General features: G+C 34.6%; 1 protein-coding gene across 1 annotated transcript; it reads right to left on the reverse strand.

Moving 5' to 3' along the window:
• Window positions 1–2,737: 2,737 nt before the first annotated feature.
• On the reverse strand, window positions 2,738–59,457 carry LOC106130293 (connectin-like). The gene is made up of 3 exons (XM_060948355.1): window positions 59,399–59,457; window positions 10,240–11,301; window positions 2,738–3,150 (listed from the first exon to the last, which is right to left on the reverse strand). Exons 2-3 carry the CDS (start codon window positions 11,285–11,287, stop codon window positions 2,738–2,740), a joined length of 1,461 nt encoding a protein of 486 aa, XP_060804338.1. The 5' UTR covers window positions 11,288–11,301; window positions 59,399–59,457.
• Window positions 59,458–72,089: the final 12,632 nt, after the last annotated feature.

Here is a 72,089-nt window from a genome sequence, read left to right on the forward strand (position 1 = left end):
GGTTTTCGATAATTTTTTGCGGATCAAAAGTATTCAGATGTTATGAACACATCGTTCAAAGCAGACAGTGATCTGATTCGTACAATTAAACCTAATAGAAAATCCTAAGTGTATTAAAAAGTAGGTATTATTTCCTGAATTTTGATCAGCACATTCATCTTACTAATTACAGAAGGAATAATTTGGAAGTCGGTTCATTAGGACTCCATTCCTGGCAATTAATTAAAGTCAGTAAAGAAATTAAAATGAGTCGGTCATTCTTGTGTTTTTTATCATCGGGAAGTTACTAAATTACTTTAATTAATTAATTATTTGCGAATGATTACAAATCATGGAAATAAATTAACTGTTAACTTGAAATTACTTCAAAATATCGACATGGGACCATGTAAGCGACAAAGGGAAAAGCTAATAACTTGAGTTTCTTCTTCTAGGCGATGGGCTAGCAACCTTTGTCTAGCAGCTGAACGTGGCCTTTCATTCTTTCAAGACTGCTGGCTCTGTCTACCCCGCAAGGGGTATAAACGTAATTATATGTATTTATGTATGTATAATACAAATATTTGTTCTTATGTAAATATTATTTATTCTTATTCCTATTTAAAATAGATGAAAGACTCTGTTTAGAAAGCAAATAGGTCACATAAAGCGTTTCATAAATAGAAGCTTGGCCTATTTGGACATTAACCAGTATCTTAACTTCCAGGTTACCAATGCGCCATACAGCTGCGTGGTCAAGTCCTGTATAATTCACCCTGTCTACCCCGTAAGGGATAAAGGCGTCATTATGAGTATGTTTATGATAATAAATGGTATAGTTGTTGGTATAGAAAAATTGCCATAAGCAATCCATCAGACCCACACCGCGGTTTTCCGTGCAGAAACCTTGAATGACAAATGCGGGTAGTTTTTCACATTTTACCGCACCGGTCAAAACATGCCCCATGTATTATCCCTTATGTACAAATCATGGAGCGTATAGAAATGAACCTTTATTTGAGGAGATCTTTACCATCATAAGTTTTAAAAATCCCGCGTTCTAGCAGCGCACTGACGAAACCTCTAGGCGAAAAAAAATTGATTGGAATTTCTAGTAAAATGTACTAATAGAGGGTGGGTATCTGGACATTCACAAGGGAACCAGATCTCAACGTAGGCAAAGCTGACCTAGTTGTTGTACACGTTAGAAAAAAAATACGTAAAGTAAATATTGACAAACACTATATAGTTTTCCGTACTCTCCACATTTTGTTCGTAAAGGTCACATCAAAACTTCGGTAATGCTCATTTGTTATGTGATAGCACAACTTGTCGGTCTGACAAAGAAATATCGGCCTCTTTTTATACCGTACACAAGGAAACCATTGTGTTCATACAAATACATATTTCTGAGATTATGGCCTTTATAGTGCAGGTAAAAACTTACCCGATTGAGTAAAAGATATATTTATTTGTGGTGTTATTTTTATATAGAAACTACATACGCCAGCAGCGTCGCCCATTTTAAGCGATAAATTTCGTTAATTCCTCTTTTAGTGCCCCACAGAATTTACCTTTATAATGTATATATCCATTGCCTTTGAAAGCAAATTAAAAAAATTCTCTGTTCTTTTAAAACAGTTGATTTAAAAGAACGTTTCGTTTGTCACTGGCTTTTTGGATCACAGAGCATCGTATTCATATCATAATTATTTGAACTCTATTATGAATCATTCACACTTTCTTCGCAAACTGCATTTCTTGATATTATTATTCATTTTTAATATTGAATCGGAAGCCTTGTTTATAAACTTATCACAAAAATGGTATCATAATTAGAACAAAAATATTTTTGCTTAAATTTAAATAAACCCCAAATAAAAAATTCCTTGAAACACCTTGAAAACAGTAACGCGACACCGTTGTGCTACTAAAACGTAAATAAACAGCCCTTAAATATTCTTTTTATTACTCTCGCCGTAATAAACTGATTCAAAGTACGAAATTTAAAATACTCTGGTTATTTGTTGAGAGGACAAATTGTGACTGAAATTATACGGAGTGCACCGTCTGCCCTGAATGTCAAGTAAATCATTATGAGGACCGCGAGCAGGGAATGTACTAGGAGATTTGTGAAGTTTCCCGCTTCAAAATTAGCAAAAGCAATTGTAAGTTACTCCGTTAATCTTAAATTGAATCTTAGATTAGGTTTACTATTTACAAAACAGATTTATGAAATTAAGCGTGATCACGAAAGTGTGTTTTAAATCCTGTTAATAACCCTAGTCTGCTAATAGAATAAACAATACAATACCAATTATCTTTATTGCCCATATAAAATACATAATATGTAGTAGAAACATACATATATTATGAATATGTTGAGCAAAAGGCGGACTTATCGCTAAGGAAACCCTTTCAGCCAACCTTTGGGTAGTGAAAGATATTAATTTGGTTTGATAAAAAGTTAAAATATATGACATTGTTATTTTCTTAATCACGCTTAAAATACAGATAACATACAACTAGTTGAATTCATGAATGTTAAATAAATAAGTCAATTGTGTTTAACAACAATATTCCATTAACGTTAAATTTTTACATTGTAAATTTACACGCCCAATATTTACAAACTAACGGTCGTGCAAACTTTTATAAGAAAGTAACTTTCGTTTAATGACGAATACAACTAATTTATAGAATACAATTACACAAATTTAACATCTAATATCACAAATACTTTTGTATTTAGAACAACTTAAAACATTGCCAACATTATAATTACGATTAAATGGGGAGCAATCCTGCCAACCGAAGAGAACGCTTTTAGCCTAATTTCGTTTTGAACTGGATGCCCGTAAGTTTCTACTATAGTCTGCATAATTTCTTTAGGACATGGCAGTGTTTCAAGTGGTATGTCAATTAGTTTTTTAGCTTTGCTCGTTTTTACTTTAGCGTTGTAATCTTCGTTTTTGTCGTAGTAATCGTATGTGTCGTCCGATAGTACGTTCTGGTTCTCGTTTTCGATGTCTTCTTGACTTGAGAGCCTGTCATTAGACTCGTCGGTGATACACGATATTTTCTCGAGGGCGCTCCTCAAGTTACTATGTTTGGTTTCGTTGCGAAGGACGTATACCCAGGACAGGCGGCAATTACAGTTGAGTGGATTACCTGGAACAATAATAAGAAAATATGAAAAATGTTTCCATGTCGTGTGGTTTTTTGCACTTGAGAATAGAACCAATTTATACTTTTCCCGTGTCGTAAAAAACGAGTAAAGGATAGCCTTTTAATTACGATTCTTCTTGTACTCGATGGGCTAGCAACACTATGTCTGTCACTAATTGAATCTCAATTTCTTCATAAAGCCAAACAGCAGTATTTACAAGACTGTTGATTGTATCTACCCCGCACAGGGTATGGACGTGACTGTATGCATGTATATGACTGTATTAGTGCTTGGTTAGGAGAAATATATCAGTTGGATTTAGCATGACAATCGAGATAATTTTGGTCAACTCATTTTATCGCACAAGCCTAATTTCAACGTTTTTTTAATGTAATTTATAAGCGCAAATATATTTTTTTTAATACTTCATTATTACGGTACATATGCTTATACATACATGTCAAACTTCAACACTTGACGCGACGGAGAACAATGCAAACACGAATAGTGGATTTAACCGCCCTTTGATTATAATCATCACCCTTTACAGTACCATTCGCCATAAAACGACCATTTAAAATTTATTTCCCGAATTAAGTCACATAATCTGAATTAAGTACTCGTGATCGCTGTAACGATTCGTGGTCACGATTATACCTTCCGTTGTTACGGGTAGTTTAAGGAAATTGCCAGTTATTATAACTCTTGGGGATTGTAAATGTAATACGACATGTTTTAATCAATTTTCCGGTAGTAGCTGAATGAGATTGGGTAATAAATTAATTTGTAAGGTTCGTATCTGGAGACGTTTTTTTTATTTGGTTACCTATAAATTATTATATTTTAAAGCTGCCTGATGGTAAGCAATATTAAGTCAAATATTAAGTCAAATCAAAATATTAAGTCAAAGGGGCAAATTTAAGCTCAAATACTCGTAAAGCTTACGATTAAATTAATTTGGCAAGCTCATTTCCAGAGTATCTTTTTTGGTTTAATGTTGTTTTAAGAAATTTGAAGTAAAGTAATGGATAAATTTACTATTTATGTCAATAATACTTTTTTTAATATAATGCAGTAGAAATAATGACAAAAGAATTTAAAGTTGAAAAACTTCATTGTATACCCTAGATAATGTAAGGTTGGCTGGAAGAGATTGCTTAGCGATAAGTCCGCCTTTGCTCAACATATTCATAATGTATGTTTCTGCTACATATGTATTTTTTATGGACAATAAAGATAATTTGTATTTGTAAGAGTATATAACACAAGATTAAACTTAATTTTCTCATAAAAAAAGACAGTATGAATAACACACGTCTTCATAACTACTGATAATATTTCAACCATTAGACAAATTTATGTCATCCAATAATGTTTAAAAGTGTAATAAAAATACCAAATCCTATCTGCATTCAGCGAGCGTTGCAGAATTACGCCAAAGTTGCCATCGTAGCGACCTGCGGAACAGATAGTTTGGGAAAAATGGGAGTTACCCCGAGTTAGCACGTGACTCGGGCTTATTCCAGTTGCCATTGTGCTTCTAAAGAGATTTCAGATAGTGTGAATTACGTTTTGGTTCGTTAAATATTTTGGAACGTATATACGAACAGGTTTTTTGATTTGTGCCTGTCCCATTAGGGTGAAGTATTTCTAAGATGAGATAAAAAAAATCCTATTTATACCGACATAATATATTTTTTCGGGCCCTTTTTGTTCAGTTGTCCTCAATAAGTAAAATGTAAATTCAAGATAAGCTCAAATTCTATTCTTCCTCCTGGCTTTAGTCCCGGTTGCATCCTCACCTCTATGGAAAGGAGCCCGGGGTATGCCTTTGACCACGGATCATAGATTGAGTGAGTCAGGCTTTTACACAAAGCGACTCCCATCTGACCTCCGCAACCTTTGCAGGTAAACATAAAAAAGAAAAGGAAAGAAGAAATTTTAGGATGGTGTTATATTTGTGACTAGATGCTTCGTATCCTCAGGTTGCATATTAGAAGGTAGGTAAGAGATTGGATTTCAAATGGCTTAAATATTGTGGCGACTTTACATAAAGAGTGGAAAAAAGGTAATGACAAACTATGCCGTAGGACTATATCCTACCTCTTGAATCACTCCATCTATAAAAAAATTGCATCAAAATCTGTTTTGAAGTTTTAAAGAACAACATACATACAGACAAAGGGACAGACGCGGGAAGTGACTCTGCTTTATTCGTCGCGTATATAGTAGTCTAGACAAATTTTACTTGATGTTATAAAGAAACTAAGTAGAAGAAAATATGTAACTCATGTACTCTATTTGCATTTTGCAACTGCGGAAAATTCTAAATTGTGAAACTGGCAACCTGCAGACGCTGATACCCTTGAGTTTGCTAATATAACCGTCTCGTTATACTTTCTTCCACGTTAATAGGATACAATGGAATATGAAACATTTTAAATAAAATCTTTACATATTTAGAAATCTTCCGTAAGTGAGTGACTGACTGACAATTTGCATTGTCAGTCAGTCACTTCATGGTCACCCAAATCAATGGGTCTTGAAATTTGCACTTAGAATCCAAGTATATCATTTGTTTTATGCAGCGTTCTTAAGCTGTATATACAATTTACATATCTGTCTTAAAGAGATCTTCAGAGTGCATTCTAAGCTATCAGTTTTATATTTTAAGATCAGCATACTCGTATAAGCGATACTTTGGATGCTATTAAAAGATCAGGAAAGTTTTCTACGGTTACTGCTTGCCTGATAGTAATCACCTTTGAAATAAATACAAATCACATCTCTATTCCTTACGGCATAGACAGAGCTACAGTTGAAAGGCACTCGAAAGCATCATTTAACTGGGTTCAGTGATTGTGTTTATAGTCAGGGATAGTGCAACATTTTAAGATTACCCATCGTCAAACGATGAACCTTAGGATGTTAAACTTCCTATAAATAGACTAAGATTTTATCTGTTTGTCGAAACAAAAAAAATTGAGAGTTAAAAAAGAATATTTAAAAAGAGGTTCAGAATAAGGCTAAGGCTATTTAATTATCCATCACGTGAGATGCAAGACAAATGTCATATTGAATAAAAAATACTGGCTGAATACGAGAATGACTGAAAAATTAAATCTTATTTGCATCCTGGCGCCATTGAAAATTACGAAAGTTGGCATCTTCTTCCAGCAAGTTGCGACCCGAGAGAAATGTCTTCCACAGTCACGTACGAAACCCTATTCCGGTTTCAGTTCAGTTTCTAGTGGCATTGTGTTTTCAAAGAGATTTCAAGATGTTAAGAAATAACTTAGGGAAACATTATATCGGTGATTTTATCTCGTGTAAACGCATTGGTGTGGAATGCTTTTATCGAGAATTACAAGATTATAGATAAGGATGTTGGGTCTATTGTATACTTGATGACTTAAATTTATACTAACTTTGTCTTTCAAGTTAAATATTTTAAAGAACACAGACCAGTGTTCAATAAAGTGATTTCAGATTTATAAATAAAATAAATGACCTAATTAATATTGTTTGATTTAGTTTCAACTAGCCTTACCCTCAGTTTCACCCGCGTGAATTTTACGCCACCTACACTAAGCGAATAATTTAGCGCCACCTACAAAGAGCATCTAAATTAGGATCAACTACAACAAGCAACAAATAAAGGGCCATCTTTAAATGAAACTTATTTAGCGCCATTTTTACTAAGATAAAGAGTATCCTATGTTCTTCTCCACTCTTCATTTTATATACGAAATATTTCAAGAAGATCGGTTCTGTAGATAACGCTTGAAGAGACAACAAACAAACAAAACAAATAAACTTACTTTTGTATTTATAAAAGGTATTCGTTGGAATTTTAATAAACATGGCGGATCAATAGTTTTTAGGGAACTCTCGTCTGACCTCCGCTCCGCAACCTTTGCAGGGGAATCAAACCCGTATTTACTTATCTCAAACGCTGTTCTTATCTAATGTGTTTATTCCCTTACTCGCCTTTCACGAAATCCATTAGAAAGAGATGAAGTGCGTGAGATGGAAATAAACTCAGTATTATCTGTGCCATATTCCAATACCGGATATTGGGTTCAAGGGGTATAATCCTTTTATTTCTTACGTTTCATAGCTATCTCGCACGTAAATCAGGCGCTCTGGGCCCGAAAGTGCAGAGTATGGAGAATGTAGGCGTGTAGCTAAATTTGATAAAAATATAAAAGTTTTTTTTTATTTGGATTGGTGCAATTAATTTTTGTTTTCAAACAGTTTTTGTTATAAATGACAACCTTTTTTTTTAATTTCTTATTTTCGAGTTATAACTATTTTTTGCAACCACTGATCACCATTTATGATACCTATTCAAAGAATGGAATGCTGCACGTTTTCTATTTTTGAAATAAAAAGATCGTACATGTGACTAACATTAATCAATATTTATTTAAAACGTTGTTGTGCAAAATGCACAAAAGGATGGATTTAATGCCTTTAGGCTTATTATTGCAACGATTTTTTAAAGTATTATTAACAGAGCTCTTTCTGTATAAATTGAAACTTCTGCAAATTACATATTTTGTATAAATACGTACCTATATTTCGCAAAGGGACCCGATAAATTCGGGCTCCATTGGCGGCTTTTATTTGCAAAAATTCTTGTTTGTTTATTAGGTGCTTTATAGGCCCATTGTGTTCTGGGCCTTGGTTCGTTTTTGATAATTCAGCGGTTTGCTATTCTTAGGCCGGGTGCTTTGTGAACGCTCGTTAGAAACGTTGCAAGCAAAATGGGAAATTTTCGCAGATAACTTAGTCATGTTTTGGGAAATTAATTTTGAATATTCGAGTTCTTTTACGTTTTTGCTGAACTTTTTACTAATAATACAATACAACACAGAAAAAATAAAAGATGCGCGCGTCTTTCCATTATTAGCATTATTTATTATTGTATGAATTTTAGCATACTTAAGTAAAATATATAATCGTAAAAAGTTAACTAGACCTTAACCCACGATCCAATATAGGTTAAGGGAGCTTCTGAAAGGTTGCGGAGGTCAGACGGTAGCTTCAGGTAATGACTTAACTCCAAGATCGGGGTTACAGGACCCCGGGCTTCTCTCCAGTGAGGAGAGAACGTAACCGGGACTTACACCAGGGTAATGCCGACGACCCTTAAAAGTTTTTGCATTTTGAAGCATGAATTACCATAAACGGTCAGCTTTTATGGTAATTCGTACTTCGACAACGAACGAACAAACGGACAAAACCACAGATTAGATGCCGGGAAAGATAATTAGTTCATTAGTTAGTTTCCGAATTGGTCCATGAACTAATTGGTGTCAGAATGATATTTATGACTTCACTAGTTTTAACTTGCTACACGTAAAATATTATTTTTTCTTTGGAGATATCGAAAAAAGTATTTATTCTATATATCTCTCAAAATATATAAAATAGGTCTCCGACTGGCTAATTTCTTTTATTTATTGATTTTTTGGTTTTTTTTTTTCAAGTTGTTTTTATTCAGATTTCGCATTTTCCAAGCTCTTATTATCAGAACATACATATTTTACCCGTACACTTTCCTTCATATTTTATACTAAATCCTTTCGTACTGCATCGTTTGTTATTTGACTTTTTTTTCAGAATCAGAGTTTGGTTTTAGGAGATCAGCTAAAATTATAGCTGTATTTTCCTAGAAATCAAATCAAATTAAACATGTTTGGGATATTTATTACAATAAATATTTTTAAGTTTTCGTTTACTTTGGAATAATATGTTACGGGAAAATGTACTTAAAAACAAATGCAACTAAAACTCCACTCTTCCTGAACTAATTTAAAACTGTATATTTTCATTAAAACAATTATTTTATACATTGAATACAATCGGGACAACAATTGCTCTTCAATTTGTCTAACGACCGTAATTTTTTTATTTTTGTTGTTTTCTGAAAAACTCTTTTTTTATTTGTGGCTAGTTGCAATCATAAAACGGTTGCTTATTTTCAATCAGTAAGCAGGGACAAATGAGTTTGCTAGAGAAGCGATGTCGGTACAAACTAATACATATAATAATATTTTAAGTGGCTGTTTGTATTTGAAAGATTTTGCAAAAAAAAAATATATATATGTGGATTTGAATGAGGTTCTGTCAGATGTTTGGCTTTATCCTATTTCAAAATAGGTGTACAAATATTTTTGACTCTACTACTTACTTTTCTCATAAAGAGGCATGATATTATGTTATAAATTTAGTGATATTATGTTATAAATTTAATAAGAATTTCTATAAGTGTGATGTTATACATACACGTTAAAAATTTTTTTGCATGAATATGTTATTACTACTCGTATCTTCATCCAAAACTAAAATGATACTGAATTGGTCCCATATCATTATGCAATTCACATATGATTCAGTTAGAATCAAAATTTATGGCTTTAGTGATTTCGACGTCCCTATTCAATAAATCATGTGCTATCTGAGACTTTTCATATATGTAGTAAATTATTATGCCGCGTAAGTGGCCTTATGCATATTTTATGATAATGATATTTCCTGATATATCATTGTTGGGCTTGATTTATGTCTCTGTTACCTAATTTCCGGGAATCTACGGTGGATTATGGCTGGAGACAATGGTTAGATAATTATTTTGATAAGTAAAATAAAGACGCTAAATATACCTTAAAAGTTAAGGATATGTAGCAATATTACGTTAAAACGTTATGAAATCATTGTCTTTGTTAAGGGAGTATTAAAAAAAACTAAATTTTAAAGGTTGTAAGAAACTAAAGCCAGGAGAGGTTTGCAATCTATTTTTTCCATAATTTGTACGAGTAAGTCTAAAAGGTATTAAAAATTAACCAAGAAATATCGTGAACATATTTCGATTGATTTATCGATATATTATAATGTAATAATATTATAACATGTTTATTTATCACGATATAGTTTATTTATTTATAGACGTAAAATCCATCTTTAAGAAACTAATATCGAAAAACATTCCTAAACGAATTCCGATAAAGAAATACGAGGCATAAACCCTCTCGCACTGGGCGTAATAGCATTAAAGTCGTAAATAACGAAAAGTTCCTACTCACCATCCAAGTAAACTACCGCCGAAACAGACTTATCATTCTCCACGACCGGGCGGATGGTCTCATACGACATCGTTTGCAAAAGATTGTCTCTCAGATCTAAAACTACCAGTCCGCGTATATCTTCCAATATATCTTCGTAAAACGTCGTCAACTTGTTACCAGACAGAGTGAGCTTCCGCAACTGAGTCAGCCCGCTGAATGCTCTATCTGATATGTATTCTATAGCGTTGTTATCAATAAGCAATTCCTTCAGGCTCCAGGACTCGCTGAAGGCCAAATTGCCAATCATTGCTAATTTGTTGTTCCTCAAATTCAATCGAGACAGGTTCTCTAAGCCCTCGAACATCTCTCTCGTTATTACTGATATGTAATTATTATCTAACCGTAATTCCATCAAGTTGTTCAAATGCTTGAAACACCCTTCGTGTATTAAACTAATATTGTTGTTAGACAGATGTAAGACGTGCAAATTCGGTAAATTGAAAAACACGTCTGTTCTCAGTTCGGAAATTTGATTATCTTCCAGACTCAAGTTCGACAACATCATCATTTGCGCGAACGAATGTCGTTCCAATGTGGTTATTTTGTTTGATTTAAGAATGATCTGCCTTATCGAAGAGGAGTTCGTGAAGGCGTACGGCGCAATTCTTCTTATAGTCCCGAATTGTATCGAGACATGTTTTAATCTGTCGAGTCTAACTATAGCTTTGGCTGGAACAAAAGTTAACGCGTCGTCTGAGCGAACGTTAAACATGAGATGTTCTATTTGAGGCTGTGATGAGAAACTAGGCCAAATGGGGTCGTCTTCTGTTATACCGCCGCTGAAGACCCAACAATCGGCCGTGGTAGCTGACTTCTGTTTGTTACTATCGCAGTAACAATGCACTTTGGCTCTGCGATCACTTATGTCACATACATTGATAAATATTGGCGAGTGATAATATATCCTGTCGAGTTTAACTTTCGTGTCGTTCTTGCTTTCTGTCACTGTCAGTTTTACTGTCATCAATGACGCGATGATGATAATGTATTTGGTTATTTGTTCCATTGCTTGCCTATTATCTGAAACAAAAGAAAGGTGTTATTAGTTAAATGCGTTACATGTCAGAATAAAATTTGCATATTTTTACTAGAAGTGAATTATTATAAGCCCAAAATAACAAATTACTACGTCATATTTGGGTCAATTAGCTACGGCAAACAATCCTCCCCTTCATATTTTTTCACACACGAAGTCACGGCACAAAATTAATTATCTTTCAACTACTTTTTAACCTAATTAACGTTAAGGATTAATTAAACGAAGGAGCTCGCTAGCGTATATAAGTGGTAATTATTACATTTATTTTGAGCAAGAATTTTAAGCTGGTAGGCCAAGCAAGCTTTTTTTTATATTAACATGAGCTGGTGGTGAAATCCACCATGGATAGCTTGGGAAAGAAGACCCAGGTAATTCCGAACTCTTGCCGTGCTAAAACACCACATGCTCATGGAAATTCAGCAGGAGGGACTCTGTGAGGGAGTTTTGTGTTAACCAATTTATTATTATTATTTTTATTGTTTATTGCGGGGATTCGCCATTAGATTCGTTACTTTTTTAGATCCGTCCATATCCCTTGGGGGTTAGACAGAGTCAATAGTCTTAAGAAGACTGATAGGCCACATTCAGCTGTTTGGCTTAATTATTGAATTGAGATTCAAATAGTGACAGTTTGCTAGCCCATCGCCTAAAAGATGAATCCCAAGTTTATAAGCTTATCCTTTAGTCGCCTTTATGACAATTATGGGAAAGTGATGGAGTGGTGCTATTCTTTTTTGTATTAGTACCGGAAACCGAAATGCACTTGGATTTTTATATTGAGATTTACACTCAACTCGAATTCTTAGTTTTTCTTTTTTGATTCTCACCAAAGTTTCGAAAACAGATAAAAAGTTTCGTTCGGCATTGTAGAGGTGTCTGTTTTGTATTTGTTAATGTTTGTACGAGTGTTTATAAATAACAGATGCGCTTTTTTGTTTCTGGCGTGAATTTTGTTGGCCTTTTACGCGTTTCTAATTCTTTATTTTTCATTTTTCTTTTAGCTTAAGCTCGCTGCTTCGAGAATACAAGAAAATTCTATTTAAAAAAAAATAAAAAATAAATAATAATAATACCGTTCTCTCGAAAATCCCTTATTTCATATTTTATCAGTCAATTCGATAATGATAATAAAGTATTATGACTAACGGTAACTTAGGGTTTTTGGATTTTGGCTATTATGTTATATAACGATAAAAGCATCAGCTAATATATGTATAATAAATGTCCATCAGGACATCCCCAAATCGTGCTGGTTTCAAATCTCGGGTATACGGGTTTCTCTTGAGTCGCGAGGGTATTTAATACCTATAAGCCTTTTTACTCATTGCGGTAATCGCTGCACCTATTTATTTAGGTATATTGTTTATTTATTGTAGTTTTTATGTATGTATATTAAAATTATTTTATTTTATATTTTGTGTAGCTAAATTTATTTAGTTTGACCCCACATAAAGTTCTTTGTCAGACCCAATGGTTGACTGGTAGATAATGCTTCTAGCATAAGGTCCGCCAATTGTGATATATGTACATTTGCATTTTGGGCAATGAAGTTTAAATAAATAATAATTTCTAAAAATCTCTTCATGGCAAATTATAGATATATTTGATTAAGCGTTTATTTTGCATTTAAGTTATATGAAAGATAGTATTTACGAGCCTGTTAGCTATTTGTTTACCCCGAAAAAGTTGATATACATACATATATGTGTGTATGTTACGTAACAGGTACACCTAAAACTACAAGTATTATCTTTCTTCTAGATTGTGGTGATATCTCTATGCCACAAGTCGCAACAACCAATCACGCGACGCTATCAGTAAAAACCAGCAATAGGTCTAAATCGCGCAAGCAAAGATTTCACGGATTGGAGCTACAACCTCCGACACAACATCGTTGCAGCCGCGGTTCCCCAGGCATAACACCTAGCCGAGCCGAATCATCCCTCCCGCTACAAGATATAGACTTAAGCAACAGGAAAGTAGATCTTATATTTTATTTTAGATATTATATTTTCGATATCTCTCTTTATTGTGATATTTTATTCAACCATAAATTTACCAATGTGTTCGATTTATTCAATACAAACCAAGCCTTTGAAATGTCACGCAGATAAAAGCTATTCTACGTAACTTGTGTGTCGATGTCAATCGCAATTAGTTTTAGAGTGTATACAATTCGTAGTTCAATCGAGAAATAGATTTCTGTGAATTTACCGAATAAATATTCCATTGGCTTGCTAACTAAACTAAAATATATATAACTGAGTTTCTTTTGAAATAGAAAAAGATTTATTTTCCAAATAGGATACAATTTATCACTGAATTACTTTAATATAACTTATAATTCAATCTATTTCCACTTCCAAAAAGCAAGTCAAAGAAGCGGTGGGACAAACTACATTGCAACATTTCACTTAAGTGTCAAATTATAAATATAGACCTAAATTCACTTCGGTTTTGTGCTTTCTTTTCTAGGCGAACCAGATTGTCTCTTGATCTCACAATTATCATAATACTAATAGGTGTACACTTTCCTGAAAACCGCATCTAAATCTGTTCAGCGAGACGCGAGATAATCGCGGACTAACATACACACAGGTCATACTGACAACCACCTTTTTTGAAGGCGGGTATAACAGTATTTAATTTCGAAAATAAATGCAGGTGTATGAGAACTTCCTTCAGGATTGCATGACGCTTACTGCACTATTTCCGAGAGGCGACGTTTCCGCAGCGCAATGCGGTTGGTTTCACAGAATTTATTAAAGCCTTAACGACGTAACTCGGAGGCTTTCCGGCAAATAATTAAAGTCTCGTAAGTATTTTTATTTGATTTTATTTATATTTACAATTTAAATTTCTCAAGTATACAGTAGAATTAAAGCTCGTCAAAGCGCATTTTGTAATGACATTTCATGTTGTTAATAAAAATAATCTATATATATAAAACTCTTCCGTTACTGAGTGACTGACTGACAGACAACGCACAGTCGAAACTACTGGTCGTAGACAGCTGAAATTTGGAATGTAGGTTCCTTGGGATATGTAGGGGAGCACTAAGAAAGGATTTTTGGAAATTCAACCCCCAAGGGGGGGGAAAAGGGGTAAAAACGTTTCTATGAAAAATCTTATTTCTTGGGTTTATAAACTTGAAACTTGGCATGAACACGTACATAGGCAAGTAAATATGTTTGACATTATAAGTTTTTTCAAACTACCCTCCAATCGTGATTTAGGGGGTGCGATTGGGTGACTGATTTATTAACGCACAGCCGAAACCGCTCGGTATAGGAGTCTGAGATTTTGAACAGAGGTTCCTTTAGTAACATAAGTGAGCACTAAGAAGGGATTTTTGAAATGTCAACCCCCAAGGGGGGGAAACGGGATAAACTGAGCCGGGGCTGCGGGAAAGTTCTAACGAGATACCGTGGCCCCGGAACGCAAAGGGCAACTGAAGGAACGAGGTGGGTTTTAGTCAGTAAAAGTCTGACACTCCCTTCCGTTCCACCCAGAGCGGGAGATATCATTTGATGATTTCCCATCCTTAAAAAAAAAGACTTTGTATGACAACTTTCAGTCGTCTCTTTAACATACATAATAACATACATAATTATGTACATACATGCATAACATTAATAACATCACGCCTTTAAATCCCTATTTTGTGTTAACACTACCCATACAAACAGCTAAAAGGAAACAAGTGAAGAGACGAAATTTATATATAGCCTCACATGTACGTATAACTTCGTAAGAATTTTCTTTCAACTCCTAACCGTTGAGGAGTTGTACCTTCCATCATCAGCTCATTCACATGGGATGATGACTATCAGACTATATTTGTTTACACATGTAATCGATAAACTCCGAAACTACTGAATCGATTTCAAACATTCACCATTAGAAAGCTACATCATCCCTGAGTAACACAGGCTATATTTAATTCCAGTTGTAACAAGATTTCAGCCTGTGGAAGAAAAAGCCCTGTCGAGATCATTAAAAAACGCTATATATAACCGAATTACACGTGGGCGAAGCCGCGGGCGGAAAGCTAGTAGTAAAATATAGAAACTAAGAAAGAGACTTAGTTTTATGGAAATTTATAAACTCATAAAAGAATCTACAAATTCACTAATTCATTATTGTATTTAATTTTATGAGTATAAAAATTTCCTAAAGAGCTTACAAATAAGCAAATATACAAGGAGAGTGTGGAGAGAAAGGTCAGAATAGGAAGGCCTAGACGAATGTATCTTGATCAAATTATAGACGTCCTGGCAAAGTGTCAGGTCAAGAGTACCCGAAACCGCCGAGCTTGCATGAAGAGAGTTATATGAATGTGGATGAAGCGAGAAAAGTACGCAGAGTTGTTTGGTCAGTTGGGAGACTGGTAAAGAATGCCAAACAGCATTATGTAAGTCCGCTTTTTGTACATGTTTTTTTGTGAAAAGAAAAAAGAATAGGACCACTCTATTTCTTTGACTAGTATGGGATAGGCTTATGTAATAGGCATTCTTCTTTTAGGCGATGGGGTAGCAACCTATCGCTTTTTGAATCTCAATTCTCTCAATAAGCCGAACAGTTTAAACCTTCAGTCTTTTCAAGACTGTCTGCTCTGTCTACCCCGCAAGGGATAAAGACGTGATTATACTCGTATGGTATGTTATGTTAAGATCCTGATTTGGGGAAGTCAGGTTAAAAATAGATAAGAACAAAAGCTTTCAAATCCTATTAAACCTAGTTACTGATAAAAAAGGCATCAATGAACAGACTAAAAAGCTCAAAGAGAACCTAAATTTACCCAGTCTAAGCCAATTTAGAAAAGTTCGTTACTAGAATTGGCTTTAACGGAAAACGATCTGACTTCCATAGTACTTGTACAGTAGGTATAGGCCTGTGACTTACTATCAAGTAAGTAATTCCCGAAATACATGACATCTAAGAGCATAGGTTGATTTGTTGATAAGGTAGACTTTTTTGTAAGCGAGAGTTACTCAGGTTCGAATCTCGTTGGGGCCATGTACGAATTATATTCGTTTTAATCTATCTATACATATAATAAATCTGTAGAAAGGTCAATTCTGTACATTGAAAATATTGAAAAAATAAATAGCAGGGGGTGTTACTGGATCGATACCAAACACAAAAATGTGATTAAAAAAATTTTTGTCTGTCTGTCTGTATGTTCAGGCATCACGGGAAAACTAACGGTTCGATTTTGATGAAACTTGGTATAATTATACCTTATTATCCTGGGCGTAAAATAGGATACTTTTTATCCCGAAAAAATACGAAGAAAAAAAAAATCTTAATTTTTCAGTTTATCCATAGACGTTGTTCTGTAGAACCGCGAACACACGTTGCGTTACCCGCAGTGGATTTAGCGCCGTAACCTGTAGCGCCTAAAGTCGGCTTTGGCTTGAACCGTTTGCTGCACAAGCGGGCCGCTACTAATTACTATGAAAAAAATACTACATAGCTACATTAATTCCCATCAAGCTGAAAATGAGTATAATTATTTAAAACACTATCAAAAGCATTATTTCAAAATTCCCCATGATTCCGGTTTAAGGAAAAAAATTTACTCACGGTCAAAGGTAAAAAATGGGTGTATCGCAATTTTCTTTAAAACGGTAAGTTTTTCAAATCGGAAAATTACCTCAGACATAAATTGTAGATCATAAAGTTATCTATAAAAAAGGTATCAATAATTTTTTTCAACAAAGCTACCGTTTCTGTGATATAACGATGCAAAAAGTTGCAAGCGTCATAATATGCATCCGTTTCCTTGCCACCTCTGAGGTAGTGTACTATTAGCGCGTTTTTTTTTACATTTTTATTATTAAACTTGAAAAAGTCTGAAATAGGTTAGTTTTCACTACGCAGTGGCACTCAAGACTAACTTTCGCATTTATAATTTAAAAAAAAAAAGAATAACCCTAAGTGAAGAAAATCATCTTAGGACAATAATAGAGATTACAATTATCAAATTCAATGCAATAATCAAATTAAAACTAAAACTTCTCATAAAAAAAAAGAAAAAAGATGACTACAAACTAAAATTTAATTTATAAATTGTACAGTCCTTGCATAGCATCAACATGCGGGAATGTGCCCAGAAGGCTGGCATCATTGCCAATTCGAATGGCAATGCTGATTCTCTGAGCCAGATAATTTCCAGCCCTCCGGTCAAGAGATACCTCAATTAGCTTTTTCGACAATTGTCGGAAAAGCTGATGGGCAGATAGGCCCCCCGGTCCCAGAGTTTCTACCCCAAAAGGTTCAAAAGTATAGATATTACCGATAACTACATATTTGCGCCTTTTGAGGTTTTTGGCCTCATTTGAAGCAGAACGGCCTTAGATTTAGTAACCTGAAGATGAGACGGCGCAAGTGTGTCGACACAAGTAGCATCCCACACCAAAAGCCGCCCCAATCTCCAGGGTACCAAAGTCATACCACTCACGGCACTCCTAGGGCATGAGAGGCCGTGGTGTCCATAGCCGACAACGGTATCCCCGCAAGGACAACTATTATTATAGACTAACGGTATTTCATGTGTTGAGCATTCTGAGATAAAGCAGCTATACGACCCTAGCCACGTACACAATTAAACAGAGAGACAGATGTTGTCTCAAGGTTTCACTACAGTATAAATGAAGGGACTGGGTTTCATTATACTTATGTATATTTTATATTTTGAATTCAAGTTAAAATTACCGACAGAACAATATTTTTACTTATATTACTGCTACATAGAGTATATACGAGACGTGCTTATGCATATTATGACGCTTGCAACTTTTTGTATCGTAATCATCATCATCTTCATTTTCATCTCAGAAACGGTAGCTTTATTGAAAAAAAATATTGATTCCTTTGATAGATATCTTTATGATCTACAATCTATGTCTGAGGTAATTTTCTTATAAAACTTACCGTTTTGAAGAAAATCGTGAAAATCACATTTTCTTACCTTTGACCTTGGGTAATTTTTTTCCTTAAACCGGAATCATGGGGAATTTTGAAATAATGCTTTTGATTGTGTTTTAAACAATTATACTCATTTTCAGCTTGATGGGAATTAATGTAGCTTCATTCCTATTTTTTGGTCTAAATTGACCGGACTGAAAATAAAATGGAGAAATAAACCATCTACGCGAAGACCGACATCCGCGCGGACGGAGTCGCGGGGGAAAGCTAGTGAATAAATATAAATAAATGATGCTCTTACAGCTACGTTTAATGTTGAAATTACTAAACTCAGTTTTTTAAACCAATTTTTCTATTTGACAATAAATTTATTTGATATAACATATTAAAGTTATTATTAGATACTTATAATTAAAGTTTCTATCACTGCCAAAGCGTATGAGAAGATTCGATGAAACAAAATACTACACTGCAGCATGTGAATGACATCCAATAAAGATCTTAAATTAAGACCATGGACAATTTAAGTTCTGATCTGACTTACAAAAATAATGCAATGTAACATGAATTACTGAAGGCAGTTATCTATAAGGTCACGGAATTGAGAAGGTAAGGTAATGACAACATAACTCATATCTTCGATTTCCACAATGTAAAATGTAAAAGCTGACACTGGCATGAAACAACCCTTACAATATCGCAAGACCGTAAAATTACCGCTAAAATGAGTCCGTAATCCTTTGAAGATATCGCAAGATACCTTGTCAACTCGGCTCCTACCAAGACCTAGATTTACATAGTAAGAAAATAGAGGTGCGCATAATGTTCTAAATGTATAAAATAAATAAATATACACGGGACAAATTACCTACACAGATTGAGTTAGCCTCGAAGTAAGTTCGAGACTTGTGTTGCGAGATACTAACGACAACTACGTCTAACTACTAAGTATCAACGATACTATATGTTATAATAAATATTTATATAGATAAACATCCAAGACCCCAAGCCAAGATTCGAACCCGGGACCTCCGGTGTCAAAGACAAGCGTACTACCCCTGCGCCACAGAGGCCGTCAAAGTGAATGACTCACTGACATATCAATGCATAGCCTGAACTGCTGGGTCTAGAAACTTAAAATATGGCGTCTAGATTTTATATAATACTGGTAAATACATGTGGTTCCTGTCACTTTGAGATGACTCCATCTTTTCATTGATAATTTCTTCCCCCATGGATTTGGTATAAGGCGACTAAGCTTAGAATAGGCACATTCATCTATTGCAGCTTTACCATGATGAAATATGAGTTAGGTTACTCTGCTAAGATTCCGGAGGTCAGACTGGATTCATTTCGTATAAAATCCTGATTTACCCAGTACAAAAGAATGACCAAAGGGTGCACCCTGGACTCTTTAGTGAGCTGAGAGAAAGAAAGGTCATCACATAATGGCTATGAAAAATAAAAACACCATGTTCAAGTAACAAATACGGGCTACAAAAAGGGCCAAAAGGTAAATTTGTTATCGATAAAGCTTGTTTGGAAGCAACAAAATTTTAGTTTCGACCTACATACTGCACGAACCGGGCATAGCCGTGTCGCATTCGATACTCTCCCGCTACGAAACAAAATGTTCTTTGAGAGACGTTATTGAAAGAAAATTGTAAAAGCGAGGGGCGTATAAACACAGTTTTGAACTTTTGTTCGAAAAATTTTGTCTTTTTGTTACAAGAGGCAGAATAGAGAATTATGAATTCGGCCGCGCTCCACTCGATGTCTTTTGTTAACTGTTTCAAAAACCACAAAAAAAGAATTTTGTTTATTTTTTTTTGCAGTTTGGAAAACTGTATGTACTTGACAATCCAACCTGACCTGATCGAAATTATCCTTCCCGTCTCATTTGGAAAAATAATTTTAGGTGAAATAATGGAAACATTTTCCTAGACGTAAGATCCAGCCAGATCCATTTTGGCCTCCACGTTCATCTATATTTGAATTTTTCAAAGAAATCCATAAATCGAAAACGCGAGTACAAATATTGTTCGTTTAATAGGTAATTCAGCTTTAAATTTGAGTAAAAAAATAATATTAAACCACCGAGGATTACCCTGAAAACAAATTCCATTCAGAAATTCTACCTGCATTCTTCCTTAATGATATGTTATATGTTTATGTCTTCATTTCTTTCATTTCACATTTGTATGCATCAATTTTCCTCTATGGTAATACAGTACACCAAAATATTTGTATTTTAAAAATTGCTTAGCCAATATGCATTTCAAATAAGCTGGTTCTGAAAGCAATTTCTGTATTTCTAATTTTAAGTCCTTTTCGTTCGAATTCTGATCAAAGTTTGTATTAGTTGAGCAGTGCTTTTGGAATTTCCAACTAGAAAATAATAAATAAACATAAAGTTTGAGCACCCTCCTGGGTTTGTTAATGAGGTTAATTTGAATTGAATTATTTTCCGAATTGGCTTAACCGATGGACAAATCTTGTGATTTTGGAAATAGAAATATCTATTTTCCAGAATTACCTATATTTAATACAATAAAGTTTACACCTTCTCCCTTTAGAATTCTCTTTGTTTTTCTGTATTCATTTCGCAGAAGTGCAAAAATGTAGTAAGGTAAAACTAAAAACTAAAGTTACACATACAAGACATTCAGAAGATAAGCACACAAAAGTGTATCCAATGTATATAATGAATGTCGACAAAATCTTTTTACGTGTAGTATTTCATGACTTTTATTTAGAGTTAAATTCCCTTTCTTTGCCTCGGAAAAAGGTAAAATATTGTCGTATTGGGTGTTATAAAGATTTAGAAGGGGAGTGAATGATACATACATATAATTACAGAGCCTAGTCTCTAAAAGACTGACAGACCACGGTCAGCTGAACGATACTCATTATTTTCTTTTCATATTTATCATAACAATTTTAACGCTAATTTAACCTACATTCCATTGGTTTAAAGTTTGTTATTCCAAAGGAATGGAAAGGCCTAGACTTAAGTACCTTGATCAAATCGGGAATTTTCTGGCAACCAACAAGCTTGCATGAAGAGAGTTATTAATGTGGATGAAGCGAAGTAAGTATGCAGGGATCGTGGCAAGGAGAAAGATGTAGTCTCTGCCAACCCCTCCAGAAAAGAAGCGTGATTTTACGTATGTATTATAACGAGAACGGGCAACAACAAGGATTAAAGTTAAACAGTTATATTCCGGCGACTTTGTGCAAACTCCGTCTAATTTTATTTAGAGTTTAACATTTCAGAAAGTGGTGATAACTAGTTGCCAGCTGGCTTGAATTTTGCTTGAGCTGTTATGAAAGTTTTAGAGAACTGAATTGAAGCGTAACGGTATCACATCCTGTACTTTGCGATTCCACATTTTGCAATATTTAACAGTATTGAAAACGATTTGGATCGAATGACTGTCCAAAATAAAAAAAAATGTATAATGGGGTATTATTATATTTAAAGTAAATAATATAGACGTGACCATATATATATATGGTTACGTCTTCCCTTGCGGGGTATACAGAGCCAACAGTCTTGGAAAGACTGAATGGCCACGTTAAGCTATTTGGCTTAATGATAGAATTGAGATTCAAATAGTAACATGTTGCTAGCCCATCGCCTCAAAGAAGAATCCCAAGCTTGTGAGCCTATCCCTTAGTCACCTTTTACGACATCCATGGGAAAGAGATGGAGTGGTCCTATTCTTTTTTTCATTGGTGCTGGGAACCACACGGCAATAATACATATATTGCAATTAAAATATACTTGTTTTTCTAATTTGATGTAGGTATCGAATGATACATACATCACACCACATTTCTAGAGGGGTAGGCAGAGGATACATTTCTCCACTTTCCCTGCATGCTTCTTTCGTGATATCCTACATCCAACAATATTTTCAGCTCTTCAGTTTAGGGTACTCTTGACCTGACTTTTCCTGGTTTGATGATCTTAACTAAATGTCTCGTTGCAATGCTGTTAATTTGACACAACAACAAATACTTAACAGTTAGCAGGTGTTCAAGTAACCAGATTGAATCTAAAATTCAAAACCAATCTTATCGGAATATTTGAAAGCGGCTCATAAAACAATTTTTATTGAAACACACTACGAGTAGGAATCCATCCACTTGGAATAAGTCCCGGTTGCATCCTCCCCTGGGAGGATCCTGGAGTCATCACGAATTAATATTAATACGAAATGGACCCCATTTATATTTCCCTGAACCTGTTATCAGGAAAGAATAACCCAATTTTATCATGAAAATTGTTAGGTGAAAGTACTTTTAGACAAAAATATAAAGAGTAAATAAGAGAAGGAGTAAACAACAAAGTAGATTTTCAAGGAAAAAAGGATGGGAGTGATACAATTCAAAAGTCCCATGATCTAAACTGCACAGTCAAACTTTTACAATTCTCCATCTTACTGGTTGCATCACTTACGACTTATTTAATTTAATTTATAAGATTGACTAAATTATATAATAAAAAAAAAATACTTGTAATTTCCCACGCCTCGGCTGGCAAAGTATGTTTGACACGTCTTTTAAATGAATTTGACTATGTTTGGGGGCCTAAGGTCCGCTTTCTGTAATTTATCTCTCCACTTTGTCTGGTCTACAAAAATTACAATTTAAGCCAGGATTCTTTAGCAGGCCTCTTCTACCAAGGCCAAGAATATTTATTCTGATCTGCATAGCGAGACAAATGTCTCACTATGCATGAGGAACAAATGTCTATTCTAAGCAGTATAGACATTTGTTCCTCAGAGAGAGAATTGTAAAATTTCAAATTAAGAGTTAAGATAAGATCACAATTGTTGTTGAGTTACTTTAATATATTATGTTTTATTTATCATGAGTTATTGACACGAAGCACTGTCAATGAAACTCAATATAATGTTTATTCCTCTTTATTGTTCCGATGCCGTTCGTCCATTTTTCAATTCGTCAAAAGCCAATTAAAAGTTTCGACAAGTCATAATTGTGCGAGTTATAATTGACGTCGCATAATTGCATTAAACGTTTTTGAAACACTCCGTAACAAAGGAAGTTTGCAATTTTTTCGATTAAAACATTTTGTTTTTCACAATTTCTAAATAACAAGTTTCTCTATACGTAATCTTGTGACCATTGACTCTGTTATTCCGTAACGAAAATTGACATAAATTATACGTGCATAATATTTTTTCAATCAATTTACTTACTTATAATAAAAGTTCATTAGCCTGGGATTCTTCTTGAAGGCGATGTGTTAGCAATTAATATGTCACTATTTGAATCTCAATTACAACATTAAGCTTTACAGCTGAACGTGGACTTTTAGTCTATTCGAGAGTGTGATTCCCCGCAAGGGATATAGACGTGATTATCTTAGGTATACCTATATAAAATTCTCGTGTCACAATGTTTGTTCCCGTACTCTTCCGAAACGGCTTGACCGATTCTCATGACATTTTGTGAGCATTTTGAGTAGGTCTGAGAATCGGCCAATATCTATTTTTCATAAGAGTTGTCCACCCTTAACATTTTTTTTAACTAGAAATTACTTAAATATTATTTATATGGCAAAACAACGTTTGCCGGGACAGCTAGTATGTACATATATTTAATAAAAGTTATTAAAAAAACATGACCTACTTGAGTTTTTGTACAAAGAAAATTACCGAAGGAATCTAGGTCTTTTACAGAAAATAACTCCTTTGATATTGTGCTGTAGACTGCACTGATATTATGGTTGAATGCAACGGTGCACTAATATGCCCGCATCTTGTAGTCCACTTGCATAGACGGAAATATTGTGCATTATTAAGAATTATTTGAATGGAATGATATTATAAAATGTATTTGGAAATTTTGCGCGCTTGGAACTTCATGTTTCGTTAGATTTAATTCTAAATTCAAAAAGTCCATTAACCCATCTTTGCAAATGCAATGGGGTAAGCTTACTGGGAAAAAAATCATGCTGTTCTGTAAATAAAACCCTCTTATTGGCTGACGTACATTAGTTGTTTTGACTTTGGATGAAATAATATTCGATTTTCAAATGAAAGTTCCAGGTAATATTTAAATTCGTATGATTAGAGATAATAAATACACATACATATAATCACGTTTAGCTGTACGGATCAATGATTGAACTAAGATTGAAATAGTGTCTGGTTGTTAGCCTGTCGCCTACAAAAAGAAACCCAAGTATATTAGACTTTCCCTTAGTCGGCTTTTACAATATCCATGCGTAAGATATGAAGTGCCGGGAATTACACGGCACGGTGATAATATAGTGGGTAAATAAACGGTATAGATGTTGATCAATGTGCTGATAGCGTGACGAAAATATAAAAGTACTAAAGGCCGCCCGCGACTTCGTCCGCGTAGAATCATTCCCGCGGGGACTCCGGGATAAAAAGTAGCCTATATGTTATTCTGGGTCTACAGCTACCTACATACCTTTCATCGTAATCAGTTCAGTAGTGTTTGCGTGAAAGAGAAACAAACATCTATACTGACATCCTGACATACAAACTTTCGCATATGTAATATTAATGGCATAAAGGAAAACGCAGAATTTTTAAATCTACACCGTCAGCCGGTTGAATGAAATGTTGAATAAAGTGTTTTTTTGCCATTGCAAGCAAGTGATTCATTTCTTTTATAACTAAGTACTATTTCTTTTAACTGTGTGAATTTCTGTGTAATAAAGATATTACGAACAAAGTAAGAAGCACACGTATCTTGATCAAATTAAGGACGTCCTGGTCCGCCGAGCTTGCTTGAAGCTCATTATGAATGTGGATGAAGCGAAGGAAGTATGCAGAGATCGTGGCAAGTGGCAAGAGCTCTGCCTACCCTACCGGGAAAGAGGCGTGATTTTATGTATGTATGTAAGAAGCACAAGGCGACTGAATCCAATATCAAGTGTAAGTGACTTCCCGAGTCCTTATCCCGGTTCCGTTCGGGTTCGGTTGTTTTACGATCTATCGAAAAGCGATTAAGTCGCTGGACGCCGATTGGCCCCTAAATTTTATGGTGGTGGGGACTCGCTCAGACATGTAATTAGATCGTGGTTCCAACGTACATTTGTATGATGAAGGATTAGTAAGAGATTCTTGGGTGTTTTATTGTCGGCCATAATTATTGTGACTTGAATACACATACATACATATAATCACGTCTATATCCCTTGCGGGGTAGACAGAGCCAACAGTCTTGTGAAGACTGATAGGCCACGTTCAGCTATTTGGCTTTAAAATAGAATCGAGATTCAAATAGTGACAGGTTGGTAGCCCATCGCCTAAAAGAAGAATCCCAAGTTTATAAGCCTATCCCTTAATAAATATGAACGTTTCCTTTGCCCGAAAACGTTTCGAAAACTTTTGCTTTGCCCGGGCAAATTCTTGAAAAAAGAAATCAATAAATACCTTTGCAAACACATGTTCTCGTGTAACATTCATAAAAACAATTCCTAGTCCTCAACCGCTTTGTGTAATAGTCACTTACGGCGGCATAATAAATTAAATCCAAACACAAGCAAACACTAAGTGCGAGCAAGTTAAATTGTCAAACACCTCCAAGTTTTAATGTGTCGACGGGAGTTCCACCAGTTACCGCGTTCATTGCTCCAGTTTCATTAGATGCAATGAACGTCTTTCATTTTAGAGCGGCGATGTATACTAATTTGGTGAAAAGCCGCAGTTCCGAAGTTTAATTTGAGCGGCGGCTTGCCTTTTAAAACGTTAACCGATGGAAGTCAGCTTCTGAATGTAATTATGTATGCAGAGGAGAGTTTTAATCGAATCACTGCATTAATTCTTTGTTGTCTGATTTCAATGTCTGATTGCGGTCCTTTATTGCGAAATTGTTTGAGTGTACTATGTTGGGAATTGCGCCTCATATTTTGTTGTTGATTAAGTTTAAGTATAGTATTTTTTTTTTAAAAGCAAGTTTCGTGTATTGATTTTTATTTAAGGACCAAATTAGACCATCACGCCTTTTTGTTTTGTGGCGGTTCCATTTTGCAAGAGATACATTTCAAAAATTACATCGCTTTTCATAGGAACACTGTGTTAAATTAAGGTATGATCATTTTATGTGTGCGATATCTGTATAAGTTTAAATGTATCTTTTTGTTGTTATAACAAACATTATAAAACGAGTAGTCTATTTCAAATCATCTTAAGACAAACCTGTTTCCATCAGAAGTAGGCAGAGACTACATTTGATCTCTGCATACTTCTTTCGCTTTGTTCAATTTAAGGACTCTTTCCGTGCAAAACATCTGTGCTTATTTTAATTTAAATACATTTTTTTCCAGAGCCAAGAATGCCTGCATCATGCATCAACTCCGGGATTCAGTGCTCTGTGCAGATGGGAAATCGAGTGCGATTTGGGAACATCGATTGCTATCACGCCGTAATTAATACCAACCACAAGCCCAATGTATCGAGATCCGGCCTCCCGAAATAGCGGTACATGTGCAAAGTATGTATGTATTGTTATTATCTTAGTAAGATTTACCCAAAAATAGGGGAAATGGGGTAATTAGAGAGCACATAATTGTAATGTAATAGTGAAATGTTTCTAGGTATTAATCTGCGACAGCGTTATTAGAAAAATCTCTGTCTCATAAGTTTAATATTTTTAATTTTCATATTTTTATAATTTTATCGTTCTATCATTAAGCCAAATAGCTGAACGTGGCCATTCAGATTTTTCAAGACTGTTGGCTCTGTCTACTCCGCAAGGGATATAGACGTGACCATGTGTATTTGTGTGTTATAATTCTTAAATAAATGACATTAGTTCAGAAAATGGTTCAACAATCCACATTTACGGGACCGATCTTTTTAAATTTTAACATAAAGATAAATTAGACTTTCATTGTCTTCTTTTCTAAGCTATATTTCTGGAAATACCCATAGTAGCAAGACCCCAGGCAAAGGTCAACCATTACATTTCCCCAGGTATCACATACATCTACAAAATCAGAGACAGAGACTATCATACCATAGATGCATACCTTATGAATGGCGTTAAACTTTCGCGTTACAATGTTTTATAAATAACTAGCTGTGCCCGCGAATTCATCCGCGTGGTAAAGTTATTTTGGGCATCATTAAAACTCTCAAAGATGAATAATTTTCCCCGTTTTTTTTCACATATTCCATTATTTCTTTGCTCCTTATAGTTGCAGCGTGATGTTATATAGCCTAAAGCCTACCTCGATAAATGGTCTATTCAACGCAAAAAGAATCTTTCAATTCGAACCAGTAATTCCTGAGATTAGCGCGTTCAAACAAACAAACTCTTCAGCTTTATAATATTAGTATAGATACAGGCATTAAACAAGTACATAACCTACCTTTATTTCACGCCTAGCATCTAGCTAGCTGGTGACCACGAATCATTGTTACATGATTGGAAACGACAAATTGAATAAAAAAAAGAAAAAAAAGGTTTAAGATATAAATAAACGTATGTTACGTGCGCGTGTCTACCCCGCAAGAGATGTAGACGTGACTATATGTATGTATGTATGTGAGTGCGCGTTTAATAGCTGTATTATTTAAAAATAGTATAATGCAACGCGGAAGTTTAAAATCATTCATACAATTAGTTCGTATTATTTATCGATAAAGACACTCCATGAATCCATTTCGATATAACGAAATATCTTTCTGAGAAATAATAACGTAATTAATAAGGAAACACCGATTGGCTAAATGCTACATTATTTGCGGTAAGCACTATATCGAAAACGTGATGGGTTTACCGAAATAGGTTATATTATATCCCGGTTATGGGCACATGAGTAAATATGAGAACAAATAAGCATTGTTATTTTCAGGGTTCCATATATAAATAACTTGATAAAAACTCCTTAAATTACAAAATCTTTTCGACGACACATAATTTAACTACAATTGGTGGTAAAAATTAAATCTACAGAAATAGAAATTCAAGGTATCACAATTCTTGTAAAATGACTCCGTTTAATTTCCATTAAGTACCTATTATTTTATTATAGAACATACGAGATTAAACTCATTGCAACCAACAGCACAAATTATTAATTCACGTCATCAAGAAATACAAACCACGAAAATTTTACATTTTAATAGTGTCGTGTGGTTTCTGGCACCAAAAGAAAAAGCAATAGGACCACTTCATCTCACTCCCATGGATGTGATAAAAGACGACTAACGGTAGGCTTATAAACTTGGTATTCTTCTTTAAGGCGATAGGCTAGCAACTTGCCACTATTTGAATCGCAATTTTGTCATTAAGATAAACACCTGAACGTGTCCAATTAGTCTTTTCAAGACAGTATATGTATGTATGTATTAATAGTCTAAATTAAACTTATCAACTTCGATCGATTATACTTCTATATCAATATTGACAGTCAAGCCACTACGCGACGTTCAAGTTTTCGATAAGTTATTCCACTCGAGGGCTCCAAGCACGCTTGTCTTTGCCTAAAGAGCAAATCTAGTTTGGTAAGCGCATGTGACGTCAAAGGTCGGCCAAACTAAGTTTCGGCTTCATATTGTGTTGTATTAAATTTTGCTCGGAACATTGAAGTATTATAACTAGAGTGATAGTCAAAGAATAAAAGCACTTTGTTTGTATTTTGATTTTACTTTTTCTTAAATGAACAATTCTAGTACGCACGCACGTTAAGGCTCTAGGTTCGATATCCAAGTATATATGAATTTTTGTTAGATTTTTAATATAAAACAAAACGCTTTCTTGGGTTTTTAGAAACAATTGACAGTAGCTCCGCTCGGTCGTCCAGGTACTTTTAAATTGCATTTGCCTCGTTTTGCGCCCTTCTTAAGAAGACTAGGTAAAGGTCACTTGAAAATACAATACCGTTTTCTAACCACCTACAAACTTTGATACAACACAAAAGATCTTTGGATCTCACAGTATACGATAACTTTTTCAACCAACCAACATTTCTTTGATCGTCTTTTCCCGCACAATTCGTGATGTCAGACAACAAAAGGAATAGCTTAGCATGAATAAGAAAAATTGCATATAAAAGAAATACGAATATTGAGAATTTTAAAATAACAAGGTTAGGCGTAGTGATGTGTTAAATAAATAAAAGTAGGGAAGTGTGTCATGTATATCAACGATGATTTGAACTGTTTTTTGGCGAAGGTCAGGTCAAGAGTACTCTAAGCCGACCAGCTTACATGAATAAATAAATGAATGTGGGTAAAAATGCAGGGGTCGTGGCAAATAGAAGGATGTTTCAGAGCAATCACGTGATAGTGATGTCCCAACTTATACTATTGAAGAAATACTAAGGAATTTCTTGAATTTATATGTTAACATAGAAAATAAAAGGAGCGTGAGTTCGTCGTCTCCATGTTTATTTCAGAACATTTTTATATCGGATCGGAAATTATTGGAAATGCCTATGCATTTAATATAAATAGTGCATATCGGTAAAATCATAACAAGCCATCTAGTCCAAATCGGTGGAACTACAACGCGGTCAATACATATCGATGCGTGTCCATTCTTAAAAAAATCTAAGATATTAATTAGATGGCGCTGTCGATAGACAAGTATAAATGCGAAAGTAAGTTTTTTTATTTGTATGTTTACTTTTTACGCGTTTCCATCTGAACCAATCTTCTTGAAATTTTGCGTGTATATAATTAGGAATCTGGAGAAGGACATAGAGAACTTTTCATCCTGGTTAAAACTGTAGTTCCCGTGTGATTTGAAACAAACCTGTATTCTTTTATATGTTACGCTAAATTTGCGCGGACGAAATGAGGGTAAAAGCCAGTCTAAAAATAAGTTGCATGCCGTCTCCTAGGTAATCTTTAAAACTAGATAGATTTTAACTTAATTTTTCGCGTTGGAAGACCTAATAAGCCTGAGTTATTAACTAAAATCATTAAGATCTCAAAATTGTAATGTACAGTCATCAAAATAAAATCGTTCAAGTTTTTTTGCAGTTGAATACATGAAATAAACCTATAAATGTGATGTTATCTATTAGTCATTTCTACAAAAGCAATGTTAAATCATTTATTATCACCCATCAATCTAGTACACTATTTTTACACAATGTTTACTGCAAAAATCGGCATAAATTCGGTCGCACGTAATTATTGTACAAGTTGGAAGGCTGAAAAATGTTACTTCATTAACATCGGCCATTAAATCGTTTGCATAATGAACCACGGAAATGACGGTGACGTAACATGAATGAATACACTCCTACTCGAGCCAATTAAGTCCCTACGTTGCAAATTTCAAAAGGATCGTTCGAATTTTTGTGCGAAACGGAATGTTTACTACAAAAATACTGATTTACATGCGAATCGGTTGCGGCGCTGAATAAACCCTCACGTATCGCTCTTAATGAATTTTTCTTCGCTGTTTTGCTTACGTTAAATACCTTACGTCTTTACTCAACTATCTAGTTCCTTTATTGTTTGCCGGTTAACTGGAAGTGATCCCATCATGGGATAAGTCCACCAATGCAAGTGATTAATATCTTTTATAACTATGTATGTTCTATTTGTTGTAACTGTGTGAATTTTTGTGCAATAAAGATATTACAAGCAAACAAACGTTATACGTAATACGAGACTTGTATGTTGTAAAGAGTATTCAAGAATTTGAATCTTTTCATCGATCCAAATACAATTCACCGTTATGTCATACCGCTGAAAGTGACTTGTTTATAGACGTAATTATAATGTATTCATTAATCAAATATAACATTATTATGAAATTTACTGTTATATTTTTGAACTAGCCATGTCTTGCGGGAGTCTGCAGACTATCCGACATATAACGTCTGGCTATACCACATCCGTTGGGCCCAGGTAGAAGGGGTAGGCCCAAGAAATCTTGGTTGGACGTCGCGAAAGATGATATGTGTGCCAATGGTCTTTTAACTGAAGATGCTGTAGACCGTGGTAAAAGTGAAAAGGGTAACGTCCAGGTTATAGAGTAAAAAAATATAAAGATTTAAAAAAAAAAAATCTCTTTAAAATCTTTATTCTCAAAAATAAATTGAAATGAGCTAAAATACAAGTTAACAATTAAATAATTAGAGAGTTATGAATGTGGATGAAGCGAAGGAAGTATGCAGAGATCGTGGCAAGTGGAAAGAGGTAGTCTCTGCCTACCCCTCCGGGAAAGAGGCGTAATTTTATGTATGTATGTAAAAATTAAATACAGTAAGATTGTAAAGCGTTGAAGGGGATAACTGGGAACAAGTAAAAAAGAAAGTGAATTTTTTTAAACTGATTAGATTTTCCTTTCAAATCATATATTTTACGACAGGTATGTTTATAGTGCTATATCATGCCTCGGGAAGACATCTCGGGACGGCAATAAACTGAAAAATATAAAATGTGCCTGCCATTGGCTCGCTACCAATCAAATAACTATAAAACCCGCACTTATGGAGTAATCTTATTATGATTGCATTTACACGGTTGGTCAAAAAGGGGGTAATGCCTTTAAGATGTATGTGTATAATACTTGGTTTAAAAGTAAAAAAAAAAACTTCTCAGTCCACGAAGAATGGCACGCGCGACGCCGTTTTTATCGCGCGAAAAACTTATCGCTGTTTCGCTTTTTATTATGACGTGAAACGGGACAGCGATAGTTTTTCACTCGATAAAAACGAGGAACTAAACGGAACCCATTAAGTGTTTAAAATCTTTGGTATTTTTTTAGATTCCATAGCATTGTTTTGGTGTTGTACTGATTTGCTTATATTTATTAATTTGTTAATTAATTATAGTCTATAATTTATTGACTAGGTATTACAAATGTGATATGCTATATTGCACGGAATAAATAACGGCTATTCTGGTGTAGGCTGAGACTAGAAACTTATTTTGCTTGATTAACCTTTTCAAAACTATATTCATGTGTATTTTTAAACATAAATAGAATATACATAACATGAATATACTGGCAAAATTAATTTAAGCAAACCTGTAGTATTATCATAAGTGTATATAACCGTTCCATTACACACAGTAAATAAACGTTCCGTTTTACGTCTCCATTTATATTGACAGATGTATTTTTTTCAGGGGAAAATATGAGATATGAAAACACGAGGCTAAGGAAAATGTTTTCAAGCTTCGTTCTCATTTTAGAGATATCATCTTGCGTTTAATGAGTTTTTTGATTAAGTAAAATTAAATATTCTTAGCGAAAATGTGTTTAATTTATATCTATTTATTTATTTATTTCGTTTACCATTGTATGCTACATTGATACAAGATACACAATCTAATACATAATTATGAATAAGTATTTAATTGCTAAATGTACAAACTATTGAAGGTAAACGACATACCTACTCAAATTCTTAGTTGAAAATATGAATAATATTGATACACAAAGTTAGATAAAGAGTTCAATATAAATTATCATGATCAAAATATCATGAATCAAATGGGTCATTGTAGAAAGAGACAACGAGTCATTGTCTTTCTTCTATAGTTTGTCTCAGTTGGTTCCACACCCCTTTTGAGAGAGGCCCAGATGCCTCCTATTATCATGATTCTGGTAGTTTAAGGTTAAGTCAGGTTTTTACATGAAGTGACCTCCTTCTTATCTCCGCGCTCTTGCAGGAAACCTTATCCGTATTGGATCATGGTAACACACCCAATATAGTCTGAATATGTAATAGGTACGACTAAAATAAAATAACTGAAAAAAAGAGTAACTCTTAAATTCAATAAAACGTTGGCCTTACCAAAACTAAAGTTATAATTAACAACTATTTGATTTTCATTTACAAAGGGCAAATTACTCATTGGAGTTCAAAATAAATAGACCATTAAAATAACTTTTGGGTTCTTCAATATACTAGGGGTATTTAATAACTGAAGGTAATTTATTAGTGTTCGAAATTCGGTCACAAACTTGAATGTTGTGTACAACTATGTAACCTTTTTGGATTTGGATAATGTAAAGGGGTAATTACCGGCAGCTGATGTTTCCCAACTTATAGCGTTAAAATTGTTCCAAATATGAACTGAATTTGAAAGGTATTGAGGTTTCGAAATTTTAATGGCCAGTTATATAGTTTTATGGGAAGGAAGTTCATTTATGGTTTATAGTTGCCAGTATGAAAAACATATTTATTAGTTAACGCGCTACTAGTAGGTACAAATGTGTGGGGGTCTATTTTAGGCGATGGGCTAGCAACCTGTCACTAGTTGAATCTCAATTCAATCGTTAAGCCAAATATCTGTCTACCCCGCAAGGGAGATAGACGTGACCATATGTATGTATGTATGTAGATTAAAAGCATGTTATAAGTTAAAATATTATGAATAAAAAAAAAACAACTTTGAAAACAGTATGAAATAACATTTATGCCTAAGAAAACTGAAAGTATATAATATAATATCCATTCTTACTCACACATCATGTCACAAGTTAAACTTTGCGATCCATGAATAATGGACAAAGTTACTCTCTCAGCAAATACATAGAGTGTCTCACCTTAACAAATGTTAAGAGTAGCGTACATTCGTATTCAAGGAGCAGATGTGATTTACGGCTAATATGCGACTGGCTTTAAGCGAATTGAATATCAATGGCGTTATTCCAAATTTAAATCTCGTTTTTTAGGTTTAACACTGGCTATAAAAATGAAACACAATTTTTTAACAACGTGTTTAAAAATTGTATACTCAAAAACGAGAAAACAGTAACTGCTAATAAGAAGGTGTAATATGATACTTTAAGTGATATTAGTATTAGCAATAAGATGTTGGTGTATTTAATGGACGTTGTTAAACTTAACAAACCTTTATCGTGAATTTTGTACTTACGTTATTTCCACTACATTACTTTGCTTTATGACGCATATTTTGTCTCACATCATTAGTAATATTTAATGTATTAGATACAAGCTTTCGGCTTCACTTTTGCTTAGAACGAAAACCTTATGTCCTTTTACGCATACAGAAGGACAAGCTATAGAGCTTACAAAATTTTATGAATATCGGTTCAGTGGTAAGTAACAAACTTACACACTTTTGCATTTATAACATTGATGAAAATACTTGCCATATTGTCGATCATTATTAAGTTTTAAACATCAAAAGGTATTATACGAAAATCGGTTCAGCAGGTAACCAACATAAATACTTTGGCATTTATATCTTCTTCATCCTTTTGGCTTTTAGTCCCGGTTGTATCCTCCCCACTCTGGAAAGCAGCCAAGGGTATGCCTTTGACCATGGACCCTGGATTGGATGAGTCAGGTTTTTCACGAATCGACTCCACTCTGACCTCCGCAACCTTTGCAGGTAAACCCAACCCGTATCAGATCGATCATGGTTTCACAGCCAGTTGCCTGAATGTGCAGGTTTCCTCACGATGTTTTGCATCACCATAAGAGCATCGGTTAGCATTCAAACTAATGTACATAAATTTCAAAAGTAGTCATATGGCCGAGGTGGGATTCGAAATTGTGCCTTTCTTTCACACATTATCGTGACTCGATCACAGACGCTCTACCTTTCGCATTTATTTCATTTCTAGTAGTTCCTGAGATAAGCGCGTTCAAACAAACAAACTCTTCAGCTTTATAATATTAGTATAGATAAAAAAATACTTTTGAAGACCTTGCGTTAATTTCGATCATAACCAAGTTTTAAACATTAAAACGTTTTACTCATTTAAAAAGCGATAAATTTGTCTTCCGGTGTTTAACAGCTGAACTGACGGTAAAAATAAAAGTTAAAGTTTCCAGATAGTTCCGTGTTTATACGAGTTCGCGTTGCGAGCGTATAAAGTTTTATTCTATTGGTTCGTATCGGAAAATCGCAGAATTTTCGCATTAAACATGACTATAAAACGGGAGAGGGATTTTATTTTTACATACATCATGTCTTAATCCCTTGCGGGGTAGACAGAGCCAGCAGACTGAAAAGCCGCGTTCAGAAAAATGGCTCATTGATAAAATCTAAATTCAAAATTCGTCTTTCCACGGATGTCGTAAAAGGCGACTAAGGGTAAGGCTTATAACTTTGGGATTCTTTTTTTGGGCGATGGACTAGCAACCTGTCACTGTTTGAATCTCAATTCCACCATTAAGACATACAGTTGAACGTGGCTTTTCAATCTTTTTTAGATTGTTGGCTCTGTTTGTATACGTATATACATACATATAATCACGTCTATATCCCTTGCGGGGCAGACAGAGCCAACAGTCTTGAAAAGACTGATAGGCCACGTTCAGCTATTTCGCTTGACGATAGAATTGAGATTCGAATAGTGACAGGTTGCTAGTCCATCGCCTAAAAAAGAATCTCAAGTATATTATACAAAGAAAAGGCTTGCAAACTTAAGAATCCACTGGTTTAGGTCTTACATCTAGCACATCTATTCACCTGGCTGTATATCAATTAGGTAATCGATCGATGCCTTCATATGAACAGTAAGTACTTAGGTTAAGTGCATGGCACTATAGGCTCATACTAATTGAGATAGTGTATCGAGTTGATTATCCACTTGGTCACGCGTGCTGAGATGAAAGGTCTACGATCAAGCGTTCAAGCTTGACATGTGGATGGTATCTTTAGGTACGTACATGCGTATAATCACGTATTTATTCCTAACGGGGTAGACAGAGCCAACATTCTGGTCAAGAGCGAACTTCGAGGTCATTTCCAGAGTGGTGAGGATGTAACCGGGACTAACGTTAAGATAAAGAAGAATAAGAAGGCTATATGATGTAAGTAGGTATTAAATTTACGTAAGTCTCCCAGTTCGCAGTCTTTCCTATCGTTTAACGCTAGTTCCTTAGGGATCTCTACTCAGCAGACGTCCCGATGTGGCGTAAGTTACAGGATGTGGAGAAAATTGATTTTGAAGTCTTTAGTTAGTTAACATTGAATGAATAATTGAATAACTCTGTACTACTTCCTTAACTTACACACGTTACATTTATTCGCGTCTATATTCCTTGCGGGGTAGATAGTGTCACCAGTCTTAAAACGATATAAAGGCCATGTTAGGCTCTATAGCTTGATGGAATTGAGATTGAAGATTCTTAAATTAACATTCAAAAATCTAATAAGAAAGAAAAAGTTGGGGAGCACTAGGATGGGTGTATTTGATCAAATCGCTCAAGTTTGGTGAAAGGTCAGGTCAAGAACTGACGGGTTTGCATGAAAAGCTTAAAGAAGCAAAAGTACGCGGGTATCGTAAAAATAAGTAAAAGATCTCCCTATCCCCCTAGAGGAAGAAACGTGATTAAATTTCATTAAAAGGGAAGTGAGAAGGTAATAGGAATAGGAATATTTGTTAACAATACCTAAAATGCGAAACGACTAAAAATGTATTGAAAACTATATAATACCTTATTGTCACTTGAAATAAGTCTCCGTTTTTTAAAGACAATTATAAATATAAAAAAAGAAATAGTATGTTTCTTTATTGTGCAAAAACAACAGTATTTTCTTTCTTCACCAATGCTCAAAAATAGAAAATAAAAATAAATCCACGGCTTTCAGTTACGCTCACTTTATCTATGTTAATGTAAACAAAATGCCTTTGCTGGTAAACATCTATCGCTTATGCCATTAAAAGGGGTTTAAGTATACAGTAGATACGATCTGCGCTCGGTTACAGGAGCAAATAAGACGCGGGAACGGTGACATAGGGATAAAATATTGAATATACAGAAATAGGGCATTTTTTTTCTTTTAGTACATATATATAATCTGATAAGAAAGACTGATCGGCGCCACGTTCAGCTGTTTGGCTTTATGATATAATTGAAATTCAAATAGTAACAGACTGCTAGCCCATCGCTTAAATGAAGAATCCCAAGTTTTTGTTCTATGACATCTATGTGAAAGAGATGGAATGGTCCTATTCTTTTTCTATTGGTGCCGGGACTTAACACGGCATAAGTTTCATTGGCATTATTTAGTGCTACTTCGAATTATGAACAAAAAAAAACACAGAAAAGGACAAAGGTACATACTACTCACCTACCACCTACCACCTACAAAGGAGCCCCGGGCTCCTTTCCAGAGAGGTGAGTAGTAATCTGAATAATTATCGGAATTTTACCAGTGTGTATGATACTTTCTAAATATATACATTTAGCTGCTCCCGTAGCGTAGGATGCTAAAAACTATCGCTGTCCCGTTTCACGACATAATAAAAAGTGGAACAGCGATAGTTTTTGGCGCGATAAAAACGACGTCGCGCGAGCCATGCTATAGAGGCTGGTTGTCAAAAAAAAACTGTTAAAAACATAATTGAACACTGATAACAAATCCTTAGTTAAGTTATTTGTATTTTTTATGTAATATATTGAACAAATTGAACTGAAATTATTTGTTTATTTATTTTCCACATTTTCGATCACTAGTTTATTTCTACCCAAACTTAACTTCTATTTTATTAGTGTTTTGTGTTACGACTCTAGGGAACTAGGTAACTAGACATGGACAAAGAATTTATACTCTCGCGCGATACGTATATCACGGAGCTCTTACCCGGAGAGGTAGGCAGAGACTACATCTTAACAGAAGCCACGGCACACTTTTTCTTTATGCACATTCATAATTTTTTTTATGCAACGTACGTTTATGTTACTCTTGATCTTTTAACAAAACATTGCCTTGCATCTTGCGCGATATTTTCCGAGGTTTTTGGAAATATCATTACGCTTTCTTAAATTTTTTATTACTGAAGACGACATAAGTTCAATTATAGACAAATTGCTGAGACATTTGTAACCATTTGTCGCGAGCATCCGATCTTATTGGGATCGTGCCAAGAAAAAAAATTGTCTTTTTCTTATTACGAGTAAGTTTTAGACATATAATATGCCTTACCAAATCTTAAAAATCCTAATTAATATAAATATGTATTTAGATATATTTTTTAGTAATTTATATGTATTATTGGCGGTCTCTGTGGCGCAGCAGTAGTGAGCTTCTCTGACACAGTGGGTCCCGGTTTCGAATCCCGGCCAGGGCATGATGAGAAATTAACTTTTTCTGATTGGCTTGTGTCGTGAATTTATATCTACTTAAGTATTTATTATAAAATAAAGTATCTTTGAGTTAGTATCTCGTTAAAAAAGTCTTGAACTTGCTTCGAGGCTTACTCAACCTGAGTAATCTATCCCGTATAAATTTATTTAAGTATTTATTTTCAAATTCATGTTCAAATTTCACAGCGGCTATGACTCGTTTCCGATTTATATACATTAGTTTTATTTCTTACTGAGCTTCTAATGGTAAACAATAGAAAACAAGTAAACGTTTCTATAGGCCGTGAAATTTAAGCATTCCACGGCATGGATATAGAATATGTAGTGTCCTCAAAATCAGTACAAAAATATCGGTTACGTTATAGAATTTAAAAAGAATATAAAGTATTTTTTTTCTTTGCATATATAGTAGAAACAAAGATCATTAAATAGAATAAAAAATAGGTATATGTAAGTACAATCGCTCACAGAGGTAACGAAGCATCTTATAATAGAAAATCTGTCTCAAGTGCGTTCCTACAAAGGCCGTCTCAAGGATTTCATGAAAACGTGATAGCATCGTGATGTAATAAAAAATATTGCCTTTCAGCATACACGTATTACTTCAGTATTCATGTTATTCGCAAATTTTTTGAAATTTTAGAAAATAAACTTAGGTTCTAATGAAAAGTCATGAAGAAAGTGGTTGGAGCGAAGGAAATATGCAGAGATCGTGGCAAGTGGAAAGATGTAGTCTCTGCCTACCTGTGATTTTATGTATCTATGTAGGTATGTATGTTCTAATGAAAGGTCAGGTCAATAATACACTAAATCGACAAGCTTGCATGAAGAGAGTAATGAATGCGGATAAAATATGTAGGAATCGTTGCAAATGGAAAGATATAAGTCTTCCCCTTCCGGGAAAGTGCCATGATTTTTTGATCTATCTCATAAATAGATCCTATGTAGATTATTGGTTTTTGTATAAGACTTGAGAGTAAGGGCATGGGCGTTTTTTTAATATTGAAATTTTTATTGGAAACTTATCTTTAGACACAGGTATTTGAAATTAATTGTATTGTATACCGGTTAACTGGAAGTCACCTCGTGAAGTAAGTCCGATACTATCTTAAAGTTACTGTAATTTATCTGTGTAATAAAGATTTTCTTTTATAAAATAAACGACACTATTACAAAAAAAAAATCCTTTAATACCAGACACTTGTTTCAAATAATATGAAATTCGAATAAAATGACCATTACATTTGGCGCCACAGTATAACAACATTGCAGTGAGATAGGTTTATTGCGGGCATTAACTTCGACACTGGATACCTGGATAGGCTGGGCCCGTAAAGTGTAGCTTCAATAAGTGCTTGGTTCAGAACATTTATCCATTATTCAATGCGCCGACGGACTGGTAAGCACGTAACATAGTCACCGTTGGTAGTTAACTGCCACAGTTTAAGAAAATCAGTCTACCTATATATTTTTACTAAACTTTTATTGCAGTAAAAAATTTATAACAGATGTTAAAACTATCCTTATGACATTTGTTTGTTCCAACCGCGTCTTCTCTATGTCTAAGGTTCACGTGACCACGATATAGGAGTAGGACAGACCTCCGTGACATTATTGTCACTTTACTTTGTATTAGTCGCCTGAATGTTAAAGATTATTAACGATCCTTGATTGATCAATCTATTAACGATCCTGACGATTCAGAGATGAGTTTGACGCCGAAGCTAATGTGGTGAGTGATAACATCATGAGAAAACCTGCACATTTAGGCAACTTGATGTGTAACCATGATGTATTAAATGCCCCTGCAATGAATATGGAGTCAGACGGGAGTTTGTTGGTGTAAAAAACTTGACTTACCAGAATCATGGTCAAATGCTTAAAAAATTAAAAAAATAATAATTTGACTTTGACTTTGCTCTTCTCCAGAGGGGTCAGGATAAGTAACTAACGGACTAACGCCAGGGGGAAGCAAATATAAAAAACCGCTTTAAATATCTCTTGTAATATTGTCAAAATTGGATGCGGAATTACAGAGAACTTTAGTTATTTCAATTTCTACCACGCCAATAGTTATTAAGTCCTTGTAAATAAGTAAAGACCCAGACTTCGATTGTCAATGTTAGTTAAAGTCATTATTTTTTAGTTTATCTATTATTCATATAGTTGACACAGTAACAGACTGAAAGTATGTGCACTCGTTTTATCAATGTCAGTTAGTGTCGTGTTGATTTATAGGTTTATTTAGTTGTAACTAAAAATATAGTAGACATAAATATATTTACAGACAATGTCTTTATGACTAAGAAAGAATTTGTGAGCTATATGGCATAGATGGGATCTTGGACAACAATCTTGAAGGCACCAATCACAACATAGATATAATGAATTTTTCAAAAAGGTACTGTGATGTTAAACTTTTAAAATGAGCACGCTTTTTGAAATGTTAACATAAAATTGTTCATTTCAAGTAACCATAAATCCTATAGTACTTACTAAAACCTTAAATTCAATTAAAAGACACCGAAAGGTAGCCTTAGAGTAAATTTTTCGCAAGATTAGAAATATAAGCAAAGAATTGGAGTTTTCAAAAATATGTTTCTAACAGAATAAACTTATCGACTTACAAAAAATATCTATGCACCGTTATTTTTCAAGACTGCCTCTTTAGAACTTCATAATATTTATTGGTCTCTACGAACGACGTTCCACAGAGTAAAATTATCAGTGGGATCAGTTTGCAGAAAATTTAAAACCCTAGTAACTACCAATTTCTATGAAAATGTTCACGATTTTGCCCGAGGAACGATTAAAAAGAAACTTACGCTACAGAGCTACTACAAAATATATATATACGTATCTTTCTATGTAAGTATAAATAACACTTACCACGTCAAGTAACTACATAACGTGAAGTACATTTTACATCGCAAGACTAGATGAAAGCGCGAATTGTCTTTCGGCTAGAATAAACTCATAAAAAGATATTTCTTGTAATTTATACAAGAAATATCCTTGGCACCACTATAATTTGTCAAGACTTCCCACAGAATAAAATTATCAGTGGGATAATTCAGTACTTGATTTAAATTTGTTCCCGTACACGGGGACTAGACAATATAACTCGTTACTTTCTGTGCTGTGTTGACCAATGCAGGCGGTTCACGTATTTAACTCGTTTTTATGAGTCTTTATTTATTCCAAGCAATAGATAGTTTGATTTACTTAATTGGAAATTTCTTGCTCAGCTCTTGATTTGAGGTTCTTATTAAACAAAAATTGTGCATTGTGATTGTGAGGGGTAACTGAAAATTAGGGCCCTGATGATGGTGAATTTAATATAATATTTTTTATTTTCCAAATCGGGGACGTCTTGGTGAAAGGTCAGGTTAAAAGTACAAAAAAAAAAAAGAAAAAAAGGTAAAAAAAGTTGTGACAAGAGTGACTAATGTGGATGAAGCAAAAAAGAGTTAACATGCCAGGATCATGTGAACTTAAAAGATTTAATCTCTGCCTCTAGGGGATAGGCACGGTTTATGTATGTATAGGTTACTAGCATGGTGTCCGCGGCGCCGTCTGCGTGTAAGTCGCTTTTTCCTTAATCCCCATTTTATTATTTTTTTAAAATATGAAATATATTTTAGAACGCGGGTTTTCAACTATATGCATACCAAATTCCATTCCAATCGATCCAGCGGTTTAGCTCAGCAAGCGGAACAGACAGTCAGACTTTCGCATTTACAATATTGGTTAGCTATATTTATTCTTCTGTATTATACTCTAACATTTGCATATCTAGAAAGCAAGAAATTAAAAAGCTAAAAGCAAGTTCCATCCCGCGTAATACTAATCACATTCTCAGACAATTGAAACTGCCAGTATCATGAAAGAAAACCGCGGCAAAGTTACAATGAAACCAATCAGGATCTCGATTCTAATTTAGAACTGCTTCGATACCGCACCGTTCTCGCGGGCTGCGGTCCGGCACGCGTCAGGGGGCACAGAGCGGAACCAGCTTACTTGCTCTGTGCCAGGGTTTATTCCGCTACGGTCCTAGGTAATATGACCAAGAGTAACGTGATAAATTTCCACAAGAGGAAGTATATGGGTGCTTTTTGTTCACCTCGGTTAATCAATACCAATGATGAGCAAAAGCCTCATGTATTTGACAAATTATTGTAGCTGGAAGATAAAAGTAATAATCTACTTTGTTCTTATAGTCAATATTGACCCCACCTTCTCTATTTACCAAATAATACACATACAAAAATTTGTCAATATGTTGTTATCATTCCTATAAAAGTAAAAAGGGCGTAGTTTAAGATCGGACCCCATGCCCCGATGATAAGTGGCGTCAGATACAACTACGCCAAGATGAGAGATAGAGTTGTTAAGGACCAGAATTAATTAGCGAGTAAAAGCGAGTAGTGGAATAATGACTGAAGATATAATTTTTTTTTACAATTTGCGGTCGAAGTCGAGTCTAACAGTTAGTACTGGAATAAACTTGCAAAACTACGCTTTGCCGTCGACTTACCAGCTAAATCCGCAGGCGTGTATTGCCTTTCTATAGATAGCGGACAGGACGTCGTCTATACAATCTCTATTATGAACTTTACGTTACGTTTTGGTGCAACGGAGTTTTAAGCCGTATTAAAAAAATACATATGTACATACAATACATATATACAATCACGTCTATATCCCTTGCGAGGTAGACAGAGCCAACAGTCATGAAAAGACTGATAGACCACGTTCAGCTATTTGGCTTTAAGATAGAATTGAGATTCAAATAGTGACAGGTTGCTAGCCCATCGCCTAAAAGAAGAATCACAAGTTTAAAAGCCTATCCCTATTAAAAAATATGCCATTGGTATTGGCATATATTTTTCATGTTAAATGAGAAACTATGGGTAATCTCCCAAAAATTGATTACATTTGATGTATACCAATATCAAAATTTAATTAATTTCCGTATCAACAGATAAAACATTCGTGCGGATCTTCCTCTTTCGCTTCTCTGCAGACATCAGAATTAGACACGAAACATCCACCATCGCGCTCAGCTAAAGGTTATATCTATATGGCTCATACATACATACATATGGTCACGTCTATATCCCTTGCAGGGTAGACAGAGCCAACAGTCTTGAAAAGACTGAATGGCCATGTTCAGGTATTTGGCTTAATGATAGAATTGAGATGCAAATAGTGACAGGTTGCTAGCCCATCCCCTAAAAAAGAATCCCAAGTTTGTAACCCTATCCCTTAGTCGACTTTTACGACATCCATGGGAAAGAGATGGAGTGGTCCTATTCTTTTTTGTATTGGTGCCGGGAACCACACGGCACTGGCATTGTATGGCTCACAGAACAAATAATCCAAATCAGTCTCTGCTAGAGGCTCGAGAACTCACAACCCAGCTCCCGGCGCGACTGAAACAATTTACAATCTGTGCTTCCAACTGTGGTCGAGTTAAATACGTAACGTGTCAGTAGAACTCTGCTGACACGTAGACAGCGCGGAGTTACACGCAGTCGTGTTATTGCTTTCTGAAATAGCGAATGGACGGACAGCCCGGCAGTAGGTACTGGTCGATACTTATTGTAGAACTAGAATTTACAATGGTCAGCTTAACAGAGGTCTAGTTTCAGTGAGAATTAGTAAGTATGTAAGAAAAATAGTGGGGAAACTCGTGATGAGCATAAGAATTGCTTTCGTGGGAATTTCTTATGGTAAAATTAGATAATGTAGCTCTTGAAAAACAAGACTAGTTTTTGCCCGTAGAATTTCCTGTTAAAAAGTAGAAGCCAATGTTTTCCGTAATGTCTATTTAAACTCAGCAGTCACGTCGATAACGCGAAGTTTAATCCACAGTCGTGTTGTTGGTTTCTCATCCATCATTCGCTTATTAATTTATTATTGTAGCGGCCGTTCAGCCTCCATGGACAGACAGATATTTGACTAGAATTTTAGACGAACAAAACTGACTGACATATTAATGAAAAATAGGACAATCGATTTTGACTAAGACCATGACTAGACAAGACGCCTTTAACATCCAAAAATCTGGTGTTTTATTCTCACTGGCCCACCAGATCCTCGGCCCGTTCGGTTATGTATTTACAATTAACAAAGATTTAAACGTGTTGTTACGAGTGTAATCAATAAATTTTCAACAGAAGAATGAGGGAAACAACAAATATTAACTTAACTACTGAGTGCCCCCTTTTATTATGTAACGCGATTTACCTGACACCCTGTTAAAATATTACAATACTGTTAAGGATTTATGAATATTAGTTCCTATTTGTAAACAGTATATAAAGGATGGGTATTACTACAAAAACATACTAGAATACAGACAAAAACGCGATCGTTGAAATACTACGCTACTTCAAAACCTAATGAAAAAGAAAAAATGATTAAAATCAAAATTGACGATAATTATAAATAGAAACGTTCAAGTTATTGAAGCGAATAATATGAGCGTATCATTTCAAAGAAATTATTGTAGAAGTAGAGTTTCCTTTTTGTCAAGCGTGCCAATGAACCAATTAATTTAATTTTGGCTTTCCTCGGAATGATCTACGTAAACCTATTCTGTCCCGAAAATGAAATAAACGGGACAAATCTCAAAGGGATTAGGACCTCTGGTGTGTGGAAAAATAAATAAAAATATAATATTGCACATTGTATTGAGTGCACAATGCACTTAAAAAAAACCCTTTTTTTTTCTTTTATATTACTTTTTTAACTCAAATGCACTATGTCTTTGAAAGAGTAGTAAGCAATATCGTATGAGAAACATTTATTTTGATTTGATATTTAAAAGGCATCTCTTTTTTTACCAAAACAAACATTGTTAGCAAGAATAACAATATATTATTAGTTTCATTTATTTAAACTATCATTTCATTACATTTATTTATACTATATATATTCACTGTTATTACTACAAAGTGAACATTGCGGTGGACTAGTTAAATTTTTAAGTTAAACTTGTCTAACTAAAATAATCCGTCTAACGGATCCGTTCGAAGATAAACATCAAATGCGAAGTTATATTAAATTCTGGAGCCAACCGACGCTATTTAGAAGGCTACGGTTGGATAATCATTCATTCGAAATTCACAGAAATGATTGTTGGCTATTTTGAGTGATATTCTTGATTCAACATTAACTGCTTTATTTATTTTGTCTAATTTATCTCATCTTTATGTATTCCACCTTTCCACTTTGCGTCAGGGCTGGGGTCCGACATTTCTTTTTCCACTCTGGCGAGATCATTAGCGTCAAACCCTATCAGCCAATCACAGCTAAGAATGCTACGTGTTCAGCCAATAGCAGCGAAGAATCTAAATCGCGCAAGCTGCCGCCGTGATTCGCAGCTCCCTTTTAGTGCCACTTTGGATTTTAAGATACAATTGAAGCTACAGTTTGACAAATTTATAATTGCATATACTGATTGTGATGTAAAACCATTAAATTTGAAAAAATTTTAAAATTTCACACAAAAAAAATCAATGAATTAAAACCTAGTCTTCAAGACGTAGTCATATAAATGTATATTCTTTATTTTCCTAAGTTACACAAATTTTAACGAGTACTAAAACCTATAGAGTACAATTAGTGAACACGAAAACATGAATAATAGAGAAAGTGAAACTTCCTGAAGCCCTCTCGAGCAAAAATGGCATAAACAATTCAGGAGGTCTCCTTAATAATTGAATAATACGGTTGTCTGAAGGTGCCGGGTACGCTTAATTTTAATTAAGTTCCCGAGAAATAGGCATGAGTATAATGAGACCCGTAAACAAACATTGCTCGCACGAATTCCGTGCAAGGAATCTTAGTTGCCTTGTCAAACTTATAATAATGCCACATGTGAGTTGAGTATTTGTGATATATAATAATATATTTAGTGCCGTGTGGTTCCCGGCAGCAATACAAAAAAATAGGACCATTCCATCTCTTTCCCATGGATGTCGTAAAAGGCGACTTAGGGATGGACTTACAAACTTGGGATTCTTTTTTAGGCGATGGGTTAGCAACCTGTCACTATTTGAATCTCAATTCTATCATTAAGCCAAGTAGCTGAACGTGGCCATTCAGTCTTTTCAAGACTGTTGGCACTGTCTACCCCGCAATGGATATAGACGTGACCATATGTATGTATGTATGTATCCCGGTATTTAAAGATAGAACCACTATGTATCTTTCCCATGGATGTCGTGAAAGGCTTAGGTGAGGCTAATAAACTTGAGATTCTAATTTGTAGGCGATGGGCTAGCAACCTGTTACTAGTTGGACCTCCATTCTATCATTAAGCTATACAGCTAAACGTGATCTCTTAGTCTTTTCAAGGCTGTTCTGTCTACCCTACAAGGGAAATAGACATGATTATGTGTGTATAACAATATATTTATATCACTAGATTTTGTCAGCGGCCTTGCTCATATATATACGAGTATCACGATTAATAAGCTTGCATGAAACGAGTAACAAATAAGGATGAAACGAGAGAAGTATGTATTCCTTAACCTCCGGAAAGACACATATCTCTGAATATTGAAAACTAGCTGTGCCCCCCACTTCGTCCGCGTGGAATAGTAATTTTGGGCATCATTGAAGCCCTCAAGGATGAATAATTTTCTCCGTTTTTTTCACATATTCCATTATTTCTTTGCCCCTTGTAGTTGCAGCGTGATGTTATATAGCCTAAAGCCTTCCTCGATAAATGGTCTATTTAATGTCAATGTCAAAAAGATCCTGAGATTAGCGCGTTCAAACAAACTCTTTAGCTTTATAATACGAGTATTAGTATAGATAGAGCGGGGACACTTTTTTTTTATAAATAAAAAGTAGGTATTCTAGTTGGAATTCGGTGAAGATTGGTGATTTAATGAAGTGGTAACAAACGAACAAACAAACTTGCAGTCATATTTTAACACGTCAACATTTTGATTCAAAACAGAAAACTAGTATCTACTAACAAAATAAAATAAATATTCTTAGTAAAGTTCAACCGATCAAGGCCGTTGTAAAGAATCGATACATAGAGAAAGAAATAGTCCGCCATCAATACTATGTTTTATTTGAACAACACCGTTGTACATTTAGCTTGTAGCGTATTTAAATACAGAAAATGTTGTGTAGTAATGTCCACTAATAACAGTCATTTCAATGGTAGAACACTGGCTTTATTTGTATGAAACGAAGGTACTTTGATTCTGCTGTGTAATAGGAGTGTAAAGTTCATTGATACACGTATAATATTCTCCGTTTTATTTTCAATGCATCCTTTAGTAAGAATTCAGTGAATTAGAAGTTGACGTTGTTGAAGAAAATGCTACAGTGCAGTTTGTTACCGCTTCTTCTGCACTGACGCCTTGGAAGCGGCAGTAAACTTAGTTTTAAGTAATTTATTTGACGTCAACCAATATTGTTAAACCATACGTTTTGACAATTATTAAGCGTTATGAAGTATCCTATAATAATGAATAATAATTTTGAATTTGAATTTATGCCAAAAAGGAAATATTTAAATTTGCCATGTGGTGCCGGCAAAGTAGAATAGCACCACCCCATATCTCCTGGGTATCGTAAGAGGCGACTAGAGGATTAAGCGGGAGGTATACGCTAATATGACAACATAGTTCAAAATTAATAGACACTGCAGTCACAAAGCGTTGTGACTATGGTTAAAATCCCCCCATTCCTGGGAAGGACCTAGTCCAGTAGTGGACTCTTATAGGCTGTTAAGGTAAGGTAAAGAAATAAGATAACTAACAATTTAATGTTGAACGAGCGCCGGTGACAGAAGGGTAAAGATAGATAGATAAAATGTTTATTCGACAATGCTACAAACACAAACAAATAAACAATAACATATCCTTTAAACTAACGCAAGTGTGCTGTAAGTGGAAATGGTCATAACTCAGCGATTTTTTTTGCCCTGAACTAGAACAAAAACGCTGATTTTCAGTTATTACCATTTGATGTAGATGCGGCTACTAAAACAAATAGTAAATACTAGTTGTTGCCCGCGACTTCGTCCGCGTAAATTTCGAGTTGAATCTACAATTGGTGAAAGTTGTAATTAAATCGGTTTAGTACTTTTGGAGATAAGCGTGTAATCATACAGTCAGATACAGAGAGAGAAAATGTAAAAAAAAATCTTTACCCATTTCAGTCAAAAATATGTACAGAAAAATATTTTTACTGTTTTATTATATGTATAAATAAAAAGACACTTTTACTCATATGAAAAAATGATGTATTTACAAATTCGAATCTTATCACGGCAACGTACCAATTTATGAGTTTTGTGTAAGTTTAATTGCTTACCAATGCTCTCACGGTGAAGAAATAAATCATGAGGAAACCTGCGCATTCAGGCAACTGGTTGTGTAATGATAATTCAATATTAAATACGACCTTGGAAGGGTTGGGGTGGTAAAATGTGAGTTGGTTACTGTTAAACCTGACTGATCCAATCCAGGGTCATAGTCAATGCCAGATCCCTGAGAGGACGATAAGAACGCAACCGGAACTGAAACAAGGTGGTTATAGTTTTGACATGCTGAGTTAAAATTTGTGCGTCTTTTGGAAAAAGTGACGTAAAATAAAAAGTAAGCAAAGGTTATTTATATCAAACAAATCACTATTTTTCAGGGGTCAATATGGAAATTTCGGTTCCGGAATGCCTCTGCGGAAAATGGGAAAATTCTGGTCAATGCCCAATTTCGGGTAAAGCGCTTTCGGACGCTTTTTTGTGTGTCCGATTTTAAAGGAATCCGAAGTTACGTAATTTTCCAACTACATAAAAATTCAAATAAATAAATGATTAAATATTTTTTTTATCGTCATCGTCAAAACGTCGTATATAAAAAAAAACACAGCCAAATAGTTACATTATGAATGTTTTACTCTTAAGGTGCAATAAAGAGTTTTATCTATCTATTTATATTTATCCGATTATTTCGAATGTGCGTTATCGATTTAAATAAATCTGAATAGTACGTATTTGACTATGGAAAAACGCGCTGATTGAATTGGATTTTGGAGTGAAATGTTGTTAGAAATGGACAAACCGTGTCACACGATCCAAATTTCTTGAAACAAAGCCATCCAGGGTATTCAATCTGGCGATCTGAAAGGCCGTACTCCATAGATGAGTATGTGCAATGTGCTAGAAGCTATGCTATGTAGACGAGCCCCCGCCATTCCATGCGCGACGCCGTTTTTATCGCGTGAAAAACTATCGCTGTTTTGCTCTTTATTGTGACATGAAACGGGACAGCGATAGTTTTAGAAACGGCGTTGCGCGTCATGCTTTCGCGCGTCATTACAAGTCTGGTAAATAAGTAAAACATTGATAAATAAAAATTGCACTTTAAGAGTAAAACATACATAACAGCACAAACGAGAGAGATGGTACAAATGCGGACTTATCGCTAATGCACTCTTTTCCAGACAACCTTTGGGTTAAACACAAATTAAGACCATATTTTTAAAGAAAATTTAATAAATCAAGATAAAATTCCATTCCCATATTTTTTATAGAAATATGGAGTTTTGTGTTCAGTTAGCGATAGAGTAGCCGTAGTCTGCACTGGATGTATAACTTTATTTAACTTTAGGTAGTACCGTGAATACCTGTAGAAACCTTTATATTGAAATAAGTTTTCCCAACAGAACTCAAAGCCAGCTGATACTAAAAGTCAAAACATCAAAGGACTAGTCACTTCAAAGTGTAATTACTTAGAAAACAGTGGCCCACTATTTTGTGCTTTATGTAGTCTTGACAAAATGGAAATTTCGTTTAATGCCCCAAATTTACCTTCGGGCTGTTTGGAGACTCGAAACGTGAAGATATGTACAAGTATACTAAAAAAAAGTACTGGAAAATTGAAAAGCAATTTGTCTTTCGCTAACATTTTTCCTGTCAGCTGAACTTCAGTGAAATTAGTTGTAAAGAATAAAATTAAATCCAGTGAGCAGTTAGAAATCGTCGTGTGTGATAGGACCTTTTATTTGCAATTACTAACTCTATTTATTTCATGGGTCTCAGTTTGCAGCAGCCGGGGGTTTTCTTTTATCACACACCCAATATAATCATCTACACATATGTCTTGTACACTATCAGTCTTGAAAGGACTCGAAAGCGACTTTTAGCTGTGTATCTAAATGATTGAATTGAGATTCAAATAGTGACAGGTTACTAGTCAATCGTCCTGAAAAAGTAATCGCAAATATATCCTTTGATTGACTTTTACAATCTAAACGTAAAGAGAAGCAGCTGGCAAAACTATGCTACTTTATCGATACCAGAGCATCATGGAAGCTTTCAGATAACTTATCATTTTTCGTCTCACGCACAATTCCAATATGGCGCACTAGTGTTAACATAATACAAGAAAAGGCACGCAAGCCTCTTAGGGCAGCTTAAGGGCACTACAAGGGCTCCTCGCCCCTGCTATGTAAATTCACGGAATGATATTAAATATTAACACTTTCCTGAAAAGATCTTAAGAATTCACTCGGTTAGTGTAGTTTCGGTCGGTGTTTTAGAGTAGGGCTCTTAACTTGCGAGTTTATTAAGCTCTTTAGGATTCCATTTTATTGGGGAAGCATAAATTGATTAGTGTTCGATTTCGTTCTCCCTTCATGTCGATATCTGTTGCATTATACTCATCTTTTAACCATATAGTAGACGGTGTCTGTGGCGCAGCGGTAGTGCGCTTGGTGGTAGTGGTAGTACACTCCGGAGGTCCCGGGTTCAAATCCCGGCCAGGGCATGATGAGAAACAATTAAAGATACAAAAAATTTGTATACGAGTACTTTGCATGGAGAAATAAACAATTTGAATTTTGAATTTTTTTTTGAACAAAGGTTTTTGATTGGCTTGGATCTTAGATGTTTATCTATATAAGTAACATCATATACATATACACATATAATCACGTCTATGCAGGTATATAACCTTGCGGGCTAGACAAAGCCAACAGTCATCAAAAACCTGAAATGCCACGTTCAGCTGTTTGGCTTAGTGATAGAAATGAGATTCAAATAGGGACTAAAAAGGGAATCCCAAACTTATAAGCCTATCCCTTAGCGACAAAGAAAAATTCACCCTTTCTGCTAAAGTAACTTTACTTTGTGCCGTGTGGTTCCCGGCACCAATAAAAAAAAAGAATAGGACCACTCCGTCACTTTCCCATGGATGTCGTAAAAGGCGACTTAGGGATATGCTTGTTAATTTGGGATTCTTCTTTTAGGCGACGGGCTGGCAACCTGTCATTATTTGAATCTCAATTCTATCATCAAGACAAAAAGCTGAACGTGGCCTATCAGTCTTTTCAAGACTATTGGCTCTGTCTATCCCGCAAGGGATATAAACGTGACTATATGTATGTATGTAACTTTACACTCTACACAATCAGTTGGGGTCATCAAACGACTAATGAGCTAAGTTAGAACATTAACTTGATCAACATTCAAGTCTCAAGTCAACCTTGCTCTAATGACCAGCATTTGATAAAAGTTAAACAATATGTTTAGATAAATGATCTTCCTCAAATTAATGAGAGAACACATGTGACACTGCGTACTATCTGTTGTTTTGTTATACACCCCAAGTTATATAATGAACGCGAAAGTTTGTTTGTTTGTTGTCTCTTTACATACATACTTACATACATATGGTCACGTATATCCCTTGCGGGGTAGACAGAGCCAACAGTCTCGAATAGACTGAATGGCCACGTTCAGCTATTTGGCTTAATGATAGAATTGAGATTCAAATAGTGACAGGTTGCTAGCCCATCGCCTAAAAAAGAATCCCAAGTTTATAAGCATATCCCTTAGTCGCCTTTTACGACATCCATGGGAAAGAGATGGAGTGGTCCTAATCTTTTTTGTATTGGTGCCGGGAACCACACAGCATTAAACTCTAAAAACTCCTAAGTAAGTTTATTTGTTTGTTGTATCTTTAAGCGTTATCTGTTGCACCAATCTTCTTCAAATCTTGCGTATATACATATAATTTAGGGTCTGGAGGGTGGCGCTAAATACGCGCATATAGTTGGCGCTAAATTGTTAAAGCTAGTACATTGGACGGCCTCAGTGGCGCAGCGGTAGTATGCTTGTCTGTGACACCGGAGGTCCCGAATTCGAATTCTGGCCAGAGCATGATGAGATAAGAACTTTTTCTGATTGGCCTGGGTCATGGATGTTTATCTAGGTATATTAGTATTTATTATAAAATATAGTATCGTTGAGTTAGTATCTCGTAACACAAGTCTCGAACTTACTTCGAGGCTAACTCAATTTGTGTTATTTGTCCCGTATATGTTTATTTATTTATTATAATCGCTGATCAAAGAAAATTTAAGTATAGTGTGTGATAGCGACAGCAGCTCTTTTCGCCCATTTTGTCAAAAAAAAAAATACAAAAGAAAAACTTCTTACATTTCAATAATACTTTTAAGCTTTGGGCTAGCAACTAGTCATTGTAATCTCAAATACAGCAAAACCTGGTCTTTGAGCTTCCCTAAAAATGATGGCCCCGTCTACCCTGAAAAGGATAAAGTAGTATTGTACAGTGGACAGAAAAAGTATACTTACCACTTACGATAAATCTCCTATTACGAATGTGGTATTCTTTTTTAAGTGGCCCACTGTACCTACATAAATAACAATCTATGAAGGTTGATGTGTATACAAAACTTTTGCGTTATAATTGAGTTTTCAGGGCATTTGATGTAATGACTGACTCGTTAACCACTACGCTACAAAAGTCTGACTTACAACGAGGTCACATAAACTTAGCATTTGTTTTTTTCGTGGTAACATCGATTTACTTTCTTTAGAAGTTAAATAACATTTTAATAAATTATTCAAAAACGTACCTTCCCACAAAACATGTTTAATTATTTACATAATATTTACATAAACCCTAATTATGCAACATGTTCAAAAAAGGTTTGAAGTTTGCGTTGAAAATCTAAAATAAATCGCGATTTTTATCCTTAGACATACTTTTACGTAGTACCCGTCTCCTCATTACTTTCCTGAGATATTGAGCGTCCGTTCTTTTAGTTTTTTTAATGAGAGGGTAAAAATAATCTTAATAGTTTAAAGTTTCCTGTTTCCGTTTTACTAGAATTTATAAAGATATTTTTTAAATTCAAAAAGAAAACCCTCGGAATTTAGCCTACACACACATGAAAGATTTAAAAAGTTGTTCTTAATGGTACAAAAATATGAGTATTGTAGCTGGAGCGATGATTATGGCTCGACCGCTACCAAGGGGAAGATCTTCCGCCATGCTAGGTGTTATGCCTGGGGAACCGCGGCTCTGATGATGTTTTGTCGGAGGTTGATATATGCTCCAATCTATGAAATCTTTGCTTGCGCGATTAAGACTCTTCGTTGTTATTGGTTGATAGCGTCGCGTGATTGTTGTGACTTGTAGCGTAAAGATGTCGCCACTAATTATAACAAAAAGCCCAACTGATGCGTTAGTTGTCATAGTAAGATTAAATATATTTGTGAACTCCAAAATATTTGATATAATCGAAATTAATCACTAAGGCAGGCAGATGTAGTAAAAAGATAGAAATCAATTTTGTACAATCATTGATAATTGGTCACTAATTTGATATTGAAAACGTAAATTACTACTTAATCGATTAGATACCTTAATAGTTCAATTACCCATTATTTATTCAAAATAGTCATGCACGCACCTTAATTTTGTTTGATTATAGTGACTTATTAAAATTTGTTCTTTTTTAACATATATTGATGTCGTAAAAGGCGACTAAGGGATAGGCTTATAAACTTGGGATTCTCTTTAAGGCCACTGACTTGCAACCTGTCACTATATGAATCTCAATTCTATCATAAAGCAAAACAGCTGAACGTGGCCTATCAGTATTTTTCAAGGCTGTTGGCTCTGTCTACTCCGCTACTACTATTACTTGATTATATGCATGTATATAAAATATCGTGTCGCCATATATGTGCATGTTACTGAAAAACTCCGGAACACCTGAACCGAATTTATTAATATTTTATATATATTTGTTTTCGTGTATTTTTCATATTTCATCTGATTTTATCTAGGAGTAACATGATTTGGACCCAGTTGTCCAATTATGCAGGTATACTTGCGATGTTTTCTTTTTCGTAGCTTTTGTTATTGTCAAGCTAATGTACCTTCACATCTCACAAAATAATGATTCAATAATAATGGGTATTAAATTTCCATTACTTCGGTCAAGTAAATCATCGCTCCTTGGACCTCCTTGGGGGAGTAAAACTTTTTCAAACTAAAATACTTTAGAACCCTTGTTGGTTACACATAAAAAAAACTTAATCACGCTTTAAAAAGTAATACTTAAAATGCCAGGAGTTTGAAACAAAAGTACGACAAGACAATATTTAATCCGAAGTTTTCAAGGGCTTTTTACAACTTTTTATACACTTACCTTTAATATTATTCTTGCCCCTAGGCTGTCAGTCACCGGAATTTCTTCTCCCTTAATCTAAATATTACCTACTTAATCGATAATCCCTGAGGACCTCTAAGCCTACGGAAATATACTTGGTTGTCACTTTGTCAGTCCTGGGGTGTAGTGATAATAATAATCATTTATTTAGCTGTCACTCTTGCGGGGGTGATAAGTTTTGTGATAGATCGACTTAATGAAAGGTCTGAAGATATTATGCAATTTGAAATTACTTTGTCTTCTCTGCCAACGGTTAGTTTGCGGTATTATTTATTTATGTTTCTACTCTTGGATTTCACGGGTTTTTGAGAGCCTTGCGTGGGGATATAAATCCAACACGTAGAGGCCCTTTGGAGAAGTTGATGTTATGTTGTTCTTCTGCAAAAACCTGTTCCCGGGCATATCAATAGATATGTCCATGATTATGTTTCTACTATTATTAATGCGATAGTATCATTATTCCATATTAATCCTTTGTATGTTTCGATCAAACAAAAATATATGATCGAAATTTGTATAGATATAGTTAATTTTCCTATGACCAGGAATTGGCTTATTACTACTAAGTTCTACTTCATACGACATTGCTTAGCCATCATGAGTCATTGATACATGTGCAATGTAGCACATTACAGCATGGTTTTGAAGCTGGGTCTCCCTGTGCATCATTTCTATATTATCACGTCTACATCCCCTGCGGGACAGACAGTAGCCATCTGACATACGAGTGTTAACATTTGTTAAGCCCCCTGGCCGGGATTATAACCCGGTACCTTATGTATCACAGTCAAGCACATTTGGTATAGAAGTAAAAAAAAAATATTAAAAAGAAATGCTACTTCCCTGCATCACATATCCAATATCCCCATGATTAAATACCATATCAAATGCCATCAAAAAGGAACTATTACATCACACTACACAGCGTTTTGGATGTACATATACAAATAATAGGTAACCCTACACAATGAGCAGGCGTTATCAACTCAAGCCTGGAACAATGGTCGGTGCATACAAACAGTAGCTTCCGACGCGGAAATTGAACCCGCTATCCTTTTACTACAGAATGGTTTATGGCGAATGAGAATTTAACGCGAAGCATGTTTGTTGGATCATTCTTCTTTTATACGACTAAATTGGACGTGAAAATATGACGAACAACTTATTTGAGGATTACTAACTCCAAAGGTTTTAAGTTAAAAGTTAAAGCATTTTATAATCACGTCTATATCCTTGCGATGTAGACAGAGCTAAAAGTCTAAAAGGAACGAAAGATTGAAAGGTCAGTTTAGCTGTTAAAGCAGTGTAAGAAGCAAACAGTCTTGAAAGGCCACGTTCAACTGTATAGCTTTACGTATGATGAAATTTGGGACGCGATAGTGACAAAATGGTTGCTAAGTTGCCCTTCGCTTAAAAGAAGAATCCTTAGTTTATCAAAACCACATATGAGCAGGTTATATTAGCTGAAGATTATTTTAACCTATTATGTCCAGTAAAAATGATCGAAATTCAAAATTGTCCACTCATGGTTCGACACGTTCGGGTTCTAAAATAAAATTTTCAAAAATAGAATTCTATTTAAACGCTGTATTTACGGGTGATGGCTATTATCTGGATTAAATTTATTATCGGGAAACTCGTTAGTTAATACACACAATATTTTTTAAAATATTTAACAGAACGTCGGTGGTCCAGTCGTTAAGGTGCACGGCTAAAATACGCGAGTAAAGGCCCTAGGTTCAAATCCTACCGTGTTCATGTAAAAAGACTCTTTTAAGTTATGTACGTACATTATTTGAATCTCGGTTCTATCATTAAGCCAAATAGCTGAACGTGGCCATTCAGTCTTTTTAAGACTGTTGGCTCTGTCTACCCCGCAAGGGATATAGACGTGACCATATGTATGTATGTATGTATGTACGTACATTATTTTGCTTCATTCTACATTCATAACTCTTTAGACTAATCTTGACCTGACCAAAATCTAGTACACTTATAAAATCACTATTTGCTGTCCGGAATAACTCCCGTAGTGTTTACTAAATATCCTTTAACAGCGGGATGCCTACGTGTTATATTAATTATTATCTGTTAATGCCAAATTTGAGAGAAATTCAATTAATCGAGTCAGATGTGCTTTGATTAATATGTCAGTTAATTTTATATCCCTTTAATACGCATATCACGTCTGCATTGAATGAGAATATAGACAGAGCCTAAGTCACATGATTAGTTATATTTTTGTCAAATAATGTCCTGTGTCTTGTAAAAGGGAGACGTTAGGAGTACCCGTAATCGTCGAATATGAAAAGAGTAATGAGAGTGGAGGAAGCGGGAGAGGTCTGTAAGGATAGTAGTAAGTGGAAATCCATAATCTCTGCCTACCCCAATGGGAAACAGGTCAACAAAACAAAAGACTGATAAGCCACGTACAGCTGTCTGGCTTAATGATAGAATTGAGATTCAAATAGTGACAGATAGCTAGCCTGACGGCTAAAAGAAGAATCACAAGTTTATAAGCCTATCTCTTAGTCGCCTTTTTTTACGAGATCCATCGGAAGGATATGGAGTGGTCCTATTCTTTTTTCTAATGGTGCCGGGAACCACACGGCACACTAAAATAAACAAACAGAAATCGATACTCGATGCAATCAATCAATCATCACGCAAGTCTGATCAAGATCAATCCGTTGATGGAACAAGGTATCGTTATACCAATTAAACAGTTCGTTTACACAGACAGACAGTTGTTGCTGACAATTATCCCATCCCATCCTTATCTTAACTAAGCAAATATATATGTGAAAAGCAAGTTGTTTATTACCTCTTCAGAGTTATTTCATTTCACTTCATAATTGAACCGTTTTTTATAAGACTTCTCGTAAATATAGAACCGCCTGCAATCGACTTCTTCCTTTTTTGCAGTTGGTTAAATTTCCAAAATCATCTCTCAAGTAAGCAATTTCCTGAAAACCACATCAAAATCGGTTCAGCGAAATGCGGGATAATCGAAGACAAACATATATACTGATCAAACTGTTCTCAGTTCTATTTCTCTTTTTGAAAGCGGTAATAGAGAACCTCTTCCAATAGATTTCCTCCTTTTTTGAAGTGGGTTGAATTTTTAAAACCTTTTTCTATACACTATAGAACACACACTTGGCTTAAAACCGCATGAAAATTGGTTCATCGAAACGCAAGATTATCGCGACAAACATACATACACATGTACATATATGTACATGCAGGTTAAACTTTTTTTTTAATAAATTGAAAGCTTTTATTCTGCTTTCGGAAAAGGACTTACTTTTAATAAGCCTAAAATTCCGACAAACCGCGGCTTTGGCTCTGGGTTTTAGAATTAGTCAGTCAGTCAATCATTATCCTGTTTTTTTTTATAATAATATAATACCAGCAAACTACCAATACTTGTTATGTAACATTCTGTTGAAAATTGTTAGCCCTGATATAGGTCAAGATAATAATGATCGGAATTTGGATAGGGGCCGAAAAAATACGAATTACCGTTCATTGGTTATGCCCTGAAGCTACCGAGAGGGCGAATATAAACCCTTGAGTATTTTTAGCCATAGATTTAAAAAGTTTGGTATGGGAAAGCATAATTATGAATATTAGCGAATGGTATAAAATTATAGAATTCCACCATTAAGCTCAACAATTGAACATGGCTTGTCTTTGACTGGTGGCTCTGTTTACCACGTAAGGGATAAAGACGTGATTATAAGACTGTATTGGGTAAATCAGCTTTTTATAAGAAATATTACTGCCTTACCTCCGCAATCTTTAAGATAAACTTAACCAATATTTTGATCAAGGTAAAAGCTGTCCCTTAGTCAAATTTGACGAAATTCATGCGAGCAAGATGAGTGGTCTTATTCTAAAGCGCCTGGAACTGCACGACACGGTGTTAAAAACGACTAATTAGTAATAATTATTCCATGCCTAACCATATTACAAATTATTTATGTTCCAATAAAACATTTTTTAAAGTCTTACAAAGAAAATTTAGGGATCCACAGAAAACCCTTCCAATCTTTCCAACAACAGGAACAAAATCCGTCCAAAACTTTCCGAGATTAACGCATTTACTTAATAATATGTAGTGATATGATAAAATGATAGTGATAGGGATGAGAGAATAGAACAAACGTTGTTTTAGAAGCAACATTTAAAGTTAAAATGATCAAAATATTTATGTACTTACTTAAAGAAAATAACATCAACACAAGAATTCTAAGTATAATATAAGGTATATATAAAAAATACAAAATTAAAAAAAAATGACAATTGGATTGAATATGTAAAATTGTCTGTATCGAAATAAGCATTTTTAGATTCTCAATAAAAAGTAGTCAAGTCTCATTAAAAAAATGCAGCGTGATAAAAAAAACGAACCAGTCATAATTTATTTCGCACAATGGGAATGCTCAATAATCATGAATAAAAACTCTTATATTAATTTAAATCTAAACGTCTTTAAGTGTCATTAAAAAAACCGGGGAAAAAGTTAAAACGATAAATTTTCATAATAAAATACGTCCACTTACCTGATAAACGACCTTAAATTCGGGCAATAAACCAAACGGCCATGAAAAAAGTCCTTTCGGGTCACAAAGAGTTCCTTAATCGAAAAATTTGAAAACCGAATACGTTGAACTTCGAACGTACGGACTATCGCGCACGTCCTCACTTCACCGCTGTTCGCTTTTCACTGAATAAGGGTTCGCCTGAAAATTATCTGTTGCACTCACTCACTACGTTTCATACATGCGCGACTTTCCCCCGGTTTTAAGATAAAGTTCCACATCCATTACTCTTTCTGACTACTAGGAAGAAAATAAGTGAATTGGTTAGCAGTAATGTATTTGAAATTTTGATTATAATCGTATGCTTTGACCTAATAAAAGCAGACCTTTTGGTCAGAGACATAATTATATTTTTATTAGGGGTTATAAATCCTTTTCTCCAAAATCACCTCTATTCTTAACAATGTGCGGACCTAGCATGTGTTTTTCAAGTTCCTATAAGGTCTACTTTTCTTTTCTGGATTGGTCCATAGCATAGCTCAGTAACCCTTTATACAAGAAAGTTGTATTTTGATATGTATGTGCATATTTACTTCGAGTTAGTGAAATAGAACAAATAAAAATAATTATAAATGCAACTTAAAAAGCATAACAATGTAAGTGTTAATGAATGTTTAATTAAGATTTTTATTCGATACCTCTTAATCAGAGGTAAGATCCGTTAATCTTTTTAATTTTGAGGTTACAAAGTTACAATTTTTTTAAAGCCATTGATAAAAAAAGGCTGGAGTCCTGTTTAGTCTTCTTATTCTTTTTTACGCTTGACATACAGCGGTATGAAGCGTCTAGCGCCTAGCACGTAAGAAAGTTAGTTAAGAAAAAAGTTAAAAGCAAGTCTATGTGAAAACACCCTTACGACACGCGCTGACGTCAAATCGTTTCTATGCTAATGAATTAATTATATAAACACTACACAAAAAGCACAACATCATTTTTTCTTTCCTAAATCTCGAATTATTAACATTGGTCTCGCTTGATCCCTTAACACGGTACTTTGGAAGTCTGAGCGAATGGGGCCAATTGTTTAATTATGTTTATTCTAATTTAATTTCCGACACTCCGTATTCGTATTATTCGTTGCGTAGAGTAATGTATAATACTAGAAGTGAATGCTTGATAATCGATCAACTAATTTTAATATCGTGATTGTCTAATTTGTTTTATTTTACAATTTGCTTTGGTTTATAATAACGAACATGACATAATGGTATAAAATTAAGGGGTCGAAAAGTTCAAAGGTCAGGTCAAGATAACCCTAAACCGAGGATCTAGCATGAGGAGTAATTAATTGAAAGAAAGAAAGAAAAGGGATCGTGGAAAATGCAACTGTGTAGTCTCTGACTTCTAGTACATGATAAGGGCTCATTTTCATTGGTTTAAATATCTGTCAAATATACAGAGGTCAGCTGACATTCGAATCGAACATCAAAGTTAGTAAGAAGTTTGAATCATGTTACAATGATCCATCCTCGTCGAGCGACTGGATCGTTACGTGTGCATTGAATACTTGTGTCGTGTGGTTCCCAGCACTAATATAAAAAAAGAATAGGACCGCTCGTTTTCTTGCCTATGAATGTTGTAAAAGGCAACTAAGAGTTTAGGCTTATAAATTTGGAATTCTTCTTTCAGGCGATGGGCTAGCAACCTGCCGCTATTTGAATCTCAATTCAATCGTTAAGTTGAACGTGGCCTATCAGTCTTTCAAGACTGCTGGCTCTGACCTCCCCGTTAGGGCTATAGACGTGATTGTATTAATGTATGACATATTATAAATAGTATAATGCAATGCGAAAGTAAAGTATATCTTTTTTAAATTGACAATTGGATTACGACGGAACATAGTCTAAAACTTTCAGGCAAGCTTTGCGATTTATAATGAGCTGGTATTATTTGTCAGTCAGGTGACAAGCCCAAATCGTCCTAATCAAACTGAAAACTCTTCTGATAACTGAAACTAGTTGAAGTGAACGACAAACACGCAGGACTTCGTGTTTAAGCATAAATAAAGTCAATAGCGTGAGACGTGTCGACAGTGTATTATTTACTTCGGCACCCAACACTAGTATTTGATTAAACCCGTAGTTAAATGATTATAATCGTGTAGGTTGTTACTAGGCAGTTGTTCTTTGATGAAACTGAACTATGAAAATGATATAATTGAAATGGTTTTAGATTAAATCAGTTTTTTTAGGGTGCTTTCTGGCATTTTAGATGTCACAAAAGGCGACGAGCTAGTAAGCTGTCACTATTTGAATCTTAATACCATTATTAAGCCATGCAGCTGAATGTAAGCTTATTTTTGTGTTGAATAGGCCATTTTTCGAGGAAGGCTTTAGGCTATATAACATCACGCTACAACTTTTAGGAGCGAAGAAATAATGGAAAATGTGAAAAAATACGGGGAAAATTATTCATACTTGAGGGCTTCAATAATGCCCAAAATAACTATTCCACGCGGACGAATTCGCGGGTACAGCTAGTAGATATATACAATTAAGGCTCGTTCAACAGTATGGGATATATCAATAGTAACCATTTCAAACATTTCCATTTCTCCATGCCTCCCATATCGGAAATTCGACCAACTATATAATTTACCTGGAAAGTCGTACGTTTCGAACCATATAAATCAGTGGCCAAATGGTCCCGATTCTAATTTATGCAGGCCCATCCACGTATTTTAAGAATGTCCACTGAAATATACGAGTCGTAGTCGGCGAGAAAATTTCAACCTGCCCAATATAGAAATAGTTTTTAGATTAAATCTATCCTAGCTGTCGATATGGTGATTAATATTATATTTCCCGTTTGAATATTTATTGCGTGAGAAAGGATTGTTAAGTAATTTGAATGAATTCATGCTTTTATTGACAAATTGTATTAATTAAAATAGTCTCTATTGACAGGCAAATGGCTTTTTCACGAGCCTACAAATAAGTGCTTTTCATGTCGTGTTTGTTTATATTGTAACACTATTCTTTCCCTATATCCATTATATCCATACATTTCTAAAGTCTAGCCCCGAGTACGCCATCATCCCATGGATTGGCTGGGTCAGGTTTTCACACGAAGCGACTCTCATTTGACTCCGCAACCTTTCGAAGGAACTTATATCATATTGGATCATGATTACATATTCAGTTACCTGAATTTGCAGATATTCTCACGATGCTTTCCCTAACCGTAAGAGCATTTGTTAGCACTCAAACTAACGTACGTAACTCAGAAAAGAATCATTGGTACGCTGCTAAAACTACGGCCCAAAGCCTTTTACACCATCCAGCGAGGGTAACTCTTGGACAACGCACTCCCTCATAACACTTATGTATTTACAGCACGTCTGTTTGTTGTTTGTTTACGCCCAAAACAACAGAAGTGTTTGTTTTATGCGAGAAGATGCAAGAAAATTGATTTGAATTAAGTGTTTTAGAGTTAAAATAAAAATTGGTCTCTTTTGATCAGTGGTAAAGGTATTGCCTCTAAAAGTTTGTAGCCGTGTCATGTCCAAACCTTGGGACAAAATTAATTTAATATTTCTTGAAAAAACTGCTTGACTTAAAAATGAGGACATTGCTGTGGAGAGAGAGAGAGAAAGAGCATTGCTTACTATTCAACGAAATGTTAATAAGGTGAATAATATAAAGTGAACTGTATATTATATCTATAACAAAAATTAAGCAAGAGGTGAAATAAGTGAACTAGAAGTGATGTAGTATCAACCTGAATATACAAAGAAGGCAAAAAGAGAATAATTAATTTAAATAAAACGCTGGCCACTTCTTGTTATTTATAAGCAATGTACTATGGTAAGTGCAGACGACAAGGTCAGAAAAATTAAGAGAAAAAAGAACCAGCACGTTACTGGCCAGTTATTATTCAAATTTTAGAGTAAAAGGCTACAGTGAAAAAAAATATAATTAAGTGTAAATTTGTTCGTGAGGCTTTGGTGTAAATAAAAACTTGAATACGTGATAAATATATTTAAAATCATTTCCATATTTACGAATGGATTAAATGGGATGGAAAGGATGAAAAAACTCGTACAATATCGTAGGTAATTATTATACATTGCACGCTTGTTGATTATTACTGAACCGGTGGTTTTCTTTTAATTAAAAATATATCCATAAAAAAGTAATTTTCGGTGAATTTGTTTCTGTGAATTACATTTTAATACCAACCACCAAATAGATTGACTTACAAATATTTTTAATTACTCTACAATGACGTTTTCTTCGAATTTTTCATGGGAGCGTAACAAGTAATAAATAAACTGACATCCTCATTTATGAAATTAGTTGGTAGAAAAGTTCTCATTACCAAACAATCAAAACAAAAACACATTTAATTTTCCCACAAATACTGTAAATTATGTTGTCTATTATTGTAACAAAAAGAAAATTGAGTAACTGATGACCCGACGCCATGAGACAGCCAATTAAAAAGTAATTAAATATTAATTTGGAAGTTAACAAAAAATGTAGAGGATTTCTTTTGTCGACGAAAATCATAATTAGCCACTGGAAGCTAAGACTTTTTGGTTTTTGATGAAAAGTCGTATAAAAATTAAGTCGTTCAGGGGAATTTAGGAGAGGGCATAAAAGTTTTTCTTTTTTTATATTATTAAGTACACTAATCATTGCTTTATTTGGATACAACATAAAATTGATGAAGACATAGCCGCAACTGATCTCTTCTCCAGTAAGTCAGAATATAGCCATTACTAACGCCAGTAGGAAAAATAAATTGTCAAAACTAGATTTCTAATGTTGTCTCACATTGCTTTATTAAACTCAAAAAAGTTTTCTTTCCAACATTTTTACGAACACTTTAAAGAATACTAAGCTCAAATTTTTGCGTTTTGTTCTTAAAATTTTCTAAAAGTATGCTTGTTAGAAAAATTCTGCCGCATGCCCTGGACATTCTGCCGCAACAACGCACACGGTTATAACTGACGCATATAATAATGCGCAACCAGAAACAGGGTTTATATATTTCCTTGCCCTTTGTTGTCCCAAATACTATATCAACATACATACATACATACATATGGTCACGTCTGTATCCCTTGCGGGGTAGACAGAGCCAACAGTCCTGAAAAGACTAAATGCCACGTTCAGCTATTTGGCTTAATGATAGAGTTGAGATTCAAATAGTGACAAGTTGCAGATTCTTTTTTGGGCGATGCGCTAGCATCGCCCATAAAAGAATCTCAAGTTTGAAAGCCTATCCCTTATTATATTAAGGTCGCCATTTTATAAGCTGACTTGTATAGAAGGTATACTATAAAAAATATATCCTATGTCTATCTATCCTATATCCGCTTGTACGAGGAGAGTTATGAATGTGGATAACGCGAAATCAGTATGTAGGGATGGTAGCCGGTGGAAAGTTGAAGAGTCTGCCTTCCCTTCCGGGAAAGGGGCGTGACTTATATATGTTTAGATAACATATATCCGCTTTTATGTTTTCACTAAGCATAAGCATAATCATCTGTTGCAATATGTTATCGAAGAATTATTTTTTTAAAATATATGTATCATAGTTTTTGTTACATCTCTTAAAGACAAACATCACTTGCAAACTGTCTTAAAGACAAAAATTAACAATTGTTACTACATAACATTTTATAATATAATATTCACTCTTTATTGTAATGTTGTAACTATTGTTGTTAACCTTAATAAATAAATAAATAAATAAGAAGAATATCAATCAACTGCGAAAATAAATCACACATAAGTATACTCGTAATCACGGCTATATCCGTTACGAGGTAGACAGAGTCTTGAAAAGACAGATAGACCACGCTCATCTGAATTGAGATTCAATAGTGACAGGTTGCTAACCCATCGTCCAAAAAAAACCCAAGTTTATTTGCCTATCCCAGAATCGCCTTTTACGACATGCATATGAAGGAGATGGAGTGGTCCTATTCTAAAGTTCCGGAAACCACACGGCCTTTATTTGAGTTGTATTTATTAAGGTCCATCATTCTTTAAAAATCTTGCTTTCATGCAAAAAATTTTACACAAAATTTAATGCATTTAAACAATCCTAAGTACACATATGCAAATGTGTGTGCGTGGGTTGTCCTTTTTAACCCTTTGGATGAGAAGAAAGGTCGCAAATTATATCAAAGGAGATTTCTAGAAAGTATCAATTAAAGCGATTAAAATTTCAGCAAAGCCTTTCTTTGGCCAAAGTGAAAGTTGTTGAAAATTATAGTTGTAAGTCTTTGATGTTAATTTTCTATTTGGATATTCTTCTATTTGGAACACACCTACATTCGTAATTACTTTAAATGGTAATTAATTATGATACGACTTCGTTGGCCGTAAATGGATACAAGAATGTGATTTTTTGAAATTAGCATCACGGGAATACTATAAATACTAGGTTTTCGCGAATTTATTGCGTAAATTTTGCCTTGTCTGAATTTAAAACTGGTGAACAAAAAATTATCCCTCCACATCTCTTAGGGTCAATACAGGAGGTAAGCTATTTTGTCAGATTTTGTTTCGAGGCGGAAGTCACCGGCAACAGCTAGTTTGCGATAGGGGAAATTCATTCATTCATCCCAAGACAAATACCATTCCAATATCAATTAATTAAATCACCTCATAATTGACGCTCATTGAACAATGATAACCTTACCCGACCACAAACCAAAACTTACCAAATTCGGCCCTTTTTACAACCCAATCAATAGTCACTGAAAGTTTCGCAATTAACATAAAGTTTCTATCTCAAACACAAATTACTATAACTATTCACCCGTATGTTAACTTAAGCCTTGCATATACGCTCAATCGTTTATTACGCAATGGAAATTCTTCTACAAATCGACATTAATGCTCGCTCAACATCCATTGCACTTTTCTTTCCATTAAACTTTACTGAAGTTATAGTTAAAGCAGTAATGTATCACATGTAAAGCACTAACACCGCCACATGTGATTGTAAGATTATTCTGCCCAAGACGGGGTCGCTATTCGAAGTAACGTACATATTAACTAAAATTCCTGTCAGATTGGCCGGTTTGACCCTTATCAGATCGGACACTGTCATTATACATTGAACAATTCCGGGTAAGTTAACCTTGTGTTGTGTACTGGCGAGGGAACAAATAGAAACACTGTCGTTAAAGACTAATTCGTTGTCAGTTATATGAAGTAGTAACTGATTAGTTTATGAATAAAATTTTTTAGGAAACCCTTTTTTCATAAAATTGTCAATTGTGAGAGACACTCGAATAGAACTGTGCCAACTTGTAACAGTCTTACGTACAACGAGGGTATACGTCGTGGGGAAACCCGCTTATCCAGATTACTAAATGTGTGAGTAAATGGTTAAGTCAAGCAGTCAGTCACCAAAATTCAAACTTTTAAATTTTTTCGGAATTTCTCTTTCCATTTCGTCTGTCTCGCGATGTCTAGCCAAGATTTCTTCGAACTGCCCCATCAACTTGGGTCTTAGGAAGGTGGCATGGTCAGAAATATGTACTTATTTATTAAAAACTATATTGCACAAAACAAATGTACAAATTGCGGCCTCCAGATAGCCTGCAGGCTTCCGCAAGACGTGTCCGTATTAGGATACTCAGCTCTTTAGGAATTCGTCTGCTATATCAATGAATTCATAAAATAAATTAAATCATCAAAATTTGTGTTGCTCACCGTACATCCCAAGTTAAATTATACTATTAGGTAGATCAATCGACTTAAGTCTAAGAATGGTTTGAAATACATTTAGTGGGTTTGTGGCCGAATCGCTTGATTTCCCGGAGGAGGGAAATCTGTCCGACCTACCCTCGTCTGTGATATATGGTTTGGTTATTAATTTGATTGATCTGGCTTAAAATTACGGAGAAGTGAGTACACCGCCTTAAGGTCTATCACACGTTACGGCCGAGTCAGGGCTCGTCCATTGACAAGAAAATATCGTTGCATTTTAGGAATGGCACTGAAGCTCTGATGACGGCAATGGACGAGTATGACCGAATCCAAAGATAACTAGAGAATATGCGCATGTAATGAACATCCCATTATTTTCCGTTCCCGCAGGAATTCAGAGAAATGCTTTCTTATTACACCCCTAGACCACGTAAAGAACCTACATGCTACGGTTTGGGTGAGCATATAAACAAAGTCAGTCAACCAGTCACTCACTGTCCTCTTTTCTAACTTTAGAAGTATTCAATGATATATTTTTGATTCTGAAACTTTACTTCGACAAACGTTTCTCTGCCAGATGAGCCGTCCACAGAATGTTCCATTTATGATTTATTATATATATATATATATTTATATATATAATATATATATATATAAATATATATATAATATATATATATATAATATATATATATATATATTTATTATATATATAAATCTTTTTACTACGAACGATTTACCGACAGGCTTCAAATGAGCTACGTTCCGGCCACATTCCTGGTATGAAACCTCATGTGAGCGAGACCTTTGAGACCCGATAATTAATTAAGGCGTAACGTATAATTAAACGCGCCTGAAATAGAGTGATATAATCTGTAGTGATTATGAAATGTAACTATTGGTAATGCCATAACTGAGATTAAGATTATTTATTTTTTATTTGACAAGTTTATAATTTTTCTGTAAGTTTATGACCGTAAAGCAAGCCTTAAAAGGCAAGGAAATTTAGTCTATGATGAGATGAGTTTACTAAAAGACTGCATTGAACCTCCAATCGGCTTAGAAGCATTACGATTATTAGTACATCCGAAATTACACTCTGTCGAATATAAAGATAAGGAGAAAGATCCAAATTAATTACCAGAGCAACAAAAAAACATAATTGTATATATTTACACACTTTAAATTTTATCAGAATCTGTGCTTCTTTTCGAGTTTATTTAGTGCAACTAAAATCTTAAAATACATATCTTTTCTCTATAGCAGATCTTTGGATGTGAACATACACAAAGAAAACGTTGCTTGACTTCTCAAAGCAAGAGTAACAAAACGCTTATCGAACGGCAATGAAAATATAACGAAGTTTACTAAACGGAATATTGTACACAATTTTATACGAGCACTCGGAATTTCTCGTGTAACCCAAATGAGACTGTAACGATACAAACACACAAAAAAAAGATTTCCTTTTTAATTATGCCCTACTCGCATGCCGACGGTTAATAAGAGTTGTTCTAACGAACAGACAGACAGACAAAGGTGCTATATAAACAAAAGCTCTGATATTCGCACAAAGGATGTCACAAGCATTCCACTTTTCCGACAACTTTGCACATTCACTCGTTAAAACTCCTAAATAAGAGGAATAAGGTACACTTTTTGATTAGCACACGATGTTTTGTATTGCATTTGTAAATACTTGGAAATTTTGCGACGATTTTTCATAGTTCTTTATATTGGAGATAAGTTTAGAATTACACGAAGTAATTATACCCTAGTTACGTAAAAAATCTAAATTATACGAAAATTTTAAACATTTTCTTATTCAATATTAAAGCAGATTATACTACAAACAATACGAGCTACTTAAATAAGATTAAATGGTTACGTTGGACTAGGAAGACCCGTACAAATATAATTTGGACTTGATAGTTTAATACCTTGATCAAATCAAGGGCTATCTACTTAAGGGTAGATATTAGGAGATTGTTACCTAAGTATATGAACAAGCTTGCATTAACTTAAATAATAAAAGATTGTAACAGTTAAAGACAGTAAAAGGAATATTGTCCATTTTGCTTATTCCTTCAGAAAAGAGGCGTGATAAAACATTCGTGAATGTAAACTTCTACATAAGCCATCGATAAGCAAGCAGTTACAGTTTTACTTACTCTTTCTGTTACAGAATAAAAGTCCAAACATATATTTTGCTCTAAAAATAAATTAATTCATTTCGTTCGTTCGTTCATTCATTCGTTCCTAAATTGCTTGACCAATTACAGGCAAACTCAGCGTACTATGCAACAATACATATTTCATAAAAAATAAATCGATTGAGCAAAAGATCTCACAATGATCCTTAGTTATTATCCTTAATTACTTCCAGCTATTTCCTAAATCTCAATTGATTGATCTTTAGAAAATAAACCAGCAAATTGAAACAGCCCTGATGAATGTATCAATCTTGTGGACAAATCTGAAATGAGTAAATATACATATTGAATTTTGAAATCTAAATACTTATATAATTAAATTAACATTTTCTTTTAAGTCTGTCACAGTTCCGGAGACAAATACACAATTTAATAGATGAAAATATAGAAGCTGTTTGAATATTGAATTGCCCAAATATTTTTATTAAACATTAAGTATGTTTAATAAAAATATTTTTATTTTTATTAAACATACTTACGGCAATTATCTAGATAGGCAATACCTACATTTTTACACGTACTATTTAGTTATTATAATTTTTATTAGTATGTGCCATTCAGTCTTTCAAGACTGTTGGCTCTGTCTGCCCCGCAAGGGATATAGATAGACCATATGTACGTATATACATACATATGTATGTATGTATGTGCTTCAAGGCACACACTTATGAAATTATACTATCTATGTGGTGCGACAATTGTAAAAGAAAAAAATAAAAAATATGTTACATAATACACATACATATACTTACTCGTATTATACTTCAAATTCAACTCGAGTTTATCGTCGTACATGCGAGTACTTAGTACAGACAGTACAGAATTCAATTTTAAACCGAACCAGTATTTACTCATGCGTTTACACTGAAACAAACTGTATCGGTCAATAGGGCTTTAGATTCTGAAGGAGATCTGAATGTAGCAGGATTGCGTTTTGTTTCCCAACACTGGATGTTACACTAACGAAATGCATTTGTTTTCAAAAACTAGTTGTTCGAAGAAAAATGTTTATGTTATGTGCCCTATAAAAATATGTAGAATTCAACGGAATGATTGTTAAATACATATTATTTGGTGAGATTGGTAAGTACATAAAATTTGATGAAATGAAAATCATGCAAATTGAGACCATTGAGCCTTGGTTATGGTTCGGTTATAGTTAACAAATTTGAAGTTAACAGTAACAATAACGGTAAAAAAAATTTAAGTAGCCGTTTTATATTTCCATAATCATACATACATACATATGTACATACATACATACATATGGTCACGTTTATATCCCTTACGGGATACACAGAGCTACCAGTCTTGAAAAGACTGAATGGGCACGTTCAGCTATTTGGCTTAATGATGGAATTGAAATTCAAATAGTGACAGGTTGCTAGCCCATCGCCTAAAAAAGAATCCCAAGTTTGTAAACCTATCCCTTAGTCGCCTTCTACGACATCCATGGGAAAGAGATGGAGTGGTCCTATTCTTTTTTGTATTGGTGCCGGGAATCACATGGCACATTTCCATAATCACTTGATTAAATTTTCATCAAGCATCTTTTATCTCGTCACATAAAAAAAAAAACATAACAAATCGCTTCATTACCAATCCGGGCACTACACGAGGCGTCCCTTAGACCGAATTTAAACAATACGTGAGACAAAGAGAGTGGAGTGGCAGCCCTTGAAAGACAAGCTCCCTTTGTTAAGCCCTGCAGTGATGTTTCGTTTGGTTGTGGTGTAAGTTCTAAACTTAAGCGGGTAGTACAATTATTGTAGTAGTACTACTATAGTAGCTGCTATATTAGTACTACTACAATAATTTTACTATCTTCTGTAGTATTACTGTAGTAGCTACTATAGTATTACTGTTGTAGCTACTTATTTATCTAAAAATGCTATTATTTTAAACTTTATTTTTTATCCTTTAATCATCAATAATTTGCAGCCGGAGAGAGTTGATATTCAAAAATTCATTGATTCTGTGATTCCCGGCACCAATAGAAAAACTAATAGGACCACTTCATCACTTTCCTATGGATGTCGTAAAAGGGGACTAAGGGATAGGACACTACAAAATCATCAGCATCGGCATCGTTTCTACTGTTAGACTACCACTGCATGACTTTCACCTCATCAGATCATCGGTCCATCTCAAGGAGGGCCTTTTGGTACATGGTCTCCATTTTAGGACTTTTTGACCCCCATCGGCCATCAGCCCTTCGAGAAATGTGGCCTGCCCATTGCTTCTTCAGTTTTCTGACTCGAGCTGCTATGACGGTTACTTTCATTCGTCTACGGATCTTTTCATTACTGATTCGATCTCGCAGAGAAACATCGAGCCTTTTCCATATCTCGCTGAGTGACTCTGAGCCTATTTAAGAGGCCCACAGTAAGAGACCACGTTTCGCGTTTGGAAGAAATTGCATAATGCGATAAGGTAACCTTTTGTACATTAACTTTTGGATAAATCTTTGTTATAATTTTGTGTGCAATAAAGGGTATTCCATCTATCTTCGTACAAAATCTCCTAACTTAAACCACAATCATCTTCTACAAGCAGGAAGTCATGCCTCTACATAAGATGGGTTGTGGACAATCACCTCCAGGCTTTTATCCCCAATCTTCATAATTATATTATAGAGGTTTTTCAGGTTGCGTTAAGATAAGGTTTTCAATCGGTTTCAAATAATTTTGCAGTCACAGAACCCAATTACTCAACTTCTCCTCACATGTATGCAAAGTTTCATGGATATCTGTTAAGTAGTGT

This window comes from Amyelois transitella, chromosome 15, assembly GCF_032362555.1.
Source record: "Amyelois transitella isolate CPQ chromosome 15, ilAmyTran1.1, whole genome shotgun sequence".
NCBI lineage: Eukaryota > Metazoa > Arthropoda > Insecta > Lepidoptera > Pyralidae > Amyelois > Amyelois transitella.

What these genes read in the sequence shown, in the direction of transcription:
- LOC106130293 (XM_060948355.1), bottom strand. Translation starts at nt 11,287, where the DNA reads ATGGAACAAATAACCAAATACATTATCATCATCGCGTCATTGATGACA. An exon ending in GGCGGTAGTTTACTTGGATG is followed by an intron (nt 3,151 to 10,239) that starts GTGAGTAGGAAC and finishes TTATTGTTCCAG; the next exon opens with GTAATCCACTCAACTGTAAT.